This window comes from Pan paniscus, chromosome 5 (genome assembly GCF_029289425.2).
Source record: "Pan paniscus chromosome 5, NHGRI_mPanPan1-v2.0_pri, whole genome shotgun sequence".
NCBI classification, from domain to species: Eukaryota; Metazoa; Chordata; class Mammalia; order Primates; family Hominidae; genus Pan; species Pan paniscus.
The window spans coordinates 61,495,075-61,567,163 of record NC_073254.2 but is presented as its reverse complement, the minus strand read 5'-3'; the positions used below and the strand labels follow the sequence as shown (position 1 = coordinate 61,567,163).

At 39.7% G+C, this 72,089-nt stretch overlaps 1 protein-coding gene across 1 annotated transcript; it reads left to right on the top strand.

Moving 5' to 3' along the window:
* Window positions 1-26,874: 26,874 nt before the first annotated feature.
* On the top strand, window positions 26,875-71,541 carry ADGRF1 (adhesion G protein-coupled receptor F1). Its single transcript, XM_003833193.7, has 15 exons — window positions 26,875-27,031; window positions 40,142-40,253; window positions 41,486-41,543; window positions 43,244-43,393; window positions 45,029-45,202; window positions 47,192-47,292; window positions 48,465-48,523; window positions 52,488-52,639; window positions 54,426-54,589; window positions 57,060-57,248; window positions 58,935-60,308; window positions 61,958-61,999; window positions 63,376-63,435; window positions 67,685-67,751; window positions 68,955-71,541. The coding sequence occupies exons 2-15, from the start codon at window positions 40,185-40,187 to the stop codon at window positions 69,026-69,028; spliced, it is 2,733 nt and encodes a 910-aa protein (XP_003833241.2). The 5' UTR covers window positions 26,875-27,031; window positions 40,142-40,184; the 3' UTR covers window positions 69,029-71,541.
* The last annotated feature ends 548 nt before the right edge of the window (window positions 71,542-72,089 follow it).

Sequence of the window (72,089 nt, the reverse complement as noted above, 5' to 3'; positions counted from 1 at the left end):
AAGGATATCCTTTGCTTTTGGTAAGCTCATAAATCCAGGACAATTTAATATTTAAATTAGGAGAAGATTTATAAAAGTATTTATTAAAATCAAGCGTAAAATCTCCTGAAGGAATTTAAGAAGTAATTCGATTTACAAAACACAATTTACCTTTTCCAAAACACTTCTTTTGGGCAGACATAGATATACCATCAGTACCTATTTGTATCTGTTCTTATATTCCAGAGTCAACATTCAGAAGACTCCAGCCAGCAACCCATCTCAACATCAATAAAAACAGTGCAAGCAGGCAGAACCTTAAATAAGGGGAGATGGAGAGAGAGTTACTTTTGCAAGAGAAGGGATGAGGGATACGAAAAAAATAAGGAGTAAATGAAGTAAAGGATTCATTCATTCCTCCTCAGGCACTTTTTCAGGAGAAAAAAAGAGGATGGCGGTGAATAACATTACTCATTGTGGCAGATGGTATTTGGCCACAACAGTATCTCCCATTACACATACTTTTTAAAATAATGTGACCTTACCACGTACTCATCAATAGGTGGAATCTAAGTCCCCTCCCCTGGAATGTGGAATGGTGCTATGCCTTGCTTAGAACCCATAGAATGGGAATTGCAGTGAATTTGCATGACTTTTATTTGTGATTTGTTTTCTTAAAAACTTAGTGTGTGGATACCATATTTACCTTGCTTGTTGCATGATGTATACATTTAATTTCTTAAACATTTTATTTTGAGATAATTATAGAATCACAAATAGTGGTAAGAAAAAAATACAGAGATCCAATGTACTGTTACCCCTAATGGTAATATTTTTAATATCATACAAAACTGTGTAGAATTCAATATCACAGCCAGGATATTGACATTTGTACAGCCAAGATATGTAGCATTTTCATTACTGCAAAGATCCCTCATGTTGGCCTTTTAAAGTCACCTCTGCTTCCTTTCCATTCACATCCCATCTTAGCTCCTGAAAATCACTAGTTTGGTCTCCATTTCTTTAACAATAATTTTGTCATTTCAATCATCTTAAGTAATGGAAATATACAGTATGTAACCTTTTAGGGTTGGCTTTTTCACTCAGCATATTTCTCTGGGGATTCATCAAGAGGTTTGTTGCCCAGGCATGGTGGCTCAGGCCTGTAATCCCAGCACTTTGGGAGGCCAAAGCAGGCGGATCACCTGAGGTCAGGAGTTCAAGACCAGCCTGGAAAACATGGTGAAACCCCATCTCTACTAAAAATACAAAAATTAGCCAGGCATGGTGGTGCATCCCTTTGATCCCAGCTACTAGAGAGACTGAGGCACCAGAATTGCTTGAACCCAGGAGGCAGAGATTGCGGTGAGCTGAGGTGGCACCACTGCACTCCAGCCTGGGCAACAGAGTGAGACTCTGCCTCAAAAACAAAACAAAGCAAAGAGGTTGTTGTGTGTATCAGTATTTTGATCCATTTCATTGCTGAGAAGTGTTCCATTGTATGAATGTACCAGTTCGCTTAATCATTCACCTGTTGAAGAACATCTGGGTTATTTCCAGTTTTGGGTTATTATGAACATAGCTGCTATGAACATTCAGGTACAGCTTTTGTGTGTGTGTGCATGAACGTTTGCTTACAAAATTCCCAGGAATGCAACTGCTAATATATAGAAACATAAGTAATTTTGCATATTGATTCTGCAACCTTGCTAACTCACTTGTTAGTTCAAGGATTTTTGTTTTTGTTTTTGTTTTGTCTATATAGAAAACAAAATATAGATGTTTTGTTTCTATATAATCATGTTATTTGCAAATATAGGGAGTTTTATTCTTTCTTTCCAATCCGTATATTTTTCATTTCCTTTCTTGTTTTGTTGCATTGGCTAGAAGTTCCAGCAACATGTTGGCTAAAAATAGTGGTGAGAGTGGATGTCTTTACTCTGTTTCTGATCTTAGGAGGAAAGTATTTAGCCTTTCACTAATAAGCATAATATTCTCTGTAGGCATTTTATAGATGTGGCTTATCAAGTTGAGGAAGTTCCTTCTTATTCCTAATTTTCTGAAATTTTTTTTAAAAATCATGAAGAGGGACTGAATTTTGATAAGTGCTTTTTTCTGCATAAATTGATATGATCATGTGATTTTAGCCTTTTGGTATAGTGGATTATATGGATTGATTTTGGAATATTGAACTAGCCTTGCATCCCTGAAATAAACTTCACTTGGTCATGGTGTACACCTTTTTATATTTGCTGAATTCTATTTACTAATGTTTGTTAGGGATTTTTTTTTGTCTCTAAGGGATAATGGTCTGTAGATTTCTTTTTTTATACTGTGTTTGTCTGGTTTGGTATCAGTGTAATACTAGCTTTATGAAGTGAATTGAGACGTGTTCAGTTCTCTTTCATTTACTGGAAGAGATTATGTAGAATTTATGTTAGTTGTTCTTTAAATGTTTGGTAGAATTCTCCAGTGAAACCATCTGATCCTAGAGATTTCCTTTTTGGGGTTTTTAAAATTATAGTAATAATAGTTAGAGGACTTTAAAAATTATCTACAGTCATACATCACTTAATGATGGGAATACTATCTAAGAAATGCTTTCTTAGGCAATTTTGTCTGTTCAAACATTATAGAGTGTACCTACACAAACCTAGGCGGTATAGCCTACTACACACTTAGGCTATATGGGATAGCCTATTGCTCCCAGTCTACAAACCTGTATAGCATGTTACCTTACTGAATACTGTTGGCAATTGTAAAACAATGGTAAGGATTTGTGTATCCAAGTATATCTAAACATAGAAAATGTACAGTGAAAATACAGTATAAAACAGAAGTCCCCAATCTTTCTTATCAGGGACCTGTTTTATGGGAGATAATTTTTCTACAGACAAGGTTGGGGAATGGTTTTGGGATGAAGCTGTTCCACCTCAGATCATCAGGCATTAGATTCTCATAAGGAGCACGAAATCTAGATCTCTCACATGCACAGGTCACAGAAGGGTTTACAGTCCTATGAGAATCATATGCCACTGCTGATCTGAAAGGAGGCAGAGTTCAAGTGGTAATGCTCACTCACCCACTGCTCACCTCCTGCTGTGTGGCCCAGTTCCTAACGGGCCATGGAGGGATGCTGATCCTCCGCCCAGGGGTTGGGGATTTCTGGTATAAAAATTTATAAAAAATACACCTGTGTAGGGCACTTACTGTGAATGAAGCTTGCTGGACTAGAGGTTGCTCTGAGTGAGTCAGTGGGTGAGTGGTGAGTGAATATGAAGTGAATGTGAGTGAATGTGAAGGCCTAGGACATTACTGTACACTACTATAGACTTTATAAACACTATACTTAGACTACACTAAATTCATAAAAAATTTCTTTCTTTAATAATAAATTAACCTTAGCTTACTGTAATGTTTTAAGCTTTATAAACATTTAATTTTTTTAACTTTTTGATTCTTTTGTAATAACACTTAGCTTAAAATTCAAATTGTATTACCATACAAAAATATTTTCTTTATATGCTTGTTCTATGAGGCTTTTTCTATGTTTAAAATTTTATATTTTTTAAACTTTTGAAACTATTTTGTTAAAAGCTAATACACCAAGCTGGGTATGGTGGCAAGTGATTGTAGTCCTAGCTACTTGGAGCCTGAGGGAGGATCACATGAGGCCAGGAGTTTGAGGCCATGCTGGGCAACATAGTGAGATCCCATTTCAAAATTTAAAAAAAAAAAAGAAAGAAAGCTAAGACACCAACGCACATATTAGCCTAGGCCAGCAGAGTCAGAATTATCAATATCACTGTCTTCCACCTCCACATCACGTCCCACTGGAAGGTCTTAGGGATGATAACACGCATGAAGCTATGATCTCCTATGATAACAATGCCTTCTTCTCAAATACCTCCTGATGGATCTGCCTGAAGCTGTTTTACAGTTAACTTTCTTTTTTAAGTAGAAAGAGTACACTCTAACATTCTAAAATAATGAGAAAAGTATAGTAGAGCAAATATACAAACCAGTATAAACAGTCATTTATTATCATTATCAGGTATTATGTATTGTATGTAATTGCAAATGCTGTACTTTTATACTGGTGGTACTGTAGGCTTGTTTTCACCAGCATCACCACAAACATGTGAGTAATGGATTGCACTGTGATGTTAGGGCAGTGATGACATTACTAGGTGATAGGAATTTTTCAGCTCCATTATAATCTTTTGGGACCACCATTTTGTATGCAGTTCATTGTTGACTGAAACATCATTATGTGGTGCATGGCTATATTTAATACTGTATTTCATACAGTCATGCACTGTGTAATAGGTGAGTAGTGGTAGTTTGTGTTTTTTGAGGAATTGGTCCATTTCATTTAAGTTGTTAAGACGATGTGTGTAGTGTTTGTAGTATTACTTTATTTTTTGATGTCTGCAGGGTCTGTAGTGATAGCTTCTGTTTCATTACTGATACTGGTAATTTGTCTTCTCTCCCTTTTAAAAATTAGCGTTGCTATAAGTTTGCCAATTTTGCCAAGCTTCTGAAAGAACCAGCTCTTTGTTTTATCGTTTTTCTCTATTATTTTTCTGGTTTTCGTTTCACAAATATCTGCTTGATTATTTTCTTCCTTCTAATTGCTTTGGTTTATTTTGCTCTTGTTTTCAAGATTCTTGAAAATTCTAGAGAATCCTTGAAAAATTTTGAGCTTATCATATTGATTTAATGTTTTGACGGTTTTCTAATGTATGCATTTAATGCTATACATTTCTTGCTGCCCTGTTTTAACTGTGTTCCACACATTTTGATATGTTTTATTTTTATTTTTATTCAGTTTAATGCATTTTAACTTATTTGTTACTTCTTTGAGCCAGGGGTTAGTCCAAGGTGTATTTTTAGGTTTCCAGATGATTAGAAATATTTTTTCTCTGTCATTGATTTCTAGTTTGATAACATTTTGGATGAAGAACATTCTTTGTATGATATTAATTATTTTAAATTTTGGAGGGTTTGCTTTATTCTGTCTTTAGTTTTCAGAAATTTTACTATGATGTATCTTGGTGTGGATTTCTTTTGATTCATCTTGTTTGAGATTCTCTCGGTTTCTCAGATATGTAAGTTTATGTCTTTTGCCATATTTGGGGAGTTTTCAGTCATTTTTTAAAAGTACAACAGCCCTCCCTTACTATGCTTTTACTTCCTGTAGTTACTGTTACCCATGGTCAATTATGATCCAAAAATATTAAATGGAAAATTTTAGAAATAAGCAATTCATATGTTTTAAATTGTGTGCCATTATGACTAGCATAATCAAATTTTGTACCATTCTGCTCTGTCTCACCCAGGATGTAAATCATTCCTTTGTCCAGTGTATTCATAGTATACACACTACCCAACCATTAGTCATTTCATAGCCAAGCCAGGTATCAGATTGACTTGCCTGGTGTCACAGCACTGTGTTCAAATAACCTTTTTTTTGCTTAATAATGGCCATAAAGCACAAGAGTAGTACTGCTGGCAATTCGGATATGCCAAAGAAAAGCCGTAAAGTGCTTTCTTTGTGTGAAAAGGTGAAAGTTCTTGACTTAGTAAGGAAACAAAAAGAATCGTATGCTGAGGTTGCTATCTATGGTAAGAACGACTCTTCCACCTGTGAAATTGTGAGGAAGGAAAAGGAAATTCATGCTCGTTTCCCTGTCACACTTCAAAATGCGAAAGTTAAGCCCACAGTGCATAAGTGCCTAGTTAAGATGAAAAAAGACAAACACCTGGGTGATATGGTTTGGCCCTGTGTTCCCACCCAAATCTGAAGCTGAATTGTGATCCTCAGTGTTGGAAGTGGAGCCTGGTGGGAGGTGATTGGATCAAGGGGGTGGTTTCTAATGGTTTAGTACCATCCCCCTAGTGCTGCTTCATGACAGAATTCTCACGAGATCTGGTTGTTTAAGCATGTGTAGCACCTCCCACTTCACTCTCTCTCTCTCCTGCTGACCATGGGAATACCATGCTTGCTTCCCCTTCACCTTCCATCATGATTGTAAGTTTCCTGAGGCCCCTGCAGAAGCCAAAGCCTGTACAGCCCACAGAACTGTGAGCCAATTAAACCTCTTTTCTTTACAAATTACCCAGTATCAGTTTTGTCTTTATAGCGATGCAGGAACGGACTAATACAATGGATGAAATATATGAACAAAAATGTTTACCAACTGACAGCATTTGGGTTTGGTATTATCCTTAGTTTCAGGCATCCAATGGGGATCTTGGAATATATTCCCCACAGATAAGAGGGGACTACAATACTTTTCATATCTTCTCTCTTTATTTTCCCCTTTATTTTCTCATGATTCTATTGATTAGAAGTCTGATATGGGTCTCATTAGGCTAAATTCAGGGTGTCAGCTGGGCTGTATTCCTTAATGGAGGCCCTGGGGAAAAAATACTTCCAATTTATTTATGTTGCTGGCAGAATTCAGCTCCTTGTGGTTGTAGTACTGAGGTCTATGCTTCCTTGCTGGCGGTCAGCCAGGGGCTGGTCTTTGCTCTTAATGGCTGCCCACTTTCCTTCTCATGCTTTCTGTGTTCTCCTGAAGGCCTCACTATGGTCCTTGCACAGGTGCCCCTGCACTTCAGAGCCTGCAACTGTGTGTTGGTCTCTCTCTCAGGCTTCATATCTCTTTCACCTCCCCTTCTGTTGCATCTCTCTTGCTTCCTGTTTTGCCACATATCTCTTCTGCTTCTAGCTGAAGAAACTTCTCTGCTTCTGAAGGTTTACGTCATTAGATTAGACACAACCAGGTAATCCAGGATAATCTTTTATTTTTAAGGTCAATTGACTAGTGGCTTTAACTACATCTGTAAACTTTGGCCACGTAAGGTCATATATTCACAGATTCTGGGGATTAGGGCATGGCTATATCTGGGGACGGGAAGGGCATTATTGTGCCTACTATAGCAGTCAACTAAAAAGGAAAACATAATTTAGCTCTACCAGTGCATTTGTGCATACAAATGTGTATAAAGGAGAGCTAAATAACTTTTTCAAGTTCTTTCTGGTCAAAGTTTTAAAAATCCACCCTCTTGATATTTTCTGCCATCTCACAAAATGACCTGCCACTTACTGAAAGGCAACACTTTAGAAAAAAGGAAAATGATTGTATTCTGAGTATCAAACACTTTTCTCTTTGTGGCTTCCTTCTGCTGCTACCTGCCCCTCTCCTTCCAGAGTGTTTCTGAGCATTTAGGGATAAGCTGGCCATCTAGCATGTGACAACAGATTGGGGGCAAAGAGGAAGAGAAAAGGAGAGGGTCAAAGGAAAAGGAAGGGAAAGGGGAAGAGGAAAAGGAGAATGTACTGGGGAAGGGAGAGGAAAAGGAGGAAGAAAGAAAGAAGAAATAAGTCATGGTGTTGAGAGGATGCAGAAGGGCAGTTGGCTATAAGGATGCTACTGATCCTCTATTTGCAAAACTACCGGGCACAGTCATCGTGAGGCACAGATACATGAACGCACATACGGCCCATGCTTTATGGAGCTTTTGTGAAAATTGGAAAAGATATCCCCTCTGGGCAGATGTAGCACATAGCTTAGCAAGGGTGGGAGACACTTGCTGGGTTGTTAAGCTCTGACTGGGCCAGTGCCCTTGGGAAAGCACAATGTCCATGGCTGTATGTAGTGACCCTGACAATGGCTGCCATGGACAGCTGCCTTCCCACTGTTGGAAAAGTGGCCTTGGACTGCTGCATAGAGTTGGCCTTGGACTGTGGTCACTCTTGCCAGGGTCCTTCTCCTGCAATGCCTAGGGGAGAACCTGGAGTCAGACAGGTTTTGTCTGACTACCGATTGGATTAGGGCTCTTTGATCAGAAATCTGCCCCTCTTTTCCAGCCAAAAGAAGTCTCCAATTCCCTGCTCTTCCAGTTTCTTAATTCTCCCTGGGATTAGTCACCCGGTCAGTGTTAAAGGAAGCTGAGAATCTGGCCATCTCTCCCAGCACCCTCCCCATTTACAGGAAGCTAAATGGCAGCAACTGTCCAGTCCTTACTGGCTGTTTCCTTTGAGACAGTGGCCAGAGGGAGGGGTGGAGCTGAGGCAGGAAGGAAGAATAATGTTGTTGTTTAACACTGCCTGGCTCAGCAGATGAAAGCCTCCAGGCCTTTGGCTGGAGATAGCACAGAAAGGCACGGGCAGAGCCAAACTTCAATCCTTCCTCATCAGTGTTTACACCATGGAGTCCAGGGCACTGTCCTGCTGGCAGCCTGGGTGCTAGCAGCTTTTTGCTCATGGCCTGATTTGAGAGAGATTCCAGATTCTGGAATGGACGGAGGGAAGCAAGAACATGTCCTGTTCACTTGGAGGGAATGGAGGCCTCTAGAGTGACCAGATGTGCAGGTCACTTGGCTTCAGGGTGATGCACCCTCCTACACTCAGGACCACGTGTGCCAGGAGAATCTCAAAGATGGAGCTGGAGGAGGTCTTACATTGGGATCTGGTTCATCTTTCTGACTTTAGCTAGGAAGAATAGAATCAGCCCATTTTACAGACAAAACAACCAAAGCCTGGCCTTACCTTAGGTTATATAGCTACAAAGTAAGAGACTGGGGGAGGAAAGAGGACAGGGTAGAAACATAGTCTCTGGTCCCCTTCTGGGGACACTGCTGGCCAACTCATACCAGCATAAGCAACACCGTAGAATTAGTGTTCGTCCGTTTGCCCTCTCCCTGCTCCACCAACCCACACACATAGCATCACCTCTCTTTCAGGTGTTTCCTATCATCCAAAACTTAACTGTGTGGTGTTGACTATTTAAGGGATGACATTCCCACAGGAACGGCAGGGAGACTTTATGGAGGAGAACTTGATCCAGGCTTTAAGTCTCAGTAAGTTAAAATCTCAGGACTTGAAGAAATGGAGAGGAGACAATTGGATATTCCAGGAAGCAACTTTTTAAAAAGCATTTATTATATGCCAGTCACTGGCAAAGCACGCTGCATACATTATCTCATTTAATCTTTACAGCAACCCTATGGGGTAGGAATTAATTGTACTAGGCTCATAGATGAGGCTTGGGAGGTGAAATACCTTGTTCAACATCACTATCTGATTGATCAAGTATAATTGGATTCGAACCCAGCAGTTGTCTCCTGTTTTTAACCTCTGCACTTGCTTCTCGTGGTAGAAAAGGAGAGACAAAAGGGCATTCTGAGAAGAAATGGGGAATGGAGTTGGACTGGCAGAGTGTGTGCAATGTATATACATTCTCCATGGTCAGACATGGCTTAGGTACTCAGTACCCCCTTGGCCAACTGCTGATCCAATTCTTAGCCATTATATTGGTGATATGGAAAACCCTGCTGTATCACTGTATGTGGGATCACCAGAATTTGATTTTGTAGGATATAGGATAAGATCATTGTTAGGCTAATGAGATGACATGGATGAGTCCAATCATCACCAGTCCTGTTAGAACCCAATTCTTGTCATTATAGGTGAAGCAGTTTCACTGTTATTGTTTACTTGACCATGTATTTTGTTAATCTATTACTTGACCATGTATTTTGTTAATCTTTGTGCTCCCTCGGGGTGGGAATCACTAGTGCTTAGCTCGGGTAAACCAAGCTTTTTCCAATTACATCTGTCCTCTCCACTGACTCTCAATGAAGCTAATTAATCAAATTTATTTTGACTTAATACATTTAATATTTATGATACATATTATCTTGGATAGAGTAATAAAGAAGATAGGCAGACTCAAGGCCTTCATTGCCTTGTTCTCAAATGCTTGAACTCTTTTTAAGAATCTAAAGACTTCAAATGGTATTTCTAGTTCTAGATCCCTGAGGAATCGCCACACTGACTTCCACAATGGTTGAACTAGTTTACAGTCCCACCAACAGTGTAAAAGTGTTCCTATTTCTCCACATCCTCTCCAGCACCTGTTGTTTCCTGACTTTTTAATGATTGCCATTCTAACTGGTGTGAGATGGTATCTCATTGTGGTTTTGATTTGCATTTCTCTGATGGCCAGTGATGATGAGCATTTTTTCATGTGTTTTTTGGCTGCATAAATGTCTTCTTTTGAGAAGTGTCTGTTCATGTCCTTTGCCCACTTTTTGATGGGGTTGTTTGTTTTATTCTTGTAAATTTGTTTGAGTTCATTGTAGATTCTGGATATTACTGGGTATATACCCAAAGGACTATAAATCTTGCTGCTATAAAGACATATGCACACGTATGTTTACTGTGGCACTATTCACAATAGCAAAGACTTGGAACCAACCCAAATGTCCAACAATGATAGACTGGATTAAGAAAATGTGGCACATATACACCATGGAATACTATGCAGCCATAAAAAATGATGAGTTCATGTCCTTTGTAGGGACATGGATGAAATTGGAAATCATCATTCTCAGTAAACTATCGCAAGAACAAAAAACCAAACACCGCATATTCTCACTCATAGGTGGGAATTGAACAATGAGATCACATGGACACAGGAAGGGGAATATCACACTCTGGGGACTGTGGTGGGGTGGGGGGAGGGGGGAGAGATAGCATTGGGAGATATACCTAATGCTAGATGACGAGTTAGTGGGTGCAGTGCACCAGCATGGCACATGTATACATGTGTAACTAACCTGCACAATGTGCACATGTACCCTAAAACTTAAAGTATAATAAAAAAAAAAGAATCTAAAAGCGATAATTTAAATTTACATTCTGGGACCAAAATAAGAACTTTACAGGGACTTTTTTTTTAATTCAGTAGGTTCAGAAACACTATTTTTATGCAATGCACAAATAGGGGAACTTCAACCTCTGAAATGCCATAAGACTTCTTGTAAAGTTTGCTTTAAACCATATACTTAAAGTCTTGTGATTTTTAAATGTGAAAAAAGAGACATTAAGCAATTATTTAAAGATAAATGATGAAAAGTTCAGGAATCCAAGGTAGACAGACCTGTTTTTCAGAGCCAGCTTTTCCACTAATTGTGTGACTTTGGGTGAGCTGGCCAACCTTTCAAAGCCTTGGTTTCATCATCTGTAAAAAGGAAGAAAAATAGAACTCACCACAGGTGGTTGCATTGTGAAATTTAATTAAGAATATACATGTAAAATTCCTGGCACTAGTAAGTGTTCCATAAATGCTCAGTGTGGAGGTGAAATAAATTAGTGGGACTGCCTCAGTTATTTCCATCCAAAGTCTATTTGTGTCTCCAAGGAAGGGGTAGGTGCAAAGAGGGATGGGTGCAGGAAGTGTTGTGGTGTTTGCTGTGAGACAACGGCATGAAGAGTTGGCTTCAGCAGGTCCCATGAGTCAGTAGGAAAATTGCCCAGGTATTGCTATGCCTGGAGGAAATTCACTGCCCCACAGCCCCCAACATAGAGAAAGGTGGATCCTCACATTTTCTTTGAAGGGCAGTTTACTTCATTTCTTAGTGCAGAAATCTATTCTGTGAAACGTTACACCACTTTTCTAAAAACTCCAAAAATAGTGGTCAGCATAAAGCATCTTTTTCTTTCCCTTGGATTTTATTTTCATACCTCTTATGCAAGCCAAATCTGTAAAGTGTCCTGATGCCTGGAAGAGCTGATATTAGTAACTCTCTGCATATTCCCTGTTCCTAAGTGGTGACTCTGAAAAGACATTGCCCTTGGAGACCTCTTGGGATGTTGGGCCATGGTACAACAGTAACAATGCATGTTGATTGAGTGTGAAGGGTCCAGCGATTGCTATAGCTAGTCAGGGTTGTTGGGGACAGCTGGACTTAGCATTGGCTCTTCAAGTGTTACATACCATGTTGTAGGAGATATCAGGGGGATCTGGGTGGCCAAGGTGACCCAGATGAAGTGCTAGAAATTTTCCATACAATAGACAAGGGATGGCAGGCTCTTGGCCCATTGGTGTCTTCTGTATAATGCTCATCACCTCACTGATTTTTCTTTATTTCTGGTAGGTGAAATAGATGCGTCTCAATAATACAGTACAATTGTATAATTTTCAAAGAACATGGTAAAACTTAATCATGCAGAATCTCAGAAGAGCAACATCAAAAATCTAGAGCCATGGGTTGGAAACCTCTGGGCTGGACAGTTTGTAGTTAGTTAACTTGGGCGCGATGGCCAATTTAATATGTCAATTTGACTAGGCCATGAAGTGCCCAGATATTTGGTCAGACATTCTTCTATGAGGGTGAGATTAACATTTGAATTGGTAGACTGAGTAAAGCAGGCTGCCCTCCCTGTGTGGGTAGCCTTCATTAGTTGAAGGTCTGAATATAACACACAGTCTGACTCTCCTGAATAAGAGGGAATGTTACCATCTGACTTCTTGAGCTAAAGCATGGAGCTACCACTACTGGTTCTCCTGGTTCTCAGGCCTGCAGACTCAGACTGGAAGTTACACATCATCTCTGGGTCTCCAGCTTGCCAAGTGCAGAACCTGGGACTTCTCAGCCTCCATAATCACATGAGCCAGTTTCTTATAATAAATCTTTTTAATCTATCTATCATCTATCTATCTATCATCTATCATCTATCTATTTGTCCAACCAACCATCCAACTATCCACCTCTCTCTTTCTCTTTTACCTATTGATTCTCTTTCTCTGAAGAACCATGACTAATACACTCAGTAAATTAAACATGCTTTTATCTGGCCATGTTGCTATGCTCAGGCATTTGACAGGCATTTAAGTTTGCTTTCCCACAGTTAAGTATCTGTACTGTCATCCCTGGCCTGCTGCCTAACTGTGAGTAGGTGTGTAAGGGAATCAGGAAAAAGCATGTGGATTTATCATGACAAATTTATACCCCCTCCAAAATTCTCTAAATTTATGTGGATTTGTTTAAAAGTTTTCATTAAAAAGTTTTATATGTGACAAATTACAAATGAGGTTTCCAGCTTATAAAGTATAAGTATGAGCGTGTGATCAAACCCTGTAAATAAGAGCTAATGGAATGTAGGAAAGTTGCACTAAGCTTGAGAATAATTGACATTCTGCTTTTAGGTCTAAAAATTAAAGCTAAGTTAAATAAAATAAAATCTTTTACGAGAGGTTAAAATAACTTACATGAGATATTGTTATATGCTGGAGACAGAATAAATTTAGCAAAGGATAAAAATTTTAATATATGATAGCACCATGATGGTTTGTCAAGAGAAGCAGGAAAAACAAAAGTAGAACCCCGATCTCTGAAAAGTGACATAATGGGGTACATTGGCTTTCCCACCACACGTTCTTTTGTGCCAATTATGAGAACAGAAGAAGACCAGCAGATGTAGCATATTGTAAAGTTTTAATTAACTTCTTAAGTTATTATAGTTGATCTCTTCTTTGTTGTTTTTATTGAACATAGGCAGGCAACAGGCATTGGAAATGTTTATTGTAAGGTCTAATACAATTCTCAAATTTTTTTGCATTTGTACTGTTTACTATACAAAATTGTCAGCTCTCTGTATCCTGGGACTTGGTATACTTCTTACTGTGTCTGAGACAGTACTTACCTTAGTTCTGGGATCATCTACTAAAACAGGCACTGAGGCACTATAAAGAATTAGCTGGCATCTTCAGTGAGTGGAATCCAAAGTAGACCATGAGTGATAGCGATCCTGAAGGAGGAGTATAGGTTAAAATCAAGGAAAGTAATATCTTGCATTTGTACAACATGGTTTTTCCATAGAGTGCAAAGTCCTCATTATTGCTTACCTTTCCAGGTGTCTTGCTAAGAATACTGTAATACTTCCTTGGTAGTATTCCATTGTATGGTTATATCTGAATTTGTTTGTTCCTTCACCTGTTCATGAACATTGGATTGCTTTTAGATTTTGTTACAAATAAATCTATGAATGTTGCATACAACTCTCTCTTTTTTTTTTTTTTTTTTGAGACAGGGTCTCACTCTGTTACCCAGGCTGGAGTGCAGTGGTATGATCATGGATCACTGCAACCTTGACCTCCTGGGCTCAAGCAATACTTCTGCCTCAGCCTCCTGAACAGATAGGACTGCAGGCATGTGCCACCACATTTGGCTAATGTTTAATTTTTTAAGAGATGGGATCTAATCATGTTGCTCAGGCTGGTCTCAAATTCCTGGCCTCAAGTTATCCTCCCATCTCAGCCTCCCAAAGTGCTGGGATTACAGGTTTCAGCCACCGTGTCTGGCCCATACAACAATTTATGTTGATCTATTACCTTCATTTCCCTTGGGTAAATATATACAAGTGGGATTGCTGGGTCAAATTGTAAGTGCATATTTAATCTTATAACTAAAAGTAACAATTGTCATTAACAATGAACAATTGTTAAATTAATAATTGTCCAACTATTTTCTAAAGTGATTGTACAATTTTACATATCTACAATTTTATGAGTGTTATAGTTGTTCAGCACCGTTGCCAATACTTTATATTGTTGGAAAGCAGGAGACTATGCTACACGATCAATCGTCTATTAAATTAAGTATACCTATGCATACATATATGTATGTATACATATAAATGGCGTTCTAAGAAAATTTTTAACAGTTGATGACACAAGTATAACATTATACTTTAGAGAAGTTAGACTCTAAATTTATTAGTCGCTAGTGCATGTTGCTTCTGCGAAAAATATTTTCTAATTTTGTTCTTCTCATTGTCCTCCCTTATTAATAATCAGTATCAATGCTTACTCAAACATTGAGCACATATTTCACAGGAAAGGTTTGGGCCTTATTCCTCATCATTCACAGTACCCTGCCCCCCACAATGCTCTTGCAGGCAGAAGGGCTGCCAAGGTGAGGAAGGGGAGAAAAAGAAAGGGGTTACCAGAGATAAATCGACAACTGTGCATGGCCTGATCCTACTTACATTTCATCTGTGTGCAGGGAAATAGAAACGGCCTACAAATACACATTATACCCCAGTACCATAAAGAAGAAACAGAAACAATAATAAGTAACCAGGACAGAAAAATCATTGCAAAAATGAGTGTACTTTATGTGTCTCTCTGCATTCCCCCTTTTCATTCCTCTCTTTCTTTATGAAATAAATATATTTCTCTTTAAAGGTATATCTTTCATCCATTTGCCCTTTCATGGTAAACTTGCAATAGAATCTCATCCTGGGTGGAAATGTTTTCTAACATCAGGTTCAATTTCATTTTATATTTTAATGATACGTGAAGGCATACAATCACACCTCACAAGCCTTGGGATATAACTGAGGAATCTTCTACGTTTTTTCATACATTTAAAAATATTTTAATATTACTCCTGCCTAGTTGTTAGATTCATTCCTTGATAATGGGTTTAGTCATAATCCTGAAAGACACAACCCTGAACACCGTATTTCTGAAGGTTGAAATCCTGAAAAATCAAAATCCTAAAAATGTAATTCTGGAAAAAATAATTTAAAAGATATTTTATTTTCATTTTTAAAAGGTGGCTCATTTGAGAAACATTATAAAAACACAACAGAACACTTCAGAGCCCACTTTCCACAATAAAATAGACAATAAAACACACATGTTTTTCACCTAAAGCTATGGCAACAAAAGCCAAAATTGACAAATGGGATCTAATTAAACTAAAGACCTTCTGCACAACAAAAGAAACTATCATCAGAATGAACAGGCAACTTACAGAATAGGTGAAAATTTTTGCAATCTATCTGTCTGACAAAGGACTAATATCCAGAATCTACAAAGAACTTAAACAAATTTACAAGAAAAAAACAACCTCATCAAAAAGTGGGCGAAGGATATGAACAGACACTTCTCAAAAGAAGACATGTATGCATCCAACAGATACATGAAAAAACGCTCATCATCACTGGTCATCAGAGAAATGCAAATCAAAATCACAATGAGATACCATCTTACGCCAGTTAGAATGGCGATCATTAAAAAGCCAGGAAACAACAGATGCTGGAGAGGATGTGAAGAAATAGGAACACTTTTACACCATTGATAGGAATGTAAATTAGTTCAACCATTGTGGAAGACAGTGTGGCGATTCCTCAAGGATCTAGAACCAGAAATACCATTTGACCCAGCAATCCCATTAATGGGTATATACCCAAAGGATTATAAATCATTCTACAATAAAGACACATGCACATGTGTGTTTATTGCAGCACTGTTCACAAGAGCAAAGACTTGGAACCAACTCAAATGCCCATCAATGATAGACTAGATTAAGAAAATGTGGCACATATACACCATGGAATACTATGCAGCCATAAAAAAGGATGAATTCATGTCCCTTTCAGGGACACGGAAGAAGCTGGAAACCATCATTCTCAGCAAACTAACACAGGAACAGAAAACCAAATGCCACATGTTCTCACTCATAAGTGGGATTTGAACAATGAGAACATATGGACACAGGGAGGGGGACATCACACACTGGGGCCTGTCGGGAGGTGTGCGGCTAGGGGAGGGATAGCATTAGGAGAAATACCTAATGTAGATGGCGGGTTGGTGGGTGCAGCAAACCACCATGACACGTGTATACCTATGTAACAAACCTGCACATTCTGCACATGTATCCCAGTACTTAAATTATAATAAAAAACTATGTTTTTGCAAGCCCACTTAGGTATACTAGGAACAATTGCATGGGTATAAGTTATGAGCAGACGAGTGTATTCATAAATAGATCAAAAAGTGAAATGTAGAAACCATGTATCACTATGGCTGGTAATTGTGTACACTCAGCTTTATAACTGCAATAATCTGAAATGCTGTGATGGACAACCCATGTCTTTTGAGAAGAACAATAGAAACCTGTGATCACTCGCCACCGCATATGCAGTCACCCAAAGAGCCGAACCCTTGAGCAGTTTTCTCTTTTACAAAAGCAGATGCACTACAAGGACATTTCTTCATTTATTAAGGGAGTTTCAATATTTTTACATATACACACAAGGCTTACACATGAAGTCAAATGTACTTTCATGGAGTCAAGTTTATAAAAAATGCATAGAATGAATTAGAACTCTCTAAAAGTCTTTACACAATTTATACCTCCAATATTGGAAATGAGGTAAAGATGAAATACATAGCATAGCAAATTGTGAAAAATAATGCTGTCAATTTAAAATAGTTGGGAATCAAAAATTTAAAAAGAATAAAGAAAAAAAACAAACTCAAAAGAAAATTTACCATATGAAAAAACAATTACAGGGATAGACTATGCATAATTGCACATAGGCAGTTCATAAGAGCTGGCCAGCTTTCACTATCATTAGCTCTATTTTGAAGTCTTGCATCCAGATGATTCTCCTTGGAGAATATGTTCACTTTCATTTTCTATATGGTGCTTGCTCTTTTTGAAATCATTCTGTGATTCAATATACAAAAACATAAGCATTCCCTATTGTTTTCCCATCTTCTGTACCACACTTCTAGGTTGCTTTGCGCATGCAAAGTCCATTCCGCGTGCACTTATATACAGACTACAAATTTGGTGGGAACTATACTGTTGATCAAACCCCAACACTGTTGTATAAGTGTCTTCCTATCCTACCAGGCACATAATTATTTTTAAACTAGTCAGTAACTTTGCTGGCTTCTTCAGAGAAATGCGACTTTAATTCATTAAAAGCTCCTGGAATTTCATCAGCTGAAAGGAATGCCAGTGCAGACAAATAATGCATTATTTTTTTGAGATGAGTCTCGCTCTGTCACCCAGGCTGGAGTGCAGTTGTGCAATCTCAGCTCACTGCAACCTCTGCCTCCTGGGTTCAAGTGATTCTCCTGCCTCAGCCTCCCGAGTAGCTGGGATTACAGGCGCATGCCACCACACCTAGCTAATTTTTGTATTTTTAGTAGAGATGGGGTTTCACCATGTTGGTCAGGCTGGTCTCAAACTCCTGACCTCAGGTGATCACCCACCTCGGCCTCCCAAAGTGCTGGGATTACAGGCGTGAGCCCCCGCACCCAGCCGAAATAATGCATTTTTAAAAGGAAGCTTTCATCATTGCCTTATCACATGGCCCATCCAGTCATCTGAATTGCCCTCCAAATGCAAATAAAGACAAAAACAAGGTAATAATAGTTCTGCCTGACATAATGCAACTAACATGATGCAACGACCCTGCTTACAGCTGAAAACTCATTCATACCTTCCCCAGAATTCAGGTTTCAGGGTTTCAACATTTGGGATTTATTGTGATTTTCAAGATTTTAGACTAGAGATTTTGATCCTTCGGTATTTCAACCCAAATTATGATTGAAATTACAGATTATCATGTTCAAAATTGTGTCTTTCAGAATTATGATCAGCACTGCTTATTTTATTTTATTTGATCATGTAGAAAATCAAGCCATATTCTTCTTTAGAGGAACTCAAAAGACATTAATTATCCCCAAATTTACCTATACACTTAACATAATCTCAGTAAATATATCAATAGGTTTTTGTGGTGTGTGGGGAGGGGGAAAGTCAAGCTTATTCTAAAGTTTATATGAATAAATTAATAAGCAGAAATCAAAAAATTCTGAAAAGGAAGAATAATGAGGAATAATTAGTATATTAAATATGAAGATATATGATGAAGTCACAATAAACAGAGTATTAAGTTGTTCTTGAGTAGACATAGACGAATGAAATGAATACAAAATCCATGAATTGACCCAAAGTCACATAGGAATTTAGTATTTAATAAAGGTAGCATCTCAAATCAATGAGGCAAAGATATGTCATTCAGTCCATGGTGTGAAACAAATGAGTAGGTCAATGCAAAACAATGTTACTAGCACAAGTTAATTGCTACAGATTGTTTAGACTGTGTATTTCAAGAAAAAGGTGGCTACTTTGCAAATGGAAGTAAAATTAAAAAACAAAAGTCCATAAATTCTGGGACTTATCAGAGAGAAGATGTAACTAATTCCTATCTCTAACTAATAAAATATAAACCTGAGATGGTCTTGGTTTGGATATAAAACCAATTATATCCAAGCCTAATAACAAGAAGTGAGTCACGGATATGGCCGTCAAATCTTTTTCCTTCAACATTGGGAATGAGTAAGGTGGCTCTAAGTCTTTCAGGTGGATAAAATTACTCCGGAAAAGAAACCAAAGGTGTGGCTCTGCCACTGACGCCTGATAGACTCAAGGTACTGCTTGGAAAAGAATGTGAGGCGTATATGATGGCACGTGCAGCTGATTGGAATGAAACAAATGAGGTGACAATTATGTTTTAAGAGCATTGTACTGACAAGAGAACCACTAGCTGTAGTAAAAGGGATTGCAACTTTCTTGCTTGAAGCCTGAAACTCGTTCAGCATATTAACTGCCATTCACATTTATCACACGTTTCTCTTTTTAACATTTTTATTTATTTATTTATTTTTGAGATGGAGTCTCACTCTGTTGCCCAGGCTGGAGTGCAGTGTTGCAATCTCCACTCATTGCAACCTCCGCCTCCCAGGTTCAGGTGATTCTCCTGCCTCAGCCTCCTGCGTAGCTGGCATTACAGGCATGCAGTACCATGCCTGGCTAATTTTTGTATTTGTAGTAAAGATGGGGTTTCGCCATGTTGGCAAGGCTGGTCTCAAACGCCAGACCTCAAGTGATCCGCCCACCGTGGCCTCCCAAAGTTTTAGGATTACAGGCGTGAGCCACCATGCCAAGCACAAAGGTTTCTTATATAGGTCATGCCCATATGGTTTCCAAGAACAATTTCTTTGCTGCTCATTGGCCAGACAAGAAGCAAATGTCATACATTGTCAGATTTCTCTTATGGCAGCTTTACCCCACTCTTAGTACCAATTTCTGTATGCTTAAGCTAGATTACAATATAGTAACAACCTCAAAATTTCAATTTCTCAAAACAAAAAAGGTTCATGTCTTGCATATATATTTTAAACAAATACAATTCACCGCACCTATTGATGGACTTTTAGATTACTTTCAATCAGCATATTAGAAATAATTCTGCATTGTATACATATCATTTTGCACATATGAAAGTATGTGTGTAGGTTGTATTTCTAGAAATAGAATTGCTAAGTCAAGTGATATGTAAATGTAAACATTTGGTACAGATTTACTGACTTATATTCCCGCTAGTTATATATGACACTGCCTATTTCCTCCTACCTGCAACAATGTTGTCATTACGCTTTTGATCTTTTACCTGAGAGGTAAAAATAATATCCCATCATTGCTTTAATCTTCATTTTTCAAGTTATTCTAGATGTTTCCTTGCTTTTCATAGACTTTAGAACTATTTGTATGCTTTTTTGGTGGATTTATTTATATCCTTTTGTCTATTTATCTGGTTGATTGTCTTTTTTCATTGATTCCAAAGAACTATTTGCATGTTAGGAAAAATTTATTAAATAAATTGAAAATAGCTTTTTTTTCCAGATCATTATTTCTATCTGGATGCTGTTTATTGTATTGCTGACCTTGCAGAATCTTTTCTCCTTTTTATGTGAAGACACCAAAAAAATACCATTTTTTTCTTTTTGTGACATCTAGGTTTTGTTCTTACTTTAGGAATACCTTTGCCATTAAACCAACACATTATTTAAAGAATGTATCAGCAACAACTGTTTTCTTCTACTATCTTTAAAGTTTCATATTTTGTGTTTATATTTTAAATCCAGGTAATATTAACTTTGGTGTAAACTGTGAGAGAAGGATATGCATTTATACAATTTCTAACTGGTAAAGTGGGCGCTTTTGTAGGTGAAGATTGGTTAGTTGTGGAACAAGGGTAGTTTACTGAATATGCTTTTGTAATTTTGAGTTTTCTACCTTGTTCATGTAAAATTTACCAACATTTTATTAAAAGAAGCTGTTATGCAGAGACATTATTGACTGTTATGTAAAAACATTAAGAAAGCAGCTCCAGTTGAATGTGACCCTGCAGGAATACAAACCAATGTTTTCAGATCTTCTTATTTTCCAAAAGAAGCTGAAATTTGGATTTTCATGTGAAATCCCCTGATGTTTAAATGTCGGCAACTAATTCAGAGTTAGAAAAACAAAGCATGGTCCAAACAAAACACATCTGCTGGCCAGATGGGGCCCACAGGGTGCCAGTTTGAGACCTGTGTTTTAAACACTTTTTCTTATCCTCAAAGATTCATGTAAGTGCCTCTCCTACAGCCTTCTGTGGCACAGTGTGTTCAGCCCCTATCGTAACATATTTTAATTGATTGTTGCTGGCCTACCTTCTCCATTATAGATGCTTGAAGAGTGTATTTATAGATTTTGAAGTCCTGAGGCTTAACACAGTGTCTTGTATCTAGTAGACAATATAAATGCTTGTCAAATGAATACATAGATGAATGAATGAACTCTGCTCCAAGCAGAATCTATGTCCTGAAAAACCGGACAAGGCAACTCAGGTCACAGAGGTTACCTGGTTTGGACTGCTCCTTCTCCTGACTCCTCCATTAAGTCCCTCAGTCACCTTCATGGTAAATTAAGTGATTGTACCCCATAGTGATTTTGTAAACAGGTGGCCACTACAACGTTGTGAATCTTGGCCACTAGATGTCTCTCTTTGCCTAAAGGACATTTGGAAGTGCTGGAGTCAATGTGGGGTTTGCTGAAACAATACGTAAGTGAAAAAGAATGTCCTAATCTCAGGTCACATCTTCAGATGTTTGTCCTCATGAGGAAGTTGAACACGGCCACGACACCAGAGAAAAAGTGCCCAGGGACGGAAGCAGCTTAATTTTGTTCTAGAAGAGCTTCTCATCCACAGGAAGGACCCTTTGCACTCTGAGTCTGTTGGGTGTGAGCCTCTAATCCAGCAGACTCATGAGTGTTCTCCAGAAGCCTTGCTTGTGTTATTTTTCTCTGATGCTGTAGGCTGGTGGAGAAATGCATCTTACTGTAAAGGGTCTGGAACTCTAGAATCTGCGTGGTAAAAAGGAGGATTCTTGTAAGATATAGCAGATTCTCCATTGAGGCTGTCCCGACCCTGTAGAATTCCTGCACCTCCTGTGATTGCAGGGGGTGTGTTCTGGTGCCTGCAGCTGTACCTTTCCTATGGCCTCACGAGGTTCTTTTGAGCTTGGAGAGGTGGGCTTCTTGGTGCTGTATAACTCTTATTTTAAACACAGACGGAGTGAAGGGGAAAAAGGATTATCACTTATTTTATAGGTTATAGCTTTCTCTTCTCAGTGTTATCTCTGTACATTCTGTACAGAGTATAATAATTCTGTATCAATACTGTACGTTCTGAACTGATTAAAGGCCACAGATACCGTCTTGACCAACTGCCAGATTTACACAGGACCTTGAATTTAGTGACACTTGAAGCTTACTTCTTGAATAAAATGAAGTGTGGACTCTATAGGATTTTGATGGCTCTCCAATTTATTATGGAAGGTTCAGATGATAAGAATGTTCTATCTCATTAGTACCTGTGTTTGCCTTTGCTTTTTCTTTGGATATTTAGCAAGGGTCAGACACTTCTATTTGTATTTTTCATCTGTCTTTAGGAAGCAGTAGAGAATAGTGTAACAGAACAGACTTTGAAGTCAGGTTGTGTTGATTTTCTGGCTCACCATTCACTTAACTGCTCGATGACTTAACTCCATTGTCTATAAAATAGGGTTGCAGAACGTATAAAAACACATGAAAAATGATCACAACAGTACTTGGCACATAGGAAGTACTCCGTAAATGTTGGCTGATCCACCACAAAAAAAAAAAGAAAAAAAGAAACCAACAACAACAACAAAAAGAATGAGATCTTGTCATTTGCAACAACGTGGATGGAACTGGAGGACATTTAGTGAAATATGCCAGGTAAAGAAAGACAAACTTCACATGTTCTCACTGATTTGTGGGAGCTAAAACTAAAACAATTAAACTGATGGAAGTAGAGAAAAGAATGATGATTTCCAGAGGCTGGGAAGAGTAGTGGGCAGTGGGGGAGTGGGGATGGTTAATGGGTACAAAAATATCGTTAGGTAGAATAAATAAGATCCAGTATTTGATAGCACAACAGGGTGACTATATTCAATAGCAATTTACTAAACATTTAAAAATACCTAAAAGTGTATAATTGGAATGTTTGTAACACAAAGAAATGATGCTGCATAACCTCAAAGGTTTGAGGTGATGATTACACATTGTATGCCTGTATCAAAATATCTCATGTACCCCATAAAAATTTATACCTACTATGTGCCCATACAAATTAAAAACAAAAAATTTAAAAAAAATGTTTGCTAAGCCAGGAACTGTGACTTACACCTGTAATTACAACACTTTGGGAGGCTGAAGCAGGAGGATCGCTTTGAGCTCAGGAGTTCAATACCAGCCTGGGCAACATGGCAAAATCCCGCCTCTACAAAAAATACAAAAATTAACATTGGTGGCTCACGCCTGTGGTCCAAGCTACTTGGGAGACTGAGGCTGGAGAATCGCTTGAGCCCGGGAAGCGGAGGTTGCAGTGAGATGAGATAATGCCACTGCATTCCAGCCTGGGCGACAGAGTGAGACCCTGTCTCAACAACAACAACAAAATGTTGGCTGATACTAAGTGCTTGGTAGTTCTTCTCTTCCTCTAATTAGCTGTCCAGGTCTCAATTATAACACATTGCCACCCTACCCCTCTGATAAAAGCAATTTCTCATAAGTCACGTTGTCCAACGCGTGTCCTTAGGTAGCTTCATAATTTCAAACCCACCTCTCCTTATCGTAAGCCCTTGTTCCGAGTATGAAGAGCCTGTATCAGCTTTGATAAGACTTTTATCATAGTAGTCAGAGGAATCGTCTCACTGAAATTTACAGTTTATACTCGACTCTTCTCTTTTTTACTCCTCCTTTCAGTTAAAAAAATTATACTTGCAATATATACATATACATATATATAGTGCTTTCAAACATTTTGCAACTATGGAATAAAACCACCTGAAACAGTCCAGGGTCTTTCACACTCCTGCATCATCACATCACTCAAGTCTGCCATTTGTGTTTGCAGCCCCTGGGGTAAAACTTCTCTATGACCAAACTCAAAGAATGTCCAGCACTTTTGATGGATGGACATGGGCATCAGGGTCCTTCTGTAATTGGGTTCCTGTCCTTTTCTGGTTCACCTGCTGATCTGTCTAATTTAGATATTGTTTCACACCGAGTACTCACTCAGGGACAGTTTGTTGACATATGAATTTAGATAACTAGTTTCAATAACATGATTCTGTTTGCATTTTCTTTCTCCCAGGACCCAGGCTTATTGCTGTTTATTTGTGGGACCCTGCTCTTTTGCTTGGAAACCAAGCAACCAGATTCTTCACTAAACCAACACCAACAGATGAAGTTAGAAGGCTTGAAGCTCTTCCTCAGCCCCAGGCCTTTCTTCTTCTTCTTCTTCTTTTTTTTTCCCCCAGCATTTGTGGAATGTAAAGTTGACCAGATAAACCAAAATACATTTGTTTACCTGGCTTCTTATGCTCAAGTGAACACCTTGTTCATGCCTGTGAAACATTACAATCAAACTAGAGGGGCAACAAAGCTCCACAGCTCTGCACTCAGAAGGTTGGCTTTGTCCTGAGCTCTTAAGGTAATAAGATGTCCGAATACTGCCACAGTGCATAAACCCATGCTGCTTCCTTTTGCACTGTGTCCTTTGCAAGGACCAGAGAGCTCCTCAAACTCACCAGGAAGTACTGAGGAATTTAGTGTTGCGTGCACTAACAGATTCTTAGCAGGAAATTAGAAGCGGTGAGTAAACTGCTTTTTGGTGAGTCATCAGTTTCAAAAACACACCTTATTTATGAAACAATCTGAATATTGGACATACTATGACTTCCTTCTATTAAACACAGAATTAAAAGACTATTAAATGCATTCATCTGTTTGGATTCAGATTTTCTCCAAAATCAATGTGCTCATGGAATCATTGATGTCTACTGGTTGCCTCACCTACTAGTGTCTGCTAAAGTGTTTTTGGTCTAATGAGACAATGTAGGGTTTCCTTTGGTTCTGAGGGCCATACCTTGGCCCTAGGAAGTTGTTGGGCTGCAGTGACACAATGAGCCAAAGGTGGATAACAGAGCTTCCATCTCAGCTTCAAGCCCTCACCACCTTAAACTCCACAGTAGTTGGTCATTTCAACTGTTTCCACCCAATTCCATGGCCACTTTCTTGCCCTAGTGATTAGTAGATTATTAATTCCATTTTATAAACACATTCTTACTAGGATGTCAGTAAATTAAACACTTGTAATTTAATATAGACAATAGGAAAGGGGTGGCACTGAACTGAGAAGATGGCATCTCTCATCTTAAAACTTTAGACATTGGACATACTGAGTAAGAGTATGTATGTCTGGAAGTCTTTATCCTTTTGGAATTGAAATTTCGTCTACAGTTATAATTGGTGGACTGTGAAACAGGCAAAACCCTGCAGAAAACAAGCAGAAGGAGAATGGAATTTACTCGACTAGATTATGAGATTAGCTTTTTTCCACCCAGGCTGATGGGGGACAAAGGAACAATGGTTGAAGCTTGAGTCTACCTGACAATTGGGGTTTGTCAGGTAAGCCCCATTCTCTTGATAACTTTTTCAGTGGGCTAGACCCAGACCCAATCATGTTAAGTATGATAGGGATCAGTGGCCCAGCTGGTGTGGAAGACAAGTGGGTCATACTGGGTTTAGGCCCACATAGCACTAAAGGTCTTCAACATGCAATTAGAATCTCAAATGTTGACGGGAATATTGTTCACTCTAAAAAAGATGTTTCTATTAGAATTTACTTACTCTTTCATGAAAACATAGATGCTTCCTCTTTTTCTGATTGTGAGAACAGTGTACCTTACTAGCTTCCCCTTTTCTTTAACTGTTAGGAAGTTCTGTCCCTAGAGATAAGTTTCAAATTTATGAAACAATAATTTCAGGGATTATTATTTGCATCACTTTTCTTAATTGACTCTTTATAGTTTCCTTTTTTATAGTTTATATAGAGGTTTTATAATGATTTTAAAATTTTTATTCTCACACTATTTTATTTTATGCATTAACATTGTAAGCCAGCTCAAGTCATTTGTAAAACGTGGAGTGCTTAAAGGAAACAAAAGAAAATTAATAAATTAATTGAATTCAGAGACATCCTTTGCTTTCTTTTCGGTGGCATTTTTGAGAATTAACATATTATTATCCCCTTCATTATTCCATAACAGAATGACAAATTGCTAATTTAGACGTGGTTGTTAGTAACTCATTACCTTGACCAAAAGTAATTTATGAGCCAATGTGGCTAAAGATACAGCACATAATAATCTTGACCTTTCATAGTTTTCAAACTGGATGACTCCTTGGAAAGAAAACAAATCTTTACTAAAGAAGTTAATCAGGTTTCACTCTAGGTTTTCTAAGCACAAAAAACACACCAAAAGCATTCACCCCAGCATCCACCCTGTTGCTGTCTTTTGCCATAGCTCCTTTGGTACTACCCCACCCAGAAGTCTGAGGTTGTTTTATCTGGGAAAGTAGCTAGTTGATTCTTTAGTCTTAAATAAAAAAGTTGGAAAAGGGAAAACAGTATCTACCCTTATTTCTGCCCCACAGGAATTACCCACCTCTCCTCATTGGAATTATGCATGAAGGGCTGCATTCCTTCAGCTTTATAGGGTATGACCCAGTGTGTTCAGAGGTTGGACAGGAAGATTTGATGGAGTAGCATTTTGTAGTAAACCGATCTAGGGCAAAAGTGTTCCACATTCCCCTAGAGCTTTTCTCTCCCATTTCCCTTCTGTGATTTCAGACACCCATTTATGTCTGCTGGGAGAATAATTAAGTCTTGAGCTCTGTGCTCCTTCCTCTTACCAGACCCGATAGTGACTTTAAGCGGGAGGGGGAGTTAGGAGAAAAGTATTTTGTTTCCTTCTTGAAGGGGGTGTGTCCCAGGCTTGTCTACCTGCACAGGCAGTAATGCGTGCCAGGAATTGCTGATGGATCAGTGAGCCTGTGTTCATGCCAGTGAGCTGCTGTGGCTCAGATTCTAATACTTTCTTTCCAAACAGCATAAGAAGTGATTGAGCCACAAGTATACTGAAGGAAGGGCTCCCTCGAGTTGTGGTGTGAAGAGATAAATCACCAGGTAAGCCCAATAACTGTACTTTGATTACTAAGAACGTGTATTACGATGACCAATACTACCTGTTAATCTGAGATTATTTTTTCTCTCCTTGAAAAAAAAATTCTGATTTCAATATCTCATTTCCTGAAGATGGTTAAATAAGGGAACAGAGTTGAAAAAGCAATGAGCAGAAACAACAGATTTCAACCCGCTTACTAACTATAATGAGGTGATTGGCTGAGGCTCAAGCTCCAGATTTTCTGACTGAAAGCACACTCTTCCCTCTGTGATAACACAGGAACCCCATTGTTCTGATGTGCCAGGGAGGTAGATTGCCTAGAATAAAAAGGGCTCCGCCAAAGATACTTGTTAAAGTATCAGTCATATGGTTTTCACTAATTCATAATACATTAACCCTTGCAATCTCTTAAAATAAAATTATGCTTGAGAGAATTAAGCTTATTTTTCCTTTAGGGTGAATTAGTTTAAGCTTTGCCTGGATCCATATATATCCAGGAAGTACTTCTCAATTTAACTCCTTCCCAGGACTCCAAAAAACCCTAGAATTGACTAACCATTTCTCCTGCTACTTCCCCAAATAAATATAAAATGACACACTGTATTTTCTTAGTAGAGGCCTTGAAAATATATAATTTTTCTTTTCTCTTTTCTTTGTTTTCATGAAAAATCCATTTATGTAAACCTGATAGCCTATGTAATGTACCATGCCAGAGACTACATGAAGGAAAAATACTGAAGGAGATATAGAAAGAAGGTCAAGGTGGGAGAGGTGTGGAGAAGTGATGACCTTGGCTTTTTCGTGCCGAGATCCATTAAGCTCAACTTGATAATAGCATTCATGGGCTGGAGATTACAAACAGAGGCAAGAATAACAAAAAATAAATAAAAGTACATTCTTTAATATGTTAGAATATTAACACAAGCCTTTTATTATGCTCTGTTGTCATTAAGAAAACATCACTCCTTATCTAACCATAACCCAAATTGACAACAGTGTTCTAATAATGGTCCCATAATACTTTATTCAACCTTTGACAAGTAGTAAAACATTGAGCAAATTATTTAGTTGTCTTGTCCTGGTTATTTCATTTGTAAAATGGTGCCAATAAGCATTAAGATTGGAAATAGGAGTGTATACCTGTGGAGTCTGACAAGCTCAACTTGCAAACTCACCTTTTGTGCACAACCCCAAGCTGATGTGAATTATTGTTGGATGCCTTGTATGTCTTTCTTCTCCAAAAGTAGAGTAAATGTCTTAAAAAACAGGGACAGTGTCCCAATAACAGGGTCTGTCTGTTGCTGGGCTGAGGGCAAGTAAAGCACCATACTTTCACAACAATGTGCCTTCTGATGTCTTTCATTACACAACTAAAGGAATGCAAACATCTCTTTAAAAAAGTAAATGAACACATTCATTCAAATTCGGATATAAATAAATGATTTTAGTGCTTTGGCTGAGAGTAAGTAAAGTAAAAACTGGCAGGAGCAAGAGGGTACTGGGTATCTGAGGGCATTAGCAGTGGTGGGGTGTGCGTCACAAGGGTGCACAAGTCAGAAAGTGGGGGAGTGGCATCCCCGGGACAAGTGTCACTGAATTCACAATTTTGCTTAAGGACACCCTTAGGAAACTGTGCTGTGTAACCTACCTAATCTAAATGTTTATATTTGTAACTTTCAAAATATTTTGACTGTTTTTTTAAATTTTATTTTATTTTTTGAGACGGAGTCTCACTCTGTCGCCCAGGCTGGAGTGCAGTGGCGCGATCTCGGCTCACTGCAAGCTCCGCCTCCCGGGTTCACGCCATTCTCCTGCCTCAGCCTCCCGAGTAGCTGGGACTACAGGCACCCACCACCATGCCTGGCTAATTTTTTGTATTTTTATTAGAGACAGGGTTTCATCGTGTTGGCCAGGATGGTCTCAATTTCCTGATCTCCTGACCTCGTGATCCTCCTGTCTCGGCCTCCCAAAGTGCTGGGATTACAGGCGTGAGCCACCACGCTCAGCCACCTGGTTCTCTTTTTAATGTTCTTTGGCAGGGAACACCCATAGCTTGTAGAGAAGGGGAAACGCTGTTGCCAAATACATACGTCTTGGGATTTTCCTAAATTGTGTTTGTCTTAGCAGAGTAGTGCTCGCAAGATTTCAAGGCCTTCAGATTTCTTGACTGGATAGATAGATTGTTTTATTTTATTTTATTTATCTATTTATTTATTTATTTATTTTTGAGACAGAGTCTCTCACTCTGTTGCTCAGGCTGGAGTGCAGCGGCACAATCCCGGCTCACCTCAACCTCCACATCCCAGGTTCTAGCAATTCTCCTGTCTCAGCCTCCTGAGTAGCTGGGATTACAGGCACCTGCCACTACGCCTGGCTAATTTTTGTATTTTCAGTAGAGAAAGAGTTTCACTATATTGGCTGGGCTCTTCTCAAACTCCTGACCTCAAGTAATCCACCGGCCTTGGTCTCCCAAAGTGCTGGGATTACAGGCGTGAGCCACCATGCCCAGAGATACATGGTTTTAATAGATGTGAAAACAATTTAGGATCTTGGAGGGATAGTACAAAAGGTCTATAGCATCGTGGTCTGAAACATACACTCTTCCATTCACAGCTGGGTTCAAGCCTTGATAAACTCAACCCATAGTACACAAAACCACTAAGGCAGGGAAGCCTTCTTATCACATCCCCTCCCCAGTAAGCCACAGATAATCTCATAGAGGCTCCTGGTCAGTGGCTGATGGAAACTGGGACCTGGCATGTTGAGAATGAAAATTCATAGGAATTAATAATAGAAGTGGAATATGCCCTAGCATTTCATAGAGTTAAAATAAATTTCCTATGTGTAGTCAGTTGAATAAAGAAAATGCAGAGATGAACAGCAATGAGGTATGCAGTCCTAAAACTGCAAACTCTAGTTACATTTTATTGATGAGCATTATCAGATCCTCATGGTGTCTTCTTGGTTTTAGTGCAAATGTCAGTTTTTAATCTCCAGAGGTCCACAAATCTAAAGACTTTAAAGTCCTTAAGAAAATTTTCTTATTCTTTTCTTCTTTCTTGGAAGACAAAACTTTAAAACCTGATAAGAGTTTCTTTATTGTTTTGGGATAAGCAGATATTTATTATACATTTGTGAAGTTGGGACAGCCTGTCATAGTACAACAGATTCACACCTGCAAAGTTTTGGGTAAAGAGAATTTGTGTTAAGCAGATTATATTTTCCATGAACACCTTTTACACTTGTGTTTGTACTGCATGCAGCCTGACTCTACTTGGAGACTTCCCTATGCTTCATCTCTTAGATAATCAAGCTAATTATTTCTGATAAGACACTTAAAGATATATTTCTTAGGCATATCATAGTCTTTTACATTGTTGACCAAGGTATCAATTAAGCAAGTAATTGGTAAAAGATGTAGATAGCAGTAGAATTTTAAAAATATATTTAGGTCAGAATTTTATAGGAAAAGGGCCTCATTAAACAAGCTTACAGCTAGACAGGGGGAATAAATTCTAGTGTTCTATACCACTGTAGAATGATTATACTTAACAGTAATATATAGTTTCAAATAGCTAGAAGGAGAATATTCAATGTTCCCAACACAAAGAAATGATAAACATTTGAGATGATGGATATGCTAATTGCCCTGATCTGATCACTATCACATATATCAAAACATCACTAGGTACTCTATAAATGTGTACAATTATTATTTGTCAATTAAAAATAAAATTTAAAATAAATAGATAAAATTGATAAAGAATTATCAAGGTGGTCTGGATAAAAAACTGTTTCATTGGGAAAAATAGTTGGCAAACTTGGCTATTCACTTGGAGGAAATGAAAGGAAATCTGAAAACCTAAATAAATTCCAGCAGGATGGAATATTTACTTATTTCGTCCCAAAACCTAAATTAACTTAAGAAAGATTGAAGAATTAAATGTACTAAAAATAATTTTAAGAACTAACTGTTAGACTAAAATGTAGAAGAATGTTTTCCAATCTTTTTATAGAAAACACATTCTTCGGCCGGACACGGTGCCTCACGCCTGTAATCCCAGCATTTCTGGAGGCTGAGGCGGGCGAATCACCTGAGGTCAGGAGTTCGAGACCAACCTGGCCAACATGGTGAAACCACATCTCTACTAAAAATACAAAAATCAGCCGGGCATGGTGGCGTGCACCTGTAGTCCCAGCTACTCGGGAGGCTGAGGCAGGAGAAACACTTGAACCCAGGAGGAAGAGGGTGCAGTAAGCAGAGATTGCACCACTGCACTCCAGCCTGGGTGACAGGGCGTGACTCCATCTCAAAACACAAACAAGCAAACAAAACCACACATTCTTCACACAACCCTAAGTTTAAAATCCATAATGGGGCTGGGTGTGGTGGCTCATACCTGAAATCTCAGCACTTTGAGAGGCTAAGGAAGAAGGATCACTTGAGCCCAGGAGTTCAAGGCCAGTGTGAGCAATATGTCAAGACCATGTCTCTGCAAAAAAATAAATTAAAAAATAATTAGCTGGGTGTGGTGGTGTGTGCCTATAGTCCCAGCCACCCAGGAGGCTGAGACGAGAGGATCATTTGAGCCCAGGATGGGGCTACAGTGAGCTATGATCATGGCACGGCACCCCAGCCTGGGCAGCAGAATGAGACCCTGTCTCTAAATACAACCAAAAGTAAAAATGAATAAGTAAAATCCATAATGGAAAAGATTAACAGGTGTGATTTCTTGAACATTTTAATCTTTTGTGCAGAAGAAAATAATGCAAAAGGTTTAAAGATGAACTACAAATCATGAGCAAATACCTATAACAGGAGCGACAAAGACAAAAGAGTTCCTAAAACACAATTTTTAAGAAAAAGATGAACATTCCAATCAAAATATTTAGGAAAATGACTTAGTCAAGCTGGAAAAAAATACAAATGGTCAGTAAATCCCTGAAAAATGCTTAAACTTACTGATAGTCAAACACAGGAAAATTAAAACAATAAGGCAAAAATTTTGCCTATCCGTTTGGGAACATTAAAAAGATACTGTGGATGGAGTGATGAAACAGGCATTTCTGCACCTTACCAGTGAGTATAAATGGGTACAGGTTAGGAGGTCAATTTGGCCATGTCTAGAAAAACTCAACATATATAAACCTTTTGAAGCAGCACTTTCCTTTTAACTTAGAAAAGTTGAAAGTTAAATCCTGGTTTGCCTGGAATTCAGATGCGTGAAAGGAAGCTTAATAGAAGGGAAGTTTGAGGGCAAATTGTGGGAGTTCAAAACTGTCATGATCTTGAGTTTGCTTTTCATTCTGTATGCTGTAGAATCTTGATGGTTTCTGAGGATGAACTGATGTGATATTTTCAGGATAGGTGGAATGCCAGTCAACTAGTTCTATTTCTAGAAGAATCATCTGGGGAATATGATTTTAAAACTTATTTTTACTTTTTAAGAAAATTATAATGAAAATACTATTCATATGTAAAGGGAAACATAAAGAATTAGTGGGTTTTGGTAGGTTTGAAACAATGAAGATTTATCAGTGTAAGCATTGAATGAGAAGTCAGAGAAGTATGTTTTACTCCTATTTAAAACAGATCACCAAAGAAGAGTTTGTGACATCTTTAATCTGACCATTTATGTATAAAGGTCGCACAGAGCCTGTTCTGCAGGGGTTTTCCAGCAGGCCTGATCATTTGTGTTTCCATCCTTGGACTCCTGACTCTCCTTCGACACTGAGGACAATCATATTTGTCAGGAAGATAGCTTGTTTTTTCTTGTGTAATTTCAACTTTTATTTTAGCATCAGGGGGTACGTGTGCAGTTTTGTTATATGGGTATATTGTGTAATGTTGAGGTTTGGGGTACAAATGATCCTGTCACCAGGTAGTGAGCATAGTACCCAATAAGTAGCTGTTTTTTGTTTGTTTGTTTGTTTTGTTTTGTTTTGTTTTTGAGACAGGGTCTCCCTCTCTCTCCCAGGCTGGAGTACAGTGGCGCGATCTTGGCTCACTGCAACCTCCGCCTCCAGGGCTCAGGTGACTTTCCCACCTCAGCCTCCCAAGTAGCTGGGACCACAGGTGCGTACCACCATGCCCAGCTAATTTTTGTATTTTTAGTAGAGATGGGGTTTCACCATGTTGCCCAGGCTGGTCTCGAACTCCTGAGCTCAAGCAATGCACCAGCCTCCGCTTCCCAAATTGCTGGAATTACAGGCTTGAGCCATCGCGCCCAGCCCAATAGGTAGCGCTTCAGCCCTCTCCCCCTCTCCCTCTCTCTCTGCTCTAGGAGTCCCCAGTGTTGATTGTTTCCATCTTTACGTTCATGTGTACCCAGTGCTTAGCTGCCACTGTAAGTGAGAACATGCAAATTAATGCAGGAACAGGAAGATAGGTTTGAAATGTACGTTCTTCCTTTTTCTGAGAAAAGAATTGTTTGTAAGGAACTCAGGTGGAGATCAAATTAACAATCATGATTTTATTAAAATCATGCCCCAAGCAACAAAAACTAACCGGCTCATGATCTAAGGGAAATACTTGATTCTTTGGGCTGAGAAATTTAGGGAAATAGTTAAAAAATTCTTTGTATTTAGAATTTAAATGTTACCTTTTCATTTTCTGCAATTGTGAAATGAAAATAAATTCCACTTAACTTACACAATTGCCAAAATAATCAAATCAAAACTTATTAAAAACACTTTGTAAATTAGAAGGAATTATTTTATTTCTTTTAATTAGGTAGCTATCACCTCTCTGGAGTTCTGTTCAGGTACTTTTTTATTTTTAAAAGCAAACAATTCAAGAAGCTCAAATTATCTGGACTTTACCTACTTTAAATGAAGTCAAGTAGAGGAGATGAGAAATGAGCCCTACCTAGGAATTACAGGAAGACTGGGTCCTCTTACTAAGCTGAAATCTTGGCTAGAAGAAAGAGCTTGGCATCTTTTGCGGAATGCCGTTAATCATCTTTTAAGGGCTTCATGGTCACTCCTGCTATACCGAACCACAAGCGGCTGGTGAGCGTCTTCAGTTACAAGGGTTTGGAATAGAGCCAACCCATGAGGCTTGCAGCTAAGCCTTTTACAGTGGAAACGAGCTGGACTGGTCTTCTGTGGGAAATGAATCCTACTAGAATGCCAGAAGGCATACTGAGCAATGAGCTAAAAACAACAAATCATCCTGAGTGAAGCTCTTCTCAGATGCAAAGCGCAGACTAAATAGCAAAACAGAATCCTCGTTAGGAAGGAGCAGACAGCTGTGCTAGGCTGAAGGCACCAGCAGCAGGAGAAATATTCTTGAGCTGAATGAAGTTCTAATGAGTGGCAAAGGAAACACAAACTTATAAGCACATATCTCAATTCTGGGATGGAAAAGGATCAGATTTGGAGGTAGGGTCACAAACTGGACTCTGAAGGCACAACCAGTCAATGAAACATAGGAGAGTTAAAATAGGGATCCTGGAACAGAGATTCTCAGTAACCAGAAGTTCCCAAAAGTGGGTCTGGATTGTGGCTTTTGGAGTTTCTCTTGAGGTGTGGAGCTACCATGTGTGATAATCCTGCATGATGATATTGTTAACAGCCAGTGCATGGCACAATGCCTGGGAAATTGGAGGCTGTCAGTATACGGTAGTTGAACAAATGCAAGTTTAGCAGATTGGTGAAGTGTCCTGGGGGAGGAGTGACTGAGCCAAGTAATTCTTTTTGTTGCTTCCAGACTTATAAGTCTAGAATTCTTAAAAATTATACCTCTGTTCTGAACCCAATAATTAAATTCTTAGTAGGTTCTTAGCTCGTCTCAAAAGATGTTAAAGAATTTAATAACCAGTTTGAGGAGAAAACAAGAATAAAGATGAGTAGAAATCGGTACTCTTTCCAGGCTTAGGTTTGGTGACTGCCAGACATTGATAAAAGAACAATTAAATAACTAATCTACAAATAGAATGTGGGGAATGGGCATGTAATAATGAAACCTGAATGTGAATAGATCTGAGCTCAATTTATTTTTCCTCTTACTGTATAAAGGAGGAAACCGAGCCCACAGAGTTTTAACTTTCACAAATCCTCACGGAAGAGGTACAAACATGAGGTTACAGTGTAATTCATCCAGACCTCTTCCTGCTGTGTTTATAAACATGAATGTGCTAAAACATGTGAAAATATAAAACGTGTTTACGATTTTACTGTGCACACATGTATATAGACCTTCCCTGAGATTTTAAATGACTTTAAATTACTGTCCTTCCAGAGGAAGTTTGTCTCGCTCATATAACTTACCAAACCTCCAACCATTTTTCCAAAGATGGAAGTGGCTATCTTTTCTGTCCTCCCACCTATTTTCTCAGCTGTCTTCTCCTCTGTCTCTGTTCAGTTACAGAAACTGTTACAGGAGCTTTTCTCAAAGGCAAGTGGCCCAACAGTTCCTAGAAAAGATAGATGCCAATGAAAATGTTATCAAAAACTGATAAAATGAGAGGTAAAACAAAACCAAGGTTTTACAGGTCACCTGCCTAATTCTTTTTGAGTCATGATTTCTTTTAGATCTTATGTGGAGACCTGCTCTTTTCATCAATGTGTGTGTGCGCATGGGCGCATGTGAGGCCAAGACGGACAGGAAAGAGACAGCTCTACTGGGAATTCTATTTATAGAGAAAGAAACATAATCCCATAAATATTGATGCCAGAGAAACAGCACAGAGTTCAACTGTGCCTAAGATTAGATTGTTGCCAAGAATGCTGGAAAGTATAGGTGTGAGCAGTTTCAACTAAGCCTGCTGTTGATAAGGAGACAGCTGTTGGCATAAATAAATGATATTTGGAGTCCGTAAGTATATAACTGAAAGAATAGGGAGACAACAGCCAGCCCTCTCCAGAGGCATAATAGCATGTTCTAATGATTGTTCCCTGTAAACTGAAGGACAGGGAATGAATTCACTGAATGAATTCAAGGAAGTGCGGAGGGGGGCGTCCCACCATGGCCAAGCCTTCCCACGGAAGCTGGTGCCCACACAGCTGCAGCTCAGGCATCACTGGCCCCAGCAGCCACAGCACAAGGTGTGATGGAAACATGTCATGCTCTAATGACAACAACAGCTCCTCATCTGTGGCAAGGACACAAGGATTCTGAGAATTTCTAAATAATCAGGACCATTCCGGCTTGGAAGGGAAGCGATGAAAATACCATGGGGTTTATGTTTACTAAAGGCGAAGTTCAGAGGGATTTATGATGACCCTGCACACACGCAAAGCAATCCCTGACATCCTTGCTGCTGTGGACCCTCCTTTGAGTCAGATAATTCAATTACTGTAAAAATGTACTTTATTGCTTCAAAGCTGGGATCCCTCCATTTCCAGAGTGATGGCCATCAGTTAACCCAAGTGCACTCAGAGAAGTCAAATTCTGACACAATCCAGCAAGTAACTATAAAAACTGATGGTAAGGTTGAAATACTAGGCACCACTCTGGGTACCTTACTTGCAAAGTACTCATTCAATTCTCCTAAGAACCTGTGAATTAAATACTATTTTCCTTGTATTCTTGATGACTAAACCAAAGTACAGAAAATCTGAGACAATTCCAAAGGGCATCCAGTTGATAAATGTCAAAGCTGGGAACAGGACCCTGGCAAGTACAGCTACAGAGCCCATTTTGACCATGTGCCTTGAGATTTCATTTTTCCCACCTTTGACTAGTTGTCAAATACAGGATGTCCAGTTAAATTTGAATTTCAGATAAGACACAAATAATTTTAGACAACAAATAATGTTGCAAATATTGCACAGGGCATACTTAACTAAAAAAAATTGTTTATTTGAAATTCAAAATTTTGAGGGTACCTTGTATTTTTACTTCCTAAATCTTCCAACGGTATCCCAGAGGGAGCTATATGCACCAAGGAAGCAAAGAAAAAAATTTTGATTCGCTTGAGCTTTGGTTTCAAATCCCAGAGTAGAACTCCTATCACACGACCAGGCTAGGTGGAGAAATCTTTATTTTTTTATTTTATTTTTATTTTTTTAAGGAGGAGGGGGCGGAGTGGAGGCCACAGATGCCACAACCTCTCCCTCAGCTGCTTTCCCCTGGAGAAATCGTTTTTCCTATACTTAAAACAGTCTAGAATAACAGCTCTCAAACCTGCCTGGATGTGAGCATTGCTTGTGTAGCTTTAATAATACACATGGGCTGCCCTGGCATGGTGGCTGACGCCTGTAGTCCCACTTTGGAGGCTGAGGTGGGAGAATTGCTTAAGCCCAGGAGTTTAAGACCAGCTTGGACAATATAGTGAAACCTTGTCTCTACAAAAAAAATTAAAAGAATTAGCCTGTAGTCTCAGCTACTCGGCAGGCTGAGGCGGGAGGATCACTTGTAACCAGGAGGTCAAGGCTGCAGTGAGCCATGACTACACCACTGCACCTCCAGCCTGGGTGACAGAGCAAGAACATGTCTCGATAATAATAATTATAATTATAATATACATAGCTGGGCCTGACCTGTCCAAGATTTAGTAGGTTTAGGGTGAGACGGGGACACTCACATTTTCTAATGAGCTCCTAAATGTTTTCTCCTTTCCTTCTCTTCCCTCCCTTCCTCACTTGTCTGAAACTCTGATGCTAAGTTAGAGTTTACCATCTGTAGCAAGTCCAAGGATGCCAGAATATATCTCTAGGGTGGGAGAAGAGGGAATAAAGAGGTGGAGTCTATGACAGAAGGCTTTCCCACAATGCCCAGAGCTGTCCTCAGCTTTCTCAAGCTGCCTTTACAGCCTCAGGCCTGGAGTACATGTATGAGGAAGATTTCTCGAGGAGAGAGAGAGGGGGAGAGAGAGAGAGACAGAGAGACAGAGGGAGACAGAAAGAGACAGACAGAGAGAGAGAAGAGAGAGAGAGACAGAGAGAGACAGACAGAGACAGACAGAGAGAGAAGAGAGAGAGACAGAGAGAGACAGACAGAGAGAGAGAGAGAAGAGAGAGAGAGACACAGAGAGAGCGAGCAGAGAGCCGCCTGCAGGCCAGGTCTCCCATTTGGAAACAGACTGGCACAAAGAGGCAGAACGGATCACTCTGCAGGCACCAAAACTGTTATCCCATTTGAAAGCTCCAGCACTATAAACTGTGGTCTAAATAGTTCCCGGGAATTCAAATTAAAAAATCCTTCCCTAGAGGTGAAGAAAAAGTGGCCGGGCATGGTGGCTTATACCTGTAATCCCAGTATTTTGGGAGTCCGAAGCAGGCGGATCACTTGAGGTCTGGAGTTTGAGACCAGCCTGACCAACATGGTGACATCCCATCTCGACTAAAAATACAAAAATTAGCCAGGCGTTGTGATGCACGCCTGTAATGCCAGCTACTCATGAGGCTGAGGCAGGAGAATCGCTTGAACCTGGAAGGTGAAGGTTGCAGTGAGCCGAGATCATGCCACTGCACTCCAGCCTGGGCAACAGAGAGAGACTCCATCTCAAAAAAAAAAAAGTGAAGAAAAAGTGGAAAAGGGACTGGAAGGGGCACAACCCCCACTCTGCAATGTGACTGTGCTTCATGAGGGTATTGCAAAATCAGTTTAGTAGAATATAACAGTTTACTAATAAAAATGAAATAAAAACAAGTAGAAAATATCCAAGGCACACACACACACACACACACACATATATTCATGTTATCACATATCTTTCTTTCTATGGGATCCTGTCAAGAAAGTTTGTAAAACACTGCTCGAGAGAAAAATATTCATCACTTTTAGAAAGCAGAAAGCGCAGGCGGGAAGGAATAGAACTCAGAGCAGATAAGCTGTGGGGAAACAAGACCCTGAAGAATAATCTAGAGCCCAGGCTGCTGCCAAAGAATTTTAAAGCAATAGATTTTCAAGGAGTCTTTGGCAAACAGGAAGGTGGGGCATAAGAGGACCATTCATCCGAAAGGAAAAGGTAAATTCAAAAGCTGTATATGTCACGTTGCCTATTTTTCATGCTCCCCTAGAAAGCCCTAGAAAAGGTCTCTGCTGAGACATAGGCCACCTCTATGGTAGTTCTTCCCTGTCTCTAATGCCTTTTCTCGGCTTTTTAGATTAGAGGGCAGTGTGGGGTGGCACTGGAGAAATAGCAGGGTTTGTATGAAGTTTAAGCACACCCAGGAAGCAAGGTAAGGGCTGGATGGAGAGCCCTACTCTGTGTACTCTGGACTGCTAAGCAAGGACACTTATTCCACTGGAGGACTCTTGAGTTTGGGAATCAAACTTTCTCATCTTCTCCTGTGAGATGTAAAAGAAACATTGAGAGGCCAGAAGAAGGTATTCCTTTAAGTTCTATCAATGCTGTGGAGTAAAACTTAGCAATGATGTAAGCGTTCTGTGTTGAGCTACCCAATATGGTAGCCCCTAGCCACATGTGGCCCCTGAGCACTGGAAATGTGGTCAATGTGACTGAGCAACTGAATTTTAAATTTAATTTAATTTTAACTGTAATTGAAATTTAGATAGCCACACATGGCTAATGGCTACTGTATTAGACAGAACAATTCCAACATTTTGTGATTTTTTTGATGCAAAATAACCTGGGTATAAGTGATTAATCTTGTGACCAGGTCTATGTACTGAGTTTTATCTAAATTATTTGAGATAACCATAAACTCGAGGACATCTTTTTGCTAATTATATCTACTATGAAAAAGGAAATTTTCTGGATTGATTCATTATTATTTATATGCTTAAACACTCAAATTATATCCTGGTATTAATGGTTTACAGAGTCTTTGGTTATTTTAATGTTTTTCTTTCCTGAAATGAAAAGGAAACCTCAGTGAAATATAAAAGACGGATGTTAAATGCACCTAATTGCAATGTTAAGCAAGTCACGATTTAAAAAAAAAAAACCTGTGTTTAGTCAGATACCATCACTTGGAAGAGAGCTCTAGAGCAGTTTTCTAGTAAGTTTGTAAAGATGGAAATTTACTACATCTGCAATGGGAGCAGAAGTCATGATGTCACAGGTTCCGTGGAGTGGAAACATAAACACCCAGGGGTTCGGATCAGCTCAGTGAGGCCTTACCACTTTGTGCATTTTTACATTTTGGCTTGAATTTCTTGTTTTTGTGCCTCTACCTTACCTGGTACCCTGCTTGTTTAGTCACAGACTATGCACCCGACTGCTGCTGTTCAGTCCAGGGAAAATGAAAGTTGGAGTGCTGTGGCTCATTTATTTCTTCACCTTCACTGATGGCCACGGTGGCTTCCTGGGGGTGAGTTGGTGCTATGTCTCATATCTCTTCTCAACTAACTCTCCTCTCTCGTTCCGGCACTTTTAGAACCCCTCACTCTCTAGGGGACTGCAACTGCATAATTTAATGTACTTGAGATCAGAAGTCCTGAGTTCTCGTTTCAACATCACCAACATTCACTGTGTGGCCTTGGATAAGTAAGTCATTTCATCTCTTCGGAGCTTAGATGATCAAACTGCAAAAGGAGGATCTTTGATTAAACTATCTTAGAGATCTTTTCCAGTTCAACACATGCTCTACTATGGCTTCTCGGATGCAGAAAAATCACATGGATGGACATTAGCAATCCTTAGACACTCTCTTTCCTGTCTACACTCACTTGAGTGATGCTTTCATCTAGGATCATGGTTTTAATATTCTCTACATGCTGATGACTCCCAGCTGTATAGCTCCATCTCAGACCTCTCCCCTGTCCACACTCACATATCCATTACCTACGTGTTATTTCCAGCTGGGAATCCAGCGGACCGCCAAACTTCATTTGTTCAAAATCGAACCCACTCCTTCTTGCCTATCTCAGCAAGTGGTATCACTATCTTTCCAGCTACTTAGGCAAAAAAACCTTAAGAATCATGCTTGACTCTTCTCACATTCCATATCTAAACCACTGGCATTACTTTTAAAGCTTTACCTTTAAAATATATCCAGAATTCAAAAACTTCTCACTACTTCCGTGGCTGCTACCTTGATCCACACCTTCATTGTCTCTTGCCTGCATGATTTCAACAACCCCAGAAATGCACGCATTGCTTCAGTGCTTCTCTGTTCTCAACGGGGCTTCAGGATTGAGCCTGCTACAAAGTAAGTTACAGCATGTCTTTCCCCTGTTCAAAGCTACCCAGCAGTTTCTCATCTCACTCAAGGAAAAGGTAAAACCCTTTCCATGGCCTATAAAGGTCTGCACAACCTGCCTCCCCAGAGACCCTCTGACCCCACCTCCTGTGCCTCTCCTCTCACTCTCCTCTCTCAGCGGCTCTGGTGTCCTCATTCTGCCTTTACCTGCCAGGCATATTCTTACCCTTCAGGTGTTTGCTTAAAAGTTGCTCCAGTGAGGCCTTCCCTGGCCGCCTCTCCACCATCCCTGGCTTGGATTTTAGATTCATGATTTTAATTCATCTGGGAAACTCAGCAAGGCCTTATGAAGCACAACTCTTCAAAGTCTCACCGTAACTATTTTTTTTTCTTTTTAACAGAGAAATGATGGCATCAAAACAAAAAAAGAACTCATTGTGAATAAGAAAAAACATCTAGGTGAGGCTCTGTTAGACAGCATAGTGCAGTGGATTTTGGTGTCAAGGGACCAGGGTTCTAATCCCAGCGGTGCCCCTGACTGGTTGTATGATCCTAGGCACATTATTAAACATCCAAATATGTACAAGGAGAATGACAGTAATTCCTATGAGCAAGACGTTTGTGAAGATTAAATAATATCATGAGAGCACAGTGTCTTACATCAGACCTGGCAAGTAGCTGTTCACACACGCCCTTTTCTTCTGTGCCTTGATTCTAACAATGTAATTAATGGCCATAGCCCCAGTCCAGAAATGAGTTGTGTTCTGAAATTTAGTTTGTGGATCTGATGTTTCTAGTGCTGAACACATTTCCTCACAGAAACAGTGATGCACATGTGGTTGTTAGGTTCCCGGGTCAGTCTACAATAGCTTTTATACCATGCAATAATTCTGCCATACAGCAATGTGCTAATAGTACCATAGCACCTATCACTGTGCAAGGCTATACTTCTTTGGGAAAATGAAATCAAAATTTCAACTTGGAATGACATGAATACAATTTCCCTGACAGTAAAAATAACAATAAAAATATAGCAACTATTGTTGGGATGTTACTATGTGGCAGGACTATTTGAAGTGCATTAGATGAATTAAACCCTCACACTGACCCTCTGAGTCTGGTACAGTGGTCATCTTTATTTTACAGATAGTGAAACTAAGGCACAGAACTAGGGGCAGGGACCAGGATTCAAATCCAGTCAATCTGGCTGCAGAATCACTGCCATTAACCCCTGACGATGTGAGCAGGGCCATCCTTTTCCCTGTTCCCCACTGCACACCTGCGTGGACGAGAAGTGGGTCTTGTCTCAGGTCCCACCACTCAGAGGGGACTTCCAATGCCTGGGGAAGAGGCTCCAGTCCGTAAGGAGATGGGGAGGCTAAGAGATGGGAGTGGGGTGCAATGGTGTGAGATGTCAGGTCTTTCATAGGTGAGCTTCGGGGGACCTTGAAGCCCCTGGGAATTTCATGTCAAGTTTTATGTGAATGGGCTTAAGTGAATTTTGGATGGGAGAAGACTCATAGGATTCCTCTCCTTTCCCTGTCAAAATCAGTTAATGGCTTCTCTGTGGGGAAAGAAAAGGTGCTGTGCAGAAATGATGAGCTGGAGGTGAGGGTGCATCAAGCCTCAAGGGAAGATTTAGTTTGTTTTGCTTTTGGATTTCATATAAATACCCAAACGCAGCTAACGAATGGAATATTTTCACAGGAGAAGAAAGGGCTCTTTGTAAGTGTGAGACTGAGGGGTCTTATACTGGAGATACTTCAAGGAGATCAGAGCTGGGGGCGGGGGAGGGAAGGTTGACTTGGATTTCCTCACCTCTTCCCCCTTCAGTCTTGACACCTGAAGCTTGACTCTGGGTGTGCCCTGAGGAAGTGTATAACATTGGGAGAGTGATTCTGGGGACGGACAGACAGCATTGGGGCAGCTGGCCTGGCAGAAGTGAGAGGACAGACGTATATTTGGCATGTGTGGGAACCATTTGCTTGTGTTTACCCTCAGTGTTCATTTTTAGTCCAAGTTTGGATGAGAGGAACTCAGGAACAAGCAGCATGGTAGAGTCCCTGACCTAAATTTGATGATTGTTTCTCAGTCACTTCCTCAGCAATATTTTCCCCACGGACAGAAAAAAAGGTTTCTGACTCTCTTTCTCTCTTTAGGCCCCGTCGAAGAATATCAGCTGCTGCTTCAGGTGACCTATAGAGATTCCAAGGAGAAAAGAGATTTGAGAAATTTTCTGAAGCTCTTGAAGCCTCCATTATTATGGTCACACGGGCTAATTAGAATTATCAGAGCAAAGGCTACCACATGTAAGGTGGCTCTCGGTGACTGGATGTGTAAATGGGGAAGGCGGGTGTATCAGTCAGGCTAGGTTGGGTTATGCTGTGGAAACAATCATCCCTACAATCTCTGTGATTTAAAAGAATAAACGCTTTATATCTTCTTCATGCTACATGTCCATTGCAGATTGGCAGAGGGCTGTATTTGTTGCCACCAGTACCCAGTGATGTATCAGACCCTATCTCATATGTACCCATGCTGAGCAAAAAATAAATGAAACACTGGAGGGTTTTCCACAGGCAATTAAATTCTCTAACTCAGAAGTGACCGCAGTAACTCTGCCCACAACTTTTTGGCTAGAACTGGCTCCATGGCCCCACTTAACTTCAGGGGACTAGGATATGCAATCCTGTGTACCTGGAAGACAGCAAGAAGTATTTGGCAAACAGCATTAATAAGCACAAAGGTGGGGTTCAGAGAAGTTAAATTATTGATCTAAAGCAGTGATTCTTAAAGCGTAGTCCCCAGGCCAGCAGCAGCAGCATTAGGGAACTTAGCAAAAATGCAAATTCTTCATTTGTCTTGACTTAAGAGGATCAGAAACTCCAGGGTGAGATCTTCCAGGTGATTCTGTGTCGCAATAAAGCTTGAGACCCATTCACTGCACACCATGGGTATTTTCACAAAGGTGTCTGGTGACTTTGCCCTGGTTCTTGATCTACTGAAAGAAAAAAAAGACGACTTTGGTGGGAATTTCAGGTGTAATAGAAGGGGGCAGGCATACAGGATTGCTACTAGAGAAACTTTTCATCATGACTTTCCCCAAAAATGTTTCTCTGCCTTTGTCATCTTGCTTATAAGGCCTACTTGGGAGTGGTAGCAGGTGGATAGAAAGGAGCCTCCAATGAGATGGTGGTCAAATACGCTCTAGAATCCTTTAAACAACTCTCCTGTTACAAGTGTCCTCTTCTGCTTCTCTCTTTCATTACAGTGGCTATGTATGGGGCATACATCCTTCTTTTGCATGCTAATCCCAGCCATTGTAGCTTTATGTTTGTTAGCTTTCTGATACCAACCTCAGAATTTATTGAGTTGGACATTTTCTTACCTTGAATATATTGCTGTCCTGGTTTCATCCTTCTAGCTTTTGGTGAGAAATATTAACCATTATTTTACTTTTAATGGCAAAAATTGCTATTACTTTTGCACCAACCAAATCCTTGGTCCAGATTCCATGTGAGAGCTAAGGATCACAAATCACTATTCAGGGTCAGGCGCGGTGGCTCACGCCTGTAATCCCAGCACTTTGGGAGGCCAAGGCGGGCAGATCACTTGAGCTCAGGAGTTCAAGACCAGCCTGGCCAACATGGCAAAATACTGTCTCTACTGAAAATACAAAAATTAGCCAGGGTGATGGTGTGTGCCTGTAATCCCAGCTACTCAGGTGGCTGAGGCACAAGATTCACCTGAACCCAGGAGGCAGAGGTTGCAGTGAGCTGAGATCATGCCACTGTATTCTAGCCTAGGCAACAAAACAAAACAAAACTCATAGAAGATGTGGGAAGTTAATCTGAAAAATAAACATATATAAAATAAAATCACTGCTCAGCAGTAGTCAGTTTATAAATCTGAATCCATGAGACTGAGTTCTATTTCTTGTGCAGACTGCAACAGCCTGAATGGAGTCCTGCAGTGTACCTGTGAAGACAGCTACACCTGGTTTCCTCCCTCATGCCTTGATCCCCAGAACTGCTACCTTCACACGGCTGGAGCACTCCCAAGCTGTGAATGTCATCTCAACAACCTCAGCCAGAGTGTCAATTTCTGTGAGAGAACAAGTAAGCAACTAAGAATGCTCTGGGCTGGGGCTTCTCCCACCCCAACATGCAACAGAGAGGGGACGCTTGCTCATTGTCTAGCTAGTCAATGTTTGTTTACAGGGAGATTGAGGGACAGTGATGATACATCATGTTAGGCCTGTCTGGACCCAGTGAGAGCTTTCATAGTACAGAAGATCCAGAAACACATGGTGACATGTGAAGGTCACTTCAACCTTTAGGTCCATCCAGCTCAGCTCTGCAATCATATGATTTTATTGAGATTGAGGAAGAGTTGCTAAAATTCCAAAAAGAGGAACTGCTTGAGTAAGCAACATTTGTCTTCCTACTCTCTTTTCACATCTTTTGCCAACATCAATTTCAAGAAAAGGGGAGTCTAGAGATATGAATGCAGGGAGGAATATATAGTGAATGATTCCATGAAAAGAAATCTCTCAATTGTCAACAAATATGTGTACTGAATGCCTTGTTAAAACAGAACAAAAGCTAAAAGTCTAGCTTAGGAAACCAATGGAAGCTGAGGGAGCTATGGTTAACTTAGATTTATGTTCAATGAAAGGTGAGATGAGCCAAATGACATGGACTCCAGGACATAAAGGACTTTACTAAGCTCCTGCAATGATTACTCCAGTTAACTGGAAGCCCCAGATATTGGTGGAACTGAGCAAAGAGTGAGCCTGAAATAGCCCAGCTTAATTGGGAATACTGGCTCTCCTTCCTGGGACTACAGCAATTCAGGTTATGGCAACACATTACTTATTAAGCACCATCTTTTCACCCAGATCAGGGGCAAATTCTAGGAGGACACACAGAAGAATTTCTCTTGCTGTCTATGAATTAGGAGACTAGTTGTAGAGGCCAGACTGTAATACAAGAAAGAAAATAATGTAATTTCTTCAATGAATGTTGATGAAAGCCTATGTTTTGAAAGATGAGCACAGTGGCTTACACTTGTAATCCTAGCAATTTGGAAGGCTCAGGCGGGCTGATTGCTTGAGCTCAGGAGGAGTTCGAGACCAGCTTGGGCAACATGGCAAAAATGCATCTCTACAAAAAATACAAAAATTAGCTATTTACAGGTGTGGTGGTGTGTGCCTGTAGTACCAGCTACTTGGGGGGCTGAGGGAAGAGGATTGCTTGAACCCAGGAGATTGAGGCTGCAGTGAGCCAAGATCGTGCCACTGCACACTAGCCTAGGTGACAAAAGTGAGACCCTGACTAAAAAAAAAAAAAAGAAAGAAAAAAAGAAAAGAAAGAAAGAAAGGAAAGAAAAAGGTGGCCCATGTCTAATCCATCTTTGAAAGATACAAAGCTGGATCAGACAGGGATGACACTTATGAGGAGCTTCCCACAGTACCGTGGAGATGTGCATAGATGAGATATACACAAATCAATGTTTAGGAATATGTAAGAGGATGGGAAGCAGATAGGGATAAAGTACCGTAGGAATTTAGAGGAGAGAAAGACTCTGCATCTGAGGATTAGAGAAGACCTTGTGGAAGAGATGATATTTGACTAGGTCCTGAATGAAGGATAAATAGGATTTGTCCACACAGAGAATTGTCCCATTGCAGAGAAGTACTGGCAATGGGTAAGTAAGGAATGTGTTGGAGTTAGCAAGTAGTGTTGCTGTTACGGTCATCGTTTAATTTTTAATAGGGACAATGCTTAAGCTTATTGCCTAGATGAAGATACATTTCAGAGTTCAGTGAATGCCTTCTTTAGTGACACATGAGAGGCCATGCATTTATCTACTTTTAAGGTTGCCTTGATTACCAGCACTTCCCTATTACTGTTCCAAATCTGCAATTGAAAACTCTGCTTTTATGTATGCACACTGTGTTATTTTAGGTGAACATTTCTTATGAAAAAAATTTGAAACATCACTGTTGAATAGATGACTCTGAATTGTACTTCTATAATTGTATGCTACTAATAAATCAAGTTAGAAATTTATTATGTCTGTAAACTTATTTTTATTTCCCACAGAGATTTGGGGCACTTTCAAAATTAATGAAAGGTTTACAAATGACCTTTTGAATTCATCTTCTGCTATATACTCCAAATATGCAAATGGAATTGAAATTCAAGTAAGCACTTTCTACTTATTATATAAGGAATCGTTTGCTACACTCAAGTTCAAATGTTTTCAATTCAGCATGTATATTTTATACATATTCTTAATTATTCATTTTCAGTGAGCTATTACAGAACAGTTATTTGCTCTGCCCACAGTTGAAATTCCCTGAGTATCTTCTTTCTAGGAAAGTTTAGCAGCTGACTTCTTTGCACTCCTCTTGTGTTCAGTTTTGCTCACTTATTTTAGCAATATACTAAGGCTTCTTGATTATTTTCTCTTTTAATTTTTTTATAAAAAATTTTTATGGACCAGGCATGGTGGCTTACGCCTGTAATCCCAGTACTTTGGGAGGCTGAGGCAGGCAGATCACTTGAGGTCAGGAGTTCGAGACCAGCCTGGCCAGGATGGTGAAACCCAATCTCTACTAAAAAATACAAAAATTAGCAGGGCATAGTGACATACACCTGTAATCCCAGATACTCAGGTGATGAGGCACGAGAATTGCTTGAACCCGGGAGGTGGAGTTTGTAGTTAGCTGAGATCATGCCACTGCACTCCAGCCTGGGCGACAGAGTGAGACTCCACATCAAAAAACAAAAAAAAAAAATCATGATCTAAGCTCAATTGTCAGCATTTGGGATTTGTTCTGTAAAGAAAACTCTGTTGTTAGAGGCTGAAGAGAGTTACTGAGCAAAACTCTCAACTTTATAATAAAGTCACATAAAAACTAGATCAATGTCCCTCTGCCTAGGATGCTGGCTCAGGTGTAGCTCTAACTGAAGACCCAAGCAAATACTTAATAGATAGATTCAGTCTAAGTACCTGTAAAAATTAATGGCTTGTTTTTGATAAGGAAAAAATGGATTTTGGGTAAATTTATTCTACGATCTGGCATCAAATTCATCTCCTATTCTAAGCAGTTGGTTATTCACAATTTATTAGCAATCTCAAAGATACATTTTATACGTGTATATGTATGGATATGTGTGTGTGTATGTATACATTCACAACTGTTATTTTAACTGTATTTGTATGACATGCAATTACTTCCCACTGTATCTCTTTTCTTTGCTCCTTTGCTACTGTGGATTTATTTATTGTTTGTATCAATTTTTTTGCTCAAATGTCTTTCGGAAGTACGGGAAGAACAATTAACACATTGTTCTTTGTTCTCTTTCTAAGCTCAAAAAAGCATATGAAAGAATTCAAGGTTTTGAGTCGGTTCAGGTCACCCAATTTCGGTAAGTAGCACAATGGTCTTAGAAGGGCATCCCCAGAATTGGGCGCCAGTTCTGCAAAAGGCAGAGCACTGTTTTTAGGTGACCCTGACAGAAAACAGGACAGAAGTCATCTTTATAGTAGGATTTTTACTAAGTGAACAAGGATCTGTGATGCTTTAAAAAGTCTGAAGAGTAAAGCCTAGATTCTCACTTAAATGAGTTTAGGACCTTAAATTTTTTTTTTTTTTTTTTTGACAGAATGTCACTCTTGTTGCCCAAGTTGGAGTGCAATGGCACAATCTAGGCTCACTGCAACCCTGCAACCTCTGCCTACCGGGTTCAAGAGATTCTCCTGCCTCAGCCTCCCAAGTAGCTGGAATTACAGGCACCTGCCACCACATCCAGCTAACTTTTTTTGTATTTTTAGTAGAGACAGGGTTTCACCATGTTGGCCACACTGGTCTCGAACTCCTGACCTCAGGTGATCCGCCTGCCTCGGCCCCCAAAGTGCTGGGATTACAGGCATGAGCCACCACATCTGGCCTAGGACCTTAAATATTGGAAAGCATTCTCAAAACTGTGGGTCAGTGAGTAGAACTACAAAACAACAGCAGTAGGGCAGAAACTTGAAAGAAGGCAGGAGATCATGGTGACAGTGCATGGGAAAAAGTGAGGGTTGGGGATAAGGGTTGCGGGTTGTCGAAGGGTGGATTTTCTCCTTCAGCAACCACAGGAGATATGATGCCTTATAATTCGGAGCCAGAAGTGGGGCTTTGGGTGAGATATCTTCGCTCAGATATCATGTATACATCATAGTTCAAAACCCAGTAGTCATTGTTTACAGCAAATAAAGAAATATTTAGTAAATTATCCTTCTGTTTATGCCTTAATTCCAGAAGTTGTTTAGTTAGCCATGTTTACATTAATTACCAACTATTAATAATCTGTCTGCTTGTTAGAGAAAGTGGCTTAGAGGTCAGAGAACTTGACTTGTGATATTTTTTTCACAGTTAACTTAAAAACACCCATAGGACATTTTCTCTTTTCTTTTCTTTTATTTTCTTTTTTTTTTTTGAGATGGAGTCTCGCTCTGTCGCCTAGGCTGGAGTGCAGTGGCACGATCTCGGCTCACTGCAACCTCCACCTCCTTGGTTCACGCCATCCTCCTTCCTCAGCCTCCCGAGTAGCTGGGACTACAGGCGTGTGCCACCACGCCTGGCTAATTTTTTTGTATTTTTCGTAGAGATGGGGTTTCACCGTGTTAGCCAGGATGGCCTCGATCTCCTGACCTCGTGATCCGCCTGCCTCGGCTTCCCAAAGTGCTGGGATTACAGGTGTGAGCCTCTGCATCTGGCCAACCCATAGGAAATTTTCAACAGCATTTGCTATAAACATGTTGTCCTGGGCATTATCCTTTAAGTCATACATGAATAGTTTTCTTTAAAATTCAATACCAGCAAAAGCACTGCTTTTTTTTTATATTGAAGTTTATACAGTTGATCATACTTTCACTATTCATATTTTTCTTTTCTGTGATCCTTGTTTTCTATTTATACTTCTAATTTATATTCTATCATGTATATCTTATAATCTGTCTCCAATAATCTGCAGACCAAATCACAGTAAAAGTACGCACAAGTCTATAAACTACAACTTTTTACTTTTGTTCTGTTTCATTTTGTTTCAATATGGGGTCTCACTCTGTTGCCCGTGCTGGAGTGGAGTGGTGCAATCTCAGTTCACTGCAGCCTTGACCCCTGGGTTCAAGCAATCCCACCTATGCCTCCCTGGTAGCTAGGATCACAGGCACTTGCCATCATGCTTGGCTAATTAGTTGAGGTCTTGCTATGTTGCTCAGGCTGGTCTTAAACTCCTGGGCTCTAGCGATCTTCCTACCTTGGCCTCCCATAATGCTGGCATTACAGGCATGAGACACGAAGCCCAGCCTAAAGTTTTATTTTTTGCATATGTGATTTAAAATAAATCTCTTTTTAAAAAATTATTTTAAAAAATAAAGAAGGGTTTCACCATGTTGACCAGTCTGGTCTCGAACTCCTGGCCTCAAGTGACCCACACACCTTGGCCTCCCAAAGTGCTGGGATTACAGGCATGAGTCACCATGCCCAGATTAAAATAAATCTTAATCTCTCACTCTATTTACTTATCTGTCAAACAGGACAGTTATACACCTGTGGAACCTGGTTTAACTTCACTAAATCAAATCTATAACAAGCAGGAAAATACTCTGTAATCAATAGAAGGGACATATCAATGCAAAGGTATTGTGACCATCATTACGCAAAAGGGTGTCTGCACTTATTTATACATTGTGAGCAGAAGTTCAATGTAGTAAGAATTTGAGCTGAGGAACTTCCAATCAATTAGTAATTAATAATTTTTTCACCCAACTTCTCATTGGGCCTCAGTTCTCATACCTATAAAATGGGAATGATACACTGCTTATCTCATGAGTTATTGCAGGATTGACTTAATGTATTGATCTCATGTGCTTTCATGTCTTCAAACACATCTGTATGCTGATGGATTCTAAATTTATTACTTGAGCTCGGGCACTCCCCTGAACTCCAGACTCAAGTAACCAACTGCCTACTTGACAGTCTCCACTTGGTTTTCCAGCTGGGATGTCAAATGTCATGTGTCCAAACTGGGAATCCTCTGACTCTCCCCTTCCTAACCTATAACTTATTTTTCCCACTGTCTTCCCTATTTCCATTACAGCAATGCTGTCCTTCCACTTGCAGAGACCCAATCTTGGAGCCATCCTGTGCTATAATTTCTTTTATTGAGGTATAACTTGCACACAGTTATGTGCTCAAACTTTGTGTATGACTCTATCAGCTTTGAAAAACGCTTGTGCAAGTCCCTTCCTGTCAAGATGGAACATTCCCATAACCCCAAAAGTTCTCTTGTGTTGTTTTCCAGCCTCTTTCCATGCCATCCCCTCACACCAGAAGCAACCACTTGTATGATTTCTATCATCACAGGTTAGTTTAGTCTATTCCAGAACTTCACATAAATAGAATAATCCAGTTTTTTTTTTTTGCATGTTCGACGTCTTTCACTCAGCATAATGTCGTTGAGATTCATCCTCATTTTTCTATCAGTGGTTCCTTCCTTTTTGTAGTCCAGTAGTACTCCATGGTAAGAATATACAAAAACTTGCTTTTCCATTCCTTGGAGTTATTATTGACTGATTTCTTTCTTTCACATCCCAAATCTTCTCCATTAGTAAGTTCTATGGCTCTGGCTCCAAATAAAACCTGAATTTGACCACATGCATAGCTACCCAGCTAGTTCAAGCCACCACCAGCTCTTTCCTAACTGGGTTCCCTGTACCTTGCTTGCTTCCCTTCCATCTGTTTTCTACACAGCAGCCTTTACGGTCTTAAAAAGATAAATCTTATGATGCCACTACCTTTTAATAAAGAAGAAAACTTTTTAATAAAGAATGAAATCGCAACTCTAATGTCCTATGAGATCTGACTCCTGGTACCACTCCAATATCATCTCCTGCTATTGCTCCCTTGCTGCTGAATTTCAATCATCCTAGTATTTAAGCTTGTCAAACTCACAGGCATTTTCCTGCCTTAGGACCTTTACTTGTGCTGACATTCCACACCAGTGTTCTTTGCATAGCTGGCCTTTTCTTCTTTGCATAGCTGGCCTCAGGCCTCAGCTTCAAAGACCCACAGCACAAAAAAGCCTTCCATAACCAGCTTTATTTAATGTGGGGCCCCATAATTATATCTGTATATATACAGATGTATTTATACATATATATATCATATATATATGTATTTTTGGTGGATACTTGTTTTTTTATTTGCCTTGCCTTATCCACTAGAATGTAAGCTCTCTTTACTTTATTCCTATGGACCCCATGCCATGTACACACAGCATAGGCCCGGAGTGAATGAATAAATAAGTAGTGAATCTCATTTCTCTTTCCCCATAATCACTGCAGAAATGGAAGCATCGTTGCTGGGTATGAAGTTGTTGGTTCCAGCAGTGCATCTGAACTGCTGTCAGCCATTGAACAGGTTGCCGAGAAGGCTAAGACAGCCCTTCACAAGCTGTTTCCATTAGAAGACGGCTCTTTCAGAGTGTTCGGAAAAGGTAATGCTGGACTCCCATCCTCTGCCTAGGTTAAGAGAGTCCTTTAATTAGTAGTTCATTTGTGTCCTCAGGAAGTAGATTTGAGACGTTTGAATAACGAATTGTTCTCTAACTGCCTTTCAGCCCAAACAGGCAGCTGTTTCCCCCAGCACCAAGATGAAACTTAACTTCAACTGACTATTTCAAATTCTTGCTAATTGGAAATCTGATCTGTACCTCTTAGTGTAAACAGTGTGGAGAACTGACTTCACTGCAGGCTGTGATGGAAAGGGCTCAGCAATAGTTGACTGGCATACATGTTGAAAGAGCCCTGAGGCTGACCATATTCCTAAGTCACAATCCAAGAAATTATGTCTTTAACACATATAAAGACAGACAGACAGACAGACACGCACACACACACAAACTGTTTTTCTTCAGATACTTATCTTTTCCTTTTACATTCAATCTTACGCCTTTCCTACCAAAATTTGTACCACTCTCTTTCAACAACATTTATTCTATAAATATTTACTGAGAACCCAAAGTGTCTAGACACTTAAAATGCAGCAATGGTGAAAACAAACAAAAATCTTAGCTCTGGCTGGGTGCAGTGGCTCACGTCTATAATCCTAGCACTTTGGGAGGCCAGAGTGGGTAGATGACTTTAGGTCAAGAGTTCAAGATCAGCTTGGCCAACATGGTGAAACCCCGACTCTACTAAAAATACAAAAATTAGCCAGGCCCAGTGCAGTGGCTAAAGCCTGTAATCCCAAAACTTTGGGAGGCCTAAGAGGGCAGATTGCCTGAGATCAGAAGTTTGAGACCAGCCTGGCCAACATGGTGAAATCCCACCTCTACTAAAAATACAAAAAAAAAAAAAAAAATTAGCCAGGCGTGGTGGCATGCACCTGTAATCCCAGCTACTCGAGAGGCCAAGGCAGGGGAATCACTTGAACCCAGGAGGTGGAGGTTGCAGTAAGCCGAGATCACTCCACTTAACTCCAGCCTGGGTGACAGAGCGAGACTCTGTCACAAAAATAAATAAATAAATAAATAAATAAATAAATAAATAGCCAGGCATTGTGGTGTGCACCTGTACTCCCAGGTACTAGGGAGGCTGAGGCAGGAGAATCACTTGAGCCTGGGAGGTAGAGGTTGCAGTGAGCAAAGATTGCACCACTGCACTCCAGCCTGGGCAACAAGAGTGCAACCCCATCTGAAAAAAAAAAAAAATCATAGCCCTTGTGGATCTTCCAGTTAATGTCTCCATCTCCTAGTTCCAATCATGGTAAGAATGCATTATTAAAGGCTAGTGGCAAAAGTAGCAACTGGTTGCAATGTGAGCTATGCTTAAAGAGGTACAGGTAGGAAGTGCTACCCACAAATAGCAACTGCCCATCTTTTAACCATAACATTACTGCTTTATTCTATAGTGTCTGGAAAATTGTCTGGCTTTCTAATGCTCCTTTAAAGAGTAAAAATATTTCCTGAGAGTAATCACATCTTTCCTTATTATCACCTAATACTTACTAGTTGATAGCCCATTAAAAGTGATATTGTTGGCACAGATCAGACACCTGGAAGGAGGAGTCAGCCTCAGGGAGGGTAAGGCATCAGGAATGAGTAAGGAATGTTGAGAGGGATGAAGCTGGACATCAAAGACAAACTTCTCTTACTTCTGAATTTTGCCTGGATTTCATCTCCAAAAATGAGTTCTAAAACATCTGAACATGACTACATGGTTTATATAGAGTGCCAGGATATTCTAGGATCATTTTTCTTCGTTGTTTTCTTTTGTTTCCAGCCCAGTGTAATGACATTGTCTTTGGATTTGGGTCTAAGGATGATGAATATACCCTGCCCTGCAGCAGTGGCTACAGGGGAAACATCACAGCCAAGTGTGAGTCCTCTGGGTGGCAGGTCATCAGGGAGACTTGTGTGCTCTCTCTGCTTGAAGAACTGAAGAAGGTGAGGCATTTTCACTTTGTAGACTTGCCCTGGTCTTGAGTTTCAGAGTGGCAATATCCCAGTGAGCATGGCTAGGTGGAGGGTAAGTATACCTACGTGCATCATTGGCCAGTATGCAAAGAGCAAGGATGACATCAGACCCTGGTGAACCCGTGGAGTCGTGCATGAGTGGTAGCGTCTGGGCAGCAGAGTCTAGGTTGCAGCTCAAAAGACAGAGTTGATAGTTTTGTCAGGCAGAGGTGTTGTGGAGGAGTGTATCATTGCTGAGGAGGTCTATGATGGATGGTAGAGCAGCAACTAAGCTGGCCTCAGAAGTCCAGAAGACCTAGGAATTAAAGAGAAGAGTGAAGGTGTGAGTCATAAGCCAGCAGGCTTAGTACAAGTAAGGATATATCTATACCAGAAATTAGGGCAAGGAGTGGGTCAGACAAAGGTGAACCATATAAAATGACTGAACTGCAATGGATCTTAAGGGGCATCTGGTTTACCAACCTCATTTTACAGATCAGAAAACAAAAGACCAAGGGGCCAATAGTTCCTCTGGTAGCAATAGTTTTGAATTAGAAGCATGGTCACTTGATTCCTAGTCCAGTGCTGTATTAGTCTGCTCTCACATTGTTATAAAGAACTATCTGAGACTGGGTAGTTTATAAAGAAAAGAGGTTTGACTCACAGTTATGCAGGATGTACAAAAGGCATATCTGGGGAGGCCTCAGGAAACTTACAATCATGGCGGGAGGTGAAAAGGAAGTAAGCACATCCTTATATGGTGACAGGAGAGAGAGAGAGAGAGAGAGAGAACGAGGGAGATGCTACACACTTTTAAACAACCAGATCTTGTGAGAACTGTATCATGAGACAGCACTTGGGGGATGGTGCTAAACCATTAGAAACCACCTCCATGATCCAATCATCTCCCACCAAGCCCCGCCTCCAACATTGGGAATTATAACTTGACATAAGATTTGGGTGGGGATGCAGAGCCAAATGATATCAGGTGCTATGCCCTCCACATGATTCTCTCTTAGGAAGGTTCAAGTATTAAGACAAGTAAGATAGAAAGAAGGAAATAAATATCTAGGAATCAGAAGAACTCAAGTCACAGAAAAGAAGGACCCCAAGACCAGTTCACAGATACTGTTCAGCAAGTAGATTTCCATATTGAGCAGAACTTCTATTCCAGCCAGAGACCTTGCTTCTGCTGCTGCAGTAGAAAACCCCAGAATAGTATTCATCGGAGGACTGTGGAATGTTTACTTCTCCCTTTTGGATCTCAGTTTCCTCATCTGTAAACTGGGGAAGGGGATTAGATTAGCTGGATTCTGGGGTTTCTTCTTGCTCTTGCCTTCGTTGCCTCAATTCCGGACATGAGCAATAGTTGAGACTAGTTCGCTCCAGGCAGATCCCAGGTGGCTTGAACAGAAAACAGCATTGTCAGTTGAGAAGAACAAGAAGGAAAATGGCTGGCACTTGGGCGCCTGAGTGGACTTAATGTTGAGTGGAAGGGGACTGCCCTCCTTTGCTGCTTTCCAAGTTAGCCTGGTGTAGTAAAAGTAGATGGGAGCCTCAAGAAAGAAGTAAAATTCCAAATCTAGGGCCGGGTGCAGTGGCTCATGCCTGTAATCCTCGCACTTTGGGAGGCCAAGCCGGGCAGATCATGAGGTCAAGAGTTCAAGACCAGCCTGGCCAACATGGTGAAACCCCATTTCTACTAAGAATACAAAAACAATTAGCTGGGCGTGGTGGTGCATGCCTGTAATCCCAGCTACTTGGGAGGCTGAGGCAGGAGAATCTCTTGAACCTGGGAGGCAGAGGTTGCAGTGAGCTGAGATCATGCCACCGCACTCCAGCCTGGCTGACAGAACAAGACTCCATCTCGAAAAAAATAAAAAAAACAAATCTTGTGACAAAACGGGGGCTGGCACAAGCCCAGTAGTCAAATCTCCATGTATGTTTCTCTCTCTTCCCATCTTACAACGCATTCTCAGTGTAGCGTGGTGAACATAACAGGATTACTACCAGTAGACCTACCCTAACATTTTCAGCTGAGTGCTCTTTGGAAGGTCATTAAATCTCATTGAACATGATTTTCTGCATAATTAAGATAATAATTTATATGAAAATGATTTTTAGTAAATCTTTGCAAGTTTCAGTTTCCTTAGCTATAAAATGAAAATAATAATGGCACCTCCCTCAAAGGATATTGAAAGAATTCAAAGAATGAAAATAATAATGGTACCTCCCTCAAAAGATGTTGAAAGAATTCAATGAATCCCTGGTAAAGCATCTAGTGCAATGTCTAAAATATAGAAATCACTGAATAACAGCCTTTGTTACTATTGTTATGTAATTATCCTACATTAGAACACACCATACAAATGTTAGTTCTATATAGCCAAGACATCTGATTTAAATTTGATGAAACACAGCATATCATTGTTTTCTAGAACTTAACCATTTTTGCTTCTAGAATTTCAGTATGATTGTAGGCAATGCCACTGAGGCAGCTGTGTCATCCTTCGTGCAAAATCTTTCCGTCATCATTCGGCAAAACCCATCAACCACAGTGGGGAATCTGGCTGCGGTGGTGTCGATTCTGAGCAATATTTCATCTCTGTCACTGGCCAGCCATTTCAGGGTGTCCAATTCAACAATGGAGGTATGGTCTGCCTGTGCTTGAAGGGCTCACTTTAAATGCTTGATCCTGTAGGAGGAATGACAAAGCCTTAAATATGGGGAACTATTGGAAAAGACAGAAAGCCATGTAAGCGTCTTTATGTGAACTTTACTGCTTCCTCTGAGGTATACAAGGAACTCGGGATCAATAGTGTGTGTTCAAAGGAAGACAGAGCTGCTCTTATGCAGGTTACCTGGGCAGCACCCAGCTTAGAGGAGCGGGTAAGCTTTTGCACTATGTGACATAGGCACTGCCTTTTCAACATGTTTGCAATGTATAATTTTTCTTTCCTGTGGCCGCAAGCTCAGACTTGAACAGTGTATATTTTAAGAACTCCCTTCATAACACCTTCTCTCAACTGAATATGGTTTAGTTTGGATATTTAAAGATTAACTTACAAATTACATAAATGATACTTGGTCACTATAGGAAGCGCAAATAAGCAAAAAGAAAAATAAATTATCTGTAGCCTGGTCACTTTCAAATAGACACTGCTTACATTTTAGGTATCACCTCAGTACCTAGAAGAATGACAAGTGATATATAGCATGTGCTCAATAAATATTTGTTCAATAAATATCCTTCCAAACATTTTGGGTGTATACATTTTATATGTTAAAGGATATAATGTTTTACAAAACTGGATTATATAATGTACGTTAAATAATCACACAATAATACTTAACTATATATGATTAAAATTGTTTCAGAAGTGACACTAAATATCAGTAAGTTAAACTCCCTGAGTTAAAGAAAAGATACTCCAATTTGTTTTTTTAAAAACCTGACCACATGTTGTTTACAAGAGACCAACTGAAACAAAATGACACAAAAATGCTAAAAATAAAATGAAGAGTGAAAACAAAGCAGGTAAACACAAAGCAAAAGCAAACAGAGGTTTCTAGGGGCAGTAGAAGTAGAACGTCATGGGATTCTGGACTAGAAGGCAAAGAGGGCTGGGTCAGAGTAAGACTCAGGTGGAGTGACAGATGCTTGCAGCAGAGTGTCTGGGAGCCAGACCCATAAGCAAGAGAAGGGGTTCTGTGGGAAGAAGTAACAACTTCCAAGGAGTTGCTTGGAAAATGAATCTCAAACTAAGACTGACTCTTAAAACCCATGACAATTCAATGCTTGGGTCCAGGCTTTAAAAATTGTTTTGCTTTATGTAGTAGGAAACAAGAAACATAAAAACTATAGTAAACAAGAAACCTAAAAATTTGAGCATCTCTTATGTGAGTTTTGAACTTCTGGTGTTAGCAAAACAAACATAATGCAGGAAAGCAGTACAAAGTAGTGTCTGCATCTTTGAGCCTCAGCCTGAATAGCAGTGTAGTCATTTTTAACATCTCAGAGAGGAGGAAATGCACATCACATGTGCAACTGAAATTGCAGGATGCTTTCTCATTCATCCTGAAGCCTCAGTGCATTTACAGATGCTCTGGGGTGATCACCCTGGGACTTACATGATTCTGCTGACCCAAGATTTTGCCCAAAGCTTCTACTGTACAGAGGAACTGAGCTAAATTTGATTGATGAGTTTTAATGTGGTTCGTGACTGAGCCAATTCTCTGGGCATTTTTCCTATTCTTAATGCTAATGACTATCCACTGCTGGTCCTCTTATCTGTTTACTCAAAAACACAAACTGACTCTCATCCTTGTGTTTCAGGATGTCATCAGTATAGCTGACAATATCCTTAATTCGGCCTCAGTAACCAACTGGACAGTCTTACTGCGGGAAGAAAAGTATGCCAGCTCACGGTTACTAGAGACATTAGAAAACATCAGCACTCTGGTGCCTCCGACAGCTCTTCCTCTGAATTTTTCTCGGAAATTCATTGACTGGAAAGGGATTCCAGTGAACAAAAGCCAACTCAAAAGGGGTTACAGCTATCAGATTAAAACGTGTCCCCAAAATACATCTATTCCCATCAGAGGCCGTGTGTTAATTGGGTCAGACCAATTCCAGAGATCCCTTCCAGAAACTATTATCAGCATGGCCTCGTTGACTCTGGGGAACATTCTACCCATTTCCAAAAATGGAAATGCTCAGGTCAATGGACCTGTGATATCCACGGTTATTCAAAACTATTCCGTAAATGAAGTTTTCCTATTTTTTTCCAAGATAGAGTCAAACCTGAGCCAGCCTCATTGTGTGTTTTGGGATTTCAGTCATTTGCAGTGGAACGATGCAGGCTGCCACCTAGTGAATGAAACTCAAGACATCGTGACGTGCCGATGTACTCACTTGACCTCCTTCTCCATGTTGATGTCACCTTTTGTCCCCTCTACGATCTTCCCCGTTGTAAAATGGATCACCTATGTGGGACTGGGTATCTCCATTGGAAGTCTCATTTTATGCCTGATCATCGAGGCTTTGTTTTGGAAGCAGATTAAAACAAGCCAAACCTCTCACACACGTCGTATTTGCATGGTGAACATAGCCCTGTCCCTCTTGATTGCTGATGTCTGGTTTATTGTTGGTGCCACAGTGGACACCACGGTGAACCCTTCTGGAGTCTGCACAGCTGCTGTGTTCTTTACACACTTCTTCTACCTCTCTTTGTTCTTCTGGATGCTCATGCTTGGCATCCTGCTGGCTTACCGGATCATCCTCGTGTTCCATCACATGGCCCAGCATTTGATGATGGCTGTTGGATTTTGCCTGGGTTATGGGTGCCCTCTCATTATATCTGTCATAACCATTGCTGTCACGCAACCTAGCAATACCTACAAAAGGAAAGATGTGTGTTGGCTTAACTGGTCCAATGGAAGCAAACCACTCCTGGCTTTTGTTGTCCCTGCACTGGCTATTGTGGCTGTGAACTTCGTTGTGGTGCTGCTAGTTCTCACAAAGCTCTGGAGGCCGACTGTTGGGGAAAGACTGAGTCGGGATGACAAGGCCACCATCGTCCGCGTGGGGAAGAGCCTCCTCATTCTGACCCCTCTGCTAGGGCTCACCTGGGGCTTTGGAATAGGAACAATAGTGGACAGCCAGAATCCGGCTTGGCATGTTATTTTTGCTTTACTCAATGCATTCCAGGTGAGAACAATAACAATAACCTATTGTATTGTCAAGTGATTGGAATAAGTAGAGAACTCAGGCAGGTAAAACCACTCTGGAGATTATCTCATCTCCCTGCCTCCAGCAAGACCATCAGAAAAACTGCATGGAAACAATAAATAGAAAAAAATATTTTCTTACTTAGTTACTATCATACTGAAGCAGAATATTGGATTTCTTCAGTAACCCATTACACGGCTTTAAATCTATTAGAGTTCTTCTGGCAAACAATCTTGCTTGCTGCTGACTCAGTTCTCCTTCTCTTATGCAGAACTCTGGGAAAAAGTTAAACAGAGAAAGGGAAATACATCATAAGTACTTGTTGACTCTGAATGGTGCAAAGGAATTTCCTAGGGTGCAATAGAGAAGGGGCTAGCAAAACGCAACCGGTAGCCTGTTTTTGTAAATAAAGTTTTATTGGAATACAGCCATGCTTATTTATGTACATATGGTCTATGGCTGCTTTCACTGCAATGGCAGAGTTGAGTAGTTGCAAAAGAGACCGTATAGCCCGCAAAGCCTAAAGTGCTTACCACCTGGCTCATCACAGAAAAAGTTTGCTAATCTCTGCTACAAAGAATGGGTTTTTACTTGGCACAGTCAGAAAGTGTTCAGAGAGGAGGTGGACAAAGCAATCATTAGGTTTTGATGAATCTGGACGAGAGCCTTCAGTCCCAGTTCAGTGAAGGTTTTGCTGGACCACCTCAGACAATGACTCAGGGAAGTGGTGGTTAAACATTTGAACTCTAGACTTAAATAGGTCTGGGCTCAAATACATCACTTTACAAACTGTGTGACCTCTAGCACATTGCTTAATCTCTCTGTCTCTCAATTCTCTTATCTTTTAAATAGAGATAATAATACTTACATCATCAAATAAATGTGAGGGTTAAATGAGATAATTTAGCACTTATCTCATTGTCTGGCACATAACAAATGCTCAATAGGTGTTTCCTAAAAGTTGGTTCTCCATCTATTCAGCAACCAGTGAACAGTCAGGTGCTAGTATGGATGGCAATCATAGAGCATGCCCCTAGCAGTGACAAGTTTAGGGCACTCCTGTTGGGGAGCAGGAGTACAGTCTCATGGTGATACACTGTCTGAACAAGCACCAACTGAAGGAGCTATGCCTGAGAGAAGGAATTCAAGATCCACCAAAACATTTACCAAGGGTTCCCCAAGACCTGCACTGGAAGGAAAGGGTGCTGATATAGGTCAAATCCCTCCACTTGGCCATAGGATTGGATCTCTGCGCCTGCTGCCATCATAGATGCTTAGACATCAAATGCCTGGTCTAAAGAAAGACTAAGATACAGACAAAAAAGGATGCTATTTGTTTGGGTTGGGATGGTACGATGGGGAGAATGAAGCTCCACATGCAAAACTTCATTCGCTTGGTCATTTGCTTATTTAGACATCAACAAAACATTTTTTTGAGTACTTTGCGTAGTGCCATGCACTTGTGGAGGCCACATGGTGTTCTTGCTTTCAAGGAGACTACAGTCTCTTAAGGAGACAGACAAGTAAACAGTTTCAATGTGGGGTGATTGAATAGTGTTACATATAAATGCTTTCTTTTTTGGAAAAGAAAAATACAATACATGTGATTTATTCCTTTTTCTTTAAAGGGATTTTTTATCTTATGCTTTGGAATACTCTTGGACAGTAAGGTATGTGTATTTATTTCTCTCATTAACCCCTAGCCTAGACATCTTAGGCTCCCTCCCCTTTGTTCTGAGGCCTTTATTCATATAATAAGAGGTGGGACTATTGGTACTTTTGTAATAAAATTCTGTGCTTTTAGAGAAGTCAGGCTCAGTCAGAAAACAAAGGAACTAAACAGTCACTGCTGATAAAGCTTGCAGAACTAATCAAACATGTAATGTAAACGTTGTCGGAAAAAAGGGGAATTATTTTTACCTTTAACTTTTCTAATTTAAATTATGGTATGGCAGTAATTCCATAGCAAAATTGCTTTGCTAACAGGTGAATTCTCTTTTGTTCTTTCAATTATTCTACCCATTTATTTAGAATATGCTGAAATATATATCTACTTCTATACTTGTAGAGTTTTAAACAGTAAGTGTTAATAGCCTCTCACAGACTATTATTCTAAGTGAAGTAATTCAGGAATGGAAAACCAAGCATTGTATATTTTCACTCATAAGTGGGTGATAAGCTTTGAGGATGCAAAGACATAAAAATGACACAATGGACTTTGGGGACTCAGGGGAAAAGGGTGGGAAGGGGGTGAGGGATAAAAGACTACAAATTAGGTGCAGTATATACTGCTCAGGTGATGGGTGCATCAGAATCTCACAAATCACCACTAAAGAACTTACTCATGTAACCAAACACCACTTGTTCCCCAATAACCTATGGAAATAAAAATATTTTAAAAAGTAAAGTATACTGTTGAAGAAAAATAAATAAATAAATAGCCTCTCACATTAAATAAAATTCCCAGTGAAGAACAGTAAGTTTAAATGAAAGATAATAGAAAAAAAATTTTAAATATACTTGTTTCATAAACCCAAGCATTAAACAATTCTGTTGGGAGAGGTGAAGGCCATAAGCTAATAGATGTATAGTCTTTGTTTTAATAAGAAAATAAAAAATTTTTATAATTAGCAAAATTGTTGCTAATTATAGGACCAATTTTGCACATGAACAAACTGCTTTCTACAAAGAAGCAATTTGCTGTTCTTAATTGTACTAAAAGTAATTGCCTTGTCTTACCATTCATGTGGTTAGGAAACTCTTCACTTCAAAGATACACTTCAGTTTAGCAATTATTGCCAACTACTAATGTCTAAAATCGGAATGAGTATGGCATTTGGTACTGTTGTTCTTTGTTGAACTCTAGTTTTGTTTATAGGTAAAGAGATGAAGAAAATAATCTTTCTACCAGATATCCATTCATGGTCTACTAACTGCTTCTAGGAAATAATACTATTAAATAACCATTTCAACCTGCAGTTGTTCTTGATTTGTCTGCGTATGATTGTATGTGTATCTCCTCAATATTTCTTTTTTGCCCTTATAGCTGCGACAACTTCTGTTCAACAAGTTGTCTGCCTTAAGTTCTTGGAAGCAAACAGAAAAGGTAATTATCTCCTACTACCATGAATCCAATACATGAAGTTCCAGTTTTGCATTCTTCTCTTTATACAGTCTTGCTGCAAGCCAACTTCTGTGTAAACCCCTTGAATTTCTTTCACCATTATATTCCTGGTATCTGACATGGAGCCTGGCACATGAGCGGTAGTAAAGAGTTGTTGAGTGAATGAGTGATTAAATGAGTGACTGTGAAGTCATGGAAACTTAAAAGGATGCTCAAGTATGGAAGTCTGTGGGTGCTTGTGAGTGAATACTTTTGAACAATGGCATTTACTTTAGTCTGACTTGCTTATCAATATTTAGAACTAGCAAGGCCCTTTTCTTCATCTGACTTTCTGAACCTTCTGTAAACCATTTTTCCTTCTCTAGACAGATAAAATGAGAGATCTTGGTTAAATTCTTGTCTTTAAATTTGGTTAACTTCTAATACATAAAAGTATTATGTATTAATAATTTTCTTTTTTTAGGCTGCTATCACTGATTCTGTTACTTGCAATCTTAGCTCTTAAGTCTACAAACTCACAAGTTTTTAAGGAAATGGAGGATTTCTGTTTCATTCTTTGCCATAAAAGTATAATCCATATGAGGATAGTATATTTAGAAACAAAAGTGCTTGAACACATATTTTGTGTTTTCAATATTATTTAGACTTTTGTTTTTCAGCGAGGCACTGAGGGCCTTTCAGAAGGAGTTCTAAAGCAGAGAATTTCTGTATTTTATAAAAGTCAACTGACTTAACTGCATCCAAACCTATATGGGTATTTAGAGATTTTTACAAGTGACAATATAACTTTTTGAATTAAAAATCAATAAGGAAATTTTCCTCTGGCATTAAAAAATCTTCCCTGGTCTGCATTTTTCAGTAGACAGCACTGCTGTGAATTACTGAGCACTGGCCCGTGAGCAGGTGGACCAGTCTTGCCCTTGTATTTCTGACTCCGTAACCAATTGACTGTGTGATCTTAGGAAAGTCACTTCGTCTCTAAGTTTTAATTTTCTCAACTGTAGAAAATAAATGTTGGACTAGTTATTCAAAGCAGAAGTTCTCACATTCTGGGATTTAGATTTTATGTCTGGAAGAACTAAAAATCACTCGAACCAGAAGTTGTGAAACTAATGAGTCATTATCTACACTTAAGAAAAGGAGAAAATTACAGCACATGTGACTACATAAAAGATAAAACCTTTAGTGAATATAATGAGACGGGACACTCCCCACCCTGCAAAGCAGAAAGTCAAAATTTTTCTCCTTTGAAAACCAAAGAAGGAAAAATACTCCCAAGTAAAATAAAACAAAAGCAAAAGCAAGAATGCCTAACGGTTTCTCTCTGTTTCTAACATCAAGCACTGACACTTCTGAGAAGGCAGTGTCTGTATTTGTACCTTCTCCCCAATTTCATTTCCAAATTAGGTGACAAAAATGAGATTTTGTTGCTGGTTAGGTGGCTCATTTGTTTTAAAATAAATATACATTATTTTCAAGAAGAAAATATGTGCATTTATAATTTTCTTAGAGAGTTTGAATGAAAAAGCAGGACCCCAAGGACCCCAAATGACAGATGATGAGAAGGTGAGAAAGAGATCACACTTGATGAATATTCCTGCCAAGAAACTCGCTGGTGAGCAAAATCAGCGAGAGTGGTAACCAGACGTAGACCCAGCACAGCAGTGACAGGCTAGAGTTGAAGTTGCCAGGATGTGACAAGTTCGTATGTTGGGAGGGGTGAGCCAGTGAAGAGACTCTGAAAACAAATAAGAGAGAGACTGAGGATAATGGGCAGAAGAGGACTCCTGGGAAGACAGAGGGATTGGCCGGACTGAAGATGGAGGGATTTGCTCCTTAGCTTGACACAGGAAGTACCACATTGATGCAGGAGGAGCAACATGTATAAATTGGGATTCTAAGTGAAAAAGTATCTGAGACAGGTCTCAATCAATTTAGAAGTTTGTTTGCCAGGGTTAAGGATCATGAGCCATGACACAGCCCCAGGAGGTTCTGAGAATGTGTACCAAAGATGGTTGAATTACAGCTTGATTTTATACATTTTAGGGAGACATAAACATTAGTCAGTACATGCGAGGTATATCTTGGTTCAGTCTGGAAAGATGGGACAACTCGAAGTAGGGGCAGGAGGGCTTCCACGTCATAGATGGATTCAAAGATTTTCTCATTGGCAATTGGTTGAAAGAGTTAAGTTATTATCTGAAGACCTGGAATCAATAGAAAGGAGTTTCTGGGTTAAGCTAAGGGGTTGTGTAAACCAAGGTTCTTTTATGTGCCTGAAGCCCTTTGATGCAAGAGATGCAAATGTTTTCTATTCAGACCTTTTAAAGGATATAGACTCTCAGCTAATCTCTTCAGGATCAGAAAAAGATCTGGAAAGGGAAGGGAATTTTCTACAGAATATAAATTTCTTCCACAAGAGACAGCTTTGCAGGGCCATTTCAAAATATGTCAAAGAAATATATTTTGTGGTAAAATACTTTGATTTCTTTCAGGACCTATCTGTTGCATGATGCTATGCTAGAGTTTGGTTGGAATTTGGTATCTTATTGCTACAAAAGATTTGTCCTATCAGTCTTAAGATCTCAGTTTTGTGTCTGAGCTCCAAAGGGAGAAGACTACAACGAAGCATGTCTGACCCCCACTTCCCATCATAACCTCAACTAGTTTTTCAGGTTTCTTTGAAATCTCCTTGGCTGAGAGGGGGGATCCATTCAGTTGGTTGGGGGGCTTAGAATTTTATTTTTGTTTACAGTGTCATGATATTGAGAGTTCGAACCTTGATACTTTTTTTGTTTGTTTTTCTTAAGTAATGGACAAGGCTATCCTCTGAGAGATAGCTAAAGGAGGAGTAAAGTAGGGATCCTGAACAGAGCAGTGAGACTATGATAGTTGACTGAAGGCAATGAAAGAAGAGCCAGCAATAGTCTCAGCAAGGACCATCCTTCAAGCCACAGCACATTGTATGGACCCCAAATCTTCTCCATGCTCAGGCCCCTGTCTTGACCCTCCATTGTCCCTAGGCATGTTCTCTGTAACTCTTCTCCAAGACACAGACTCTGGTGGCCTCAATGGACCCCCCTCCACAAAGAATAGATTTACAGACCTACATCTGAGTTCCAGTAACTCATGGCCTGTTATTTGGCCGAGTGTTTCGACCCATATAACTTCACACACCTGAAGAGGCTACTTCTTCCCAGACCACAAGGAAGTATGTTGAGTATGTTACAACCTAAAATTCCTGTCTCCAAATGGTACAGGATGCAATTTTAAGTGCCATGATCCCTGACCTTATGATTTTTTTTAAAGGGTTGTAGCATTAAATGTTTGCTGAGCCCTGAATTCTGGAAAATTAATTATTTTGCTTTGAAAGTTTCAAATATTTTTAATTCTTATTTTTGTAGCTTTTTTTTTTCAGAACTCAGTGTGCCTTAATACCAGTGAAAATTGAAAAACTATCACTGGTCTATCTACTGAATATAATAAGAACATGTTTTTCCCACCTTGGTTTGGTTTCCTTGTGGCATAGACTGTAGCAAGGAATGGAAGTTTTCCTTCCAATATTCCCAGTGCCAGAACAGCATCTGGCACACAAAGGCATTCAATATGAGATGGTAAATTAATGGACAAATGAATGATGAACTAATGAGTAGAAAAATATATAATGTATGTAAACACATTTATCTTTCCCGATAAGTACATGCTTTTTGTTTCAAATATTTTATGTAATTTTATAATTCAGCTGTTAAATTATTGAACTCTATATAGCCTCTGTAGCAATGACCAAAGCGTCATTCAAAAGTAGGTTTGAGAGCTAAGATGGGCAAGAGTAAAGCAAAGCTTTGTTGAGAATCATTTTTAGTCAGAGCACTGTTTTTCCTCCATTTTCCTCCATGGGTTTCTCTTCCAGTAACAAATGTGATCCAAAGAAATGTAAGCATAGACATGAAAAGGGATAATGCCGCCTTTAAAACTGTTTTCTAGTTTGTTGTTAGAAGTTATAAAAATACACAGGAACACAGCATTCACTTGAAAATAAATTTTTAGGCATTTTAAATAGATTAAAGCAGAAGAAAGAGTGAGAAAGTAACCATTCTAAATTCTTAAAAAGAGAATTGCACCTATGAAAATGAAATAAAGAATCATGAATAACATCATGAAGTCAGGAAATGCAGACCAACAGTAAAAGAATGCTATTAATGTCCAAATGACTTATTTTTATTTTGTGCAGCAAAACTCATCAGATTTATCTGCCAAACCCAAATTCTCAAAGCCTTTCAACCCACTGCAAAACAAAGGTGAGTTACGATAAAACCAAAGGTTACAAAAGGTGTGAAAAGAGTATATGAGTATATCATATGAATAAAATTCAATGGCAACATGTAAGAAACTCATGTGAGAAGTGTGGGATTATCAGCCAGCCATGTTTTCAGAGTTCATCCAGACCGTGCTCAGGGCTGACAGAACAATGTAGGTGACTTGATGCTCATGGAGAACCAGAGAGTGTCTTTATGTAATGTCATCACAAATTATCTCTATTTCCCCAGTTTGACATTATATAAATCTGTGGCATTGATCATTGAGGCCTTGAAGGGAAGGAGTGTGGTTAGACTAACACAATTTATGTCCTTATTGGAGAATCACCCCTTTGTGCCAGCTGCCAAGCAGTGGGCACGCGGCCAGGTGCTTGTGCCCTGATGTTGCACATGTCCTCCTCCCTAAAATGCCCCTGGGCAGGAAGGGGCCACACCTGCTAAGAGTGAAAGAGCACTGTCTCCTCCACCTGTGACATGCACTGGCCCTATGTTCATTGATTGGCGGTTACTAAAGTCTGTGCTATTGAGCAACTGCAAGACCAGTGTTTAAACATTGCAAGTAGTCACAGCATTCTTGGAGGAGAGAGAAGGTTGGAACATGGAAGTGGAGGAGGAGACATTGCCTTACAAGCTAAGTTGAAACCATGCTTAAGAGTTCAAGTCCCATTTCACATTCAGTTATGTTAATGTCATCATTAATGTAGGAAACTCATTTTATATTCCCATTGAAATTATTCAAATTCCACATAAAGTTCAAGTGTCTGGAGAATGTGCTTGTACCAGACCCTTGGGTTCTGTTGTTATTGCCACCAGTCAGCTTGAGCGCTTTTTTACAAGTCTCTACCTTTTGGGGGCATTTGTTCCTCATCTATAAAATAAAAAGCTAAGAGATTACTAAGATTCTTCCAGCAATAACATATTGTGATCTCAATCTACTTTATGTCATTTCCCAGCAATATTTGAAAAACATGATATTTCTCAAATAAGTGATACTTGACAAATGCAAGCCTCTGGGGTGTTGGTGAAATGCTATTTCTCTCCACCAACCACAATCTTTTTGTCTTTACCTAGAATCTTTTAAAAACTGTTCCTAGTTGTGAAATAATCTACAGGCTAATTTTCATTTTGGTCTCATGCTTGATTTCAACAGAGTAACAATAATTATTTCCTGTTTTTCCCCTTCAGGCCATTATGCATTTTCTCATACTGGAGATTCCTCCGACAACATCATGCTAACTCAGTTTGTCTCAAATGAATAAGGCAAGGAATCATAAAATCAAGAAAAAATTTCCAGAACAACTTGACATTTAGAGACAAATGTCAATGAAGAAATTATGCTCAGTATTCGATCGGGTTTTCTGATTTAGGGGTCTGGGAATAAAACAAGAATGTCTCAGTGGCTTCATTACTGCTCCCTTTTGTCTTCAATTAAATGAAAAGAAGATTTATTTCCATGTGATTTGATTCAAAGAAAGTGCTCCATAAATGCAGAAGAGTAGGTTTTGTTGGAAATCGTGTCAGTTGTACCCTGACCATAAAATATGGTTTCTATTTTCATAAAACAGCATTATTCACATGTCATTTCCAATAATCTGGATTGAAGGAAGAAAATTTTATGAAATAGCTTTAGATAAATTAATAGGCCACGTTCATTTTCTTGTCAAAAAGTTACTGGTGGGGGGATGGTGGGAAAAAGTTATTAGTGCAAATTTCCTAGAGAAAAAACCATTTCTCTTTCAAATTTTCCAGTTGAATTTTATGTTCGCTTTTGCTTCTTAGGTTCTATCACTTAACATTGAAAGTTAATCAGAAATAAAATGTAAACTTCTATTTCAGATAGCTTTGTAACCATTTATCAGAAAGTATAATAATGTGATATGATATATAATGTGGTATTTTTCAGTTTACAAGGCACTTTCATCTGGTCCTAAACCCTGCAAACAAAAGTGTCAAGGCAGACCTAGTGCAGAGATGAGGGCATGGGGGCTCAGAGAGGTAAAGTGACTTGCCAAAGATTGTGAAGCCAGTTAAGGGGAATTGGGGGTTTTTAGGACTTTTGTCTCCCAGACCATTTCTACAACCAATAAAAGCCTTGAAAATTACCTACAGCTCTAGTAAATCTTTCTGAGGTCAGTTACACAGTTCACCATTCCCAGAATTCTATGTAAGAGAGAAATTAAGGGAGAATTTGGTTGTCAGCTTCCAGGGAGGTACCTTAAAACATCCTTATTTTCTTTCATAATACACCATAGGCACTTTGTGGAAGTTATTTTCTTGTACAGCCAGTGCCACTTTTGGATGACATACAAAGCAGCAGGAGTTGATGCTATGTGAAGCAACACTTCTCTTCCATACTTCCATCACATTTGGCTCACCTACCTGAGTTTCAGCCGTGACCATAGTGCCCAGAGGAACCCGAGCCTTTGATTCATCCTTGCTGTTTTGAGAGGCCTAGGGAGTGTCTCTTAGCCTCCTGACATGGAAAGCCTTCATGCTATGCAAATAAAGACAGCTGGGGGAACTTCTAGTTAGTGGTGGTAGATTAAATAAGCATACATAAGAGAAATTCAAAGTTAGACTTCCACAAGGCACCAAGGTGCAGCACACATGAAATATGAAAGTGAGAGGTTCAAAGGAAATGACTGAGGATCAGTTAGATGGTTCTATACCCCACAAATATGTATGAGAGTCAACAGAATTTTATAAGAAAGACTTCTTTGCAGAAAACTGCTCTATGAGCCTTCTTACTCTACCTACCCACAAAAGTGAGAGAAGGAGGAATGTCTGCTCCTTGACCTCAAATTTAGTGAGAGAAGATTTCTCAGATAGCTCAGATAGCTCAGATTTCTCAGAACCACAACAATTAGGATGCATGGCTGATGGAAGTCTGATTCTTGCCTAGAATTGTGGCCACAGCTCCGGTAGTAGAGCCCTGAATGAGTTCTGTGTTGAGAATAGCCTGTATGTCTAGTGTTTGTCAGGGCAATGGATGTGTGTGTTTCCCATGAACCATAGTGAGACATGCAAGAGTGAAGGTCAGCATGGGGCTCTTTTAGGTCCTCTCTGATAGGGTTGTCCAAAGAGGTGGAGGGAACCCAGCATCAAGAAGTGGGAGGTGAAGCCAGATTGTGGGATGAGGAAGGAGTCACAAATGACCACCTGGAATACAAAAAAATCTACACAAGCTAAAGATGAGAAGTCAGGGCTATGAGAATTTCTATGGGAGTTCTTGAATGCTCCCTCTCTTATTACACACAATTACTATCCAGAGAACCCTGACACCATGTGAAGGCAGCCCTATCTCATAAGACAAATTTCTTTTTTTGGGGACCTTGGGGAAAGGGAGGCCAGAAACCTCAGTGTCCAAGGTGGGGTGGAAGGAGAGGGAGAAATCTTAGCAAAAATGTCAACCAGCAAGGGAAGATGTGCTAGCGCAAGTAGGCAACTCAACACAAGACTCAGTTGGAGAGGGAAGACAAATTTAGTACTAAATTATTGTAGTTTCTTCTTATTGTAGGCGACTGGGAGTCATAATTACCAAACTATTTAAAATGACCAAAATATTGCTCTTACCTGAGTATGTTGGCATATAACTGGAATGTATCTGATGGAAGAAAAAGCTTCTCCCACTGAATAAATTTTATGAGGATGATGAGAGACAAAAAAAGTTTGATCAGATATCATGTATGTGCATGCTTGTCTAATTCACTGATTATGCATACATTCACCTCAAAATGCTACTAAAACAACAATAAAATAATTAAAAAGTGAATAGCATTGTAATAATTTTCTATTGCTGTGTTTTCTATTATAATAGCTTATTCCATTTCTATTATGATAGTTTTTTATTGCTGCATATAAAATTGCTGCAAACTCAGCAGCTTAAAGCAACACATATTTATTATCTCAAAGTGGTCATGGGTGGATTCCATGCACAGCTAAGCTTGTACTTTGCTCAGGGTTACACAAGGCTGTCATCAAGGTACTGGATGGACTGTCATGTCATCTGGAGGTGCAGGTGGGGAAGAATTCACTTCTGACTCATTCAGGTTGTTGGCAGAATTTGTCCCCTTGTGGTTGTGGGAATGAGAATGGTGGCTTTTTGCTGACTATTGGCTAGAGTTCATCCTCAGACCCTAGAGGCCACCCCTGTTTTTTTCACCACATGGGCTTTTCCAACTTGGCCACTTACAACATTAAGCCTGCAAGGACAGTCTCTAACTCCAGTCTGCTTTTAAGAGACAGTCTTGTTTAATGTAAGATAATTAGGAGAGTGACAACCCATAACTTTTGCCATATTTCACAGGTTAGAACCAAGTC

Bases quoted from the DNA above. Each gene is read 5' to 3' on its own strand.
- ADGRF1 (XM_003833193.7), top strand. From the start codon at position 40,185: ATGAAAGTTGGAGTGCTGTGGCTCATTTATTTCTTCACCTTCACTGAT. The intron at 60,309-61,957 runs GTGAGAACAATA...TTTTCTTTAAAG, and splicing joins CTTTACTCAATGCATTCCAG to GGATTTTTTATCTTATGCTT. The intron at 62,000-63,375 runs GTATGTGTATTT...TTGCCCTTATAG, and splicing joins GAATACTCTTGGACAGTAAG to CTGCGACAACTTCTGTTCAA.